The 72,089-nt window shown below is 36.7% G+C and overlaps 3 protein-coding genes across 3 annotated transcripts; 1 reads left to right on the forward strand and 2 right to left on the reverse strand.

Moving 5' to 3' along the window:
- The first annotated feature begins 26,200 nt into the window (after positions 1-26,200).
- Positions 26,201-27,077, forward strand: LOC104647546 (uncharacterized). The gene is made up of 2 exons (XM_010322975.2): positions 26,201-26,512; positions 26,637-27,077. The coding sequence occupies exons 1-2, from the start codon at positions 26,201-26,203 to the stop codon at positions 27,075-27,077; spliced, it is 753 nt and encodes a 250-aa protein (XP_010321277.2).
- An 11-nt stretch (positions 27,078-27,088) lies between these two features.
- Positions 27,089-29,721, reverse strand: LOC138348869 (uncharacterized). The gene is made up of 8 exons (XM_069298463.1): positions 29,578-29,721; positions 28,861-28,983; positions 28,496-28,783; positions 28,376-28,400; positions 28,148-28,281; positions 27,915-27,979; positions 27,645-27,860; positions 27,089-27,323 (listed from the first exon to the last, which is right to left on the reverse strand). The coding sequence occupies exons 1-8, from the start codon at positions 29,719-29,721 to the stop codon at positions 27,089-27,091; spliced, it is 1,230 nt and encodes a 409-aa protein (XP_069154564.1).
- A 6,937-nt stretch (positions 29,722-36,658) lies between these two features.
- On the reverse strand, positions 36,659-39,405 carry TAA1 (L-tryptophan--pyruvate aminotransferase 1). Its single transcript, XM_004239558.5, has 5 exons — positions 39,041-39,405; positions 38,482-38,785; positions 37,614-37,894; positions 37,158-37,450; positions 36,659-37,027 (listed from the first exon to the last, which is right to left on the reverse strand). The coding sequence occupies exons 1-5, from the start codon at positions 39,139-39,141 to the stop codon at positions 36,831-36,833; spliced, it is 1,176 nt and encodes a 391-aa protein (XP_004239606.2). The 5' UTR covers positions 39,142-39,405; the 3' UTR covers positions 36,659-36,830.
- Positions 39,406-72,089: the final 32,684 nt, after the last annotated feature.

Here is a 72,089-nt window from a genome sequence, read left to right on the forward strand (position 1 = left end):
AAATTCATATCTCATTATAGAAAAATCAAAATCATGAACCATTTGATTTTTCAGAAACTAGACTTTTAGATCTCTAACATATCAGAAATTAAAAATTTAATACGTTCAGAATCTTTTTTAATGATTTTTTTGAAGTTAGCTCTAGATTCTGTCATGATAAAAATTCGTCACTGTTTTTACAGCCTGACATGTTCGTCAGAGAAAATTCATATCTCATTGTAGAAAAATTGAAATCATGAACCGTTTGATTTTTCAGAAATCAGACTTTTAGATATCCAACATACCCGAAATTAAAAATTTACTACCTTCAGCTTCTTTTTAGATGATTTTTTGAAGTTAGCTCTAGATTCTGTCATGCTAAAAATTCGTCACTTTTTTTACAGCCTGACATGTTCGTCGTAGAAAATTCATATCGTATTGTAGAAAAATCAAAATCATAAATCGTTTAATTTTTCAGAAACTAGACTTTTTGATCTCTAACATATCAAAAATTCAAAATTTAATACCTTCAGAATCTTTCTAGATGATTTTTTGAAGTTAGCTCTAGATTCTATCATGCTAAAACTTTTCTGATTTGTGTGACTTACTAAAAATCTCGTGTCTTGACGTTGGAACAGCGAAATCACAATCCACTTGGTGATTTCTAATCTAGACATAAAGGTATACAACACATCCAAGATTCAAGATTTAATACCTTTCGAGTCTCAAACATCTTGACAGGTAACAATCTCTCTTTTACTTGTATTTCCCTTCTTTTTTTTTTTCTTGTAGATCAGCAAAAGGAATTTTATATTTTATGGAGGCTACATAATGGAAGGATTTATCACATAAAATTTGCTCAACGGTCATGCCTTAACAAAATAAATAAATAAAACTCTCAAGGTGTTCCATGGCCCCGAATGCTTAACAAACTTGATGCTTTACTAGAATACCGTGTAATGCTCCCGCCTTGAAAATAACCTAAAGGTTTTTCAAGGTCCCGAATGCTTAACCAACCTGAAGCTTTTATTAGAATACCGTGTAACGCTCCCTCCTTGAAGATAACCTCAAGGTTTTACAAGGTCCCGAATGCTTAACCAACTTGAAGCTTTTACTAGAATACCGTGTAACGCTCCCGCCTTGAAGATAACCTCAGGGTGTTACAATGTCCCTGATGCTTAACCAAGAAGCTTTACTAAAATACCGTGAAACGCTCCCGCCTTGAAGATAACCTCAAGGTGTTACAAGGTCTCGAAGGCTTAACCAACTTGAAGTTTTATGTCAAGACCCAAATCGGGTCGCGACTGGCACCCACACTTACCCTCCTATGTGAGCGAACCAACCAATCTAAACCTTAACATTTCAATATAATATCAACAGAAAGTAATGCGGAAGACTTAAACTCATTAATAAAATCAATAACTATTATTATCCCCAAAATCTGGAAGTCATCACCACAAGAACATCTATGATCTAATTACTAAACTAAGAGTATTCTAAAAAGCTAAAACAAGTAAAAGCCAGTCCATGCCGGAACTTCAAGGCATCAAGACATGAAGAGGAAGACCCAGTCCAAGCTAGAAGCATTAGCTCACCCTGAAATCCGGTGTAATTGAAGACTGGCTAGAATTACGGTTGAGTTGAAGACGACGGCACGTTTGCTGCACTCCACAAATAACAAGAAGAGAAGCATACAAGTAGGGGTCTGTACAAAGCACGGGTACTGAGTAGATATCATCGGCCAACTCAAAATAGAAAACAATATATATCAAGTAATAATATAAAATCAACTACACTACTCAACATGTAGCAACAACAAGTACTATGATCGTTAATAAGTACCGCCAAGTTCACACATGAGGACTCAAGCCTCAATACCATATTCATTTGGGAATTAGTTTCATTAGATTGAGAATATTAACATCTTTCAAGATTCATCACCTTTATTCTTGTGTCGGTACGTGACACTTCGCTCCCCTACTACTATGTGTCGGAACGTGACACTCCGATCCCCTAGTTCTATGTGTCAATTCGTGACACCCGATCCCCTAATTCTACATGTCGGTTCATGACACCCGATCCCCTAATTCTATGTGTCGGTTCGTGACACCCGATTCCCTAATTCTACGTGTCGGTTCGTGACACCCGATCCACTAACCTCATTCTATTAATTCATCAAGCCTTCTTTTATACCAAGACATCATCAATCTCATTACTTTACTTCATGAAGCCTTCTTTTATATCAAGGCATCATCATTAACAAGGGGTTTTCAAGATTTGGGATTCAATAGCTTCATCATGCTTATTTCATCACAATTATATAATCACATTCATGCAAGCATACAATTAAGCATATAGAAGACTTTACAACACTACCCAATACATATCATTCGCTATTAAGAGTTTACTACGAATAGCATAAAAAACCATAACCTACTTCCACTGAAGAATTTTGATCAAGCAAGCAATTTCCCAAAGCTTTGTTCTTCTTCCCGTTTCTCCTCTTTCTCGTTCGATCCCCTCTTTCCCTCTCTTTCTGTTCTTTTCTTTTTCTTATTCAAACCCTCTTTCTTTTACCCTAATTAGCATATAATTAAGTATAAAAGATGGTGAATTAACCCATTAACTAATTTAAGGTTATCTCTTTTAACCCTCAAGTAGTTAAATTATTAACATTAACCCACTAAATTTATAATTATAGCAGGAATAGTCCAAAACGTCCCTTAAAACATTTAAAGAAATCCGACCTCGCCTGGGATTACGCAGCCTGTGACGGGCCGTCGTGCCAGCGACGGTCCGTCCTGCTGCTCCGTCACAGAGTTCAGAGACTCATTTTTTATTTAAGACTCTGTGACGGCCCGTCATGCCTGTGACGGTCCGTCCTGCACTTTTGTCACGAAGTTCAGAGAGTCGATTTCAGTACCCAATTTTCAGAATTCTAAGTATTTTGGAACGAGACACCCTCGACGGTCCGTCGTGGGTTCCGTTGTCTCAGCCAGTTTTTCCAGAAATAAAATCTGCTGCTCAAACGACTAAACAGGTCGTTACATTTTAATAGGATACCATGTAACACTCCCGCCTTGAAGATAACCTCAAAGTGTTACAAGGTCCTGAATGTTTGACCATGAAGCTTTACTAGAAACCATGTAACGCTCCCGCCTTGAAGAAAACCTCAAGGTGTTACAAGGTCCCGATTGCTTAACCATGAAGCTTTACTAAAATACCGTGTAACGCTCCCGCCTTGAAGATAACCTCAAGGTGTTACAAGGTCCCGAATGCTTAATCAACTTGATGTTTTAATAGGATACCATGTAACGCTCCCGCCTTGAAGATAACCGCAAGGTGTTACAAGGTCCCGAATGATTGACCAACTTGAATCTTTAATAGGATACCATGTAGCGCTCCCGCCTTGAAGATAACCTCAAGGTGTTACAAGGTCCTGAATGCTTAACCAACTTGAGACAAGATAACCCATGAAAAGACCAGTTCAAGGTGCAAAGGGACAAATATTGTCCACCTTAAGGCATGGAAATTTAAAGATCCTTTTAAAGATAAATCCGTCGGAACTCTAGCTTAAGGTGCAAAGGGAAAAGTTTGTCCACCTTAAGGCATAGAAATTTAAAGATTCGTTGAAGGATAAGCTTGACCAACTTTAAGCTTAATAGGATACCGTGTAATGCTCCCCCCTTGAAAATAATCTCAAGGTGTTACAAGGTTCCTAATGTTTAACCAACTTGAAGCTTTAATAAGATACCGTGTAACGCTCCTGCCTTGAAGATAAACTCAAGGTGTTACAAGGTCCTGAATGCTTAACCAACTTGAGACAGGATAAACCCGTGAAAAGACCAGTTTAAGGTGCAAAGGAACAAATATTGTCCACCTTAAGACATGGAAATTTAAAGATCCTTTTAAAGATAAATCCGTCGGAACTCTAGCTTAAGGTGCAAAGGGACAAGTTTGTCCACCTTAAGGCATAGAAATTTAAAGATTCGTTGAAGGATAAGCTCGCAACAAAGCTAGATTAAGGTGCAAAGGGACAAATATCTTCCACCTTAAGGCATATAAGATTTAAAGATCCTTTTAAATATACACCACTGAAAAGGTCAACTTAAGGTGCAAAAGGACAAATATTGTCCACCTTAAGACATGAAAATTTAAAAAGATTCTTTTAAGTATACATCCGTGAAAAGGCCTAACTTAAGGTGCAAAGGGACAAGTTTGTCCACCTTAAAACATAGAAATTCAAAGATCTATTGAGGGATAATCCGCAACAAAGCTAGCTTAAGGTGCAAAGGGACGAACCTCGCGCACCTTTAGGCATGGAATTCGATTACATACGCATTTGGAGACTTCTACATATATACTTGAAGTCTTACCTTCATACTTAGAGTATTTGAATACTTCAACCTGTATACTTAGAGAATTTGGATACTTCAAATAATAAACTCGAAGAATATAAAGACTCCAATTTGCATACTTGATCTAATTTAAAGACTTCCACCATACTAATAAGAGATTCATATTTTATAAGTGTTCGCCCCTTCCATAAACCAATCAATGCATCGTGCAAGTCTTAAGTTTGATGAGACATAAGATAAAAATAAAATATATATTGCTTTGACTTTCATGCAATAGATCAAGTGGGAACATTTTTTTTGACACTCATGCAACTGAACTTAGAACATGGTTCTAAGCGCCTACGTACCTCAATAAAGAGGATCAAGTCACAATGTAGTTCTGGGGATTTGAGTGATTTTTTTTTGTGGTTGTGCCGTACACAGTTTATACTCTTGTGGGCTAGGAGTGACATGCAGTTTAGGCTCGTACCTTAAGGAGCATCATCTTCCTTCAAGGATAGTATCTCTTTAGAAATTTGGCATTAATAGGACCGATCCTTAAGCTATCAGCATCAACAAGCTTGTAAGCACCATTTGAATATGCTTCTTGTACGACATATGGTCCATCCCACTTTGAGGTAAATTTGCCCCCAGACTTGTGCGAAGTAATGATTGGTCTTCTTACTGTGAGAACTTGATCTCCAACTTTAAAGCACCTTAAGCGAACCTTCTTATTAAAAGCACGAGATAGACGAGCTTGATAACATTCAAGGTTTTGTTGGGCTTCTAATCTCTTTTCATCAAGTGCTTCTAACTCAGAAAGACGCAATCGAGCATTTTCTTCCTCAGTGAGCCCTTCTTGAAAAGCAAGTCTTAAGGAGGGTTTTTGACGCTCGAGTGGTAGGACTGCTTCAACTCCAAAAGCAAGTGAATATGGTGTTGCTTGAGTTGGTATGCGATATGTTGTCCTATATGCCCACAAAACTTCTTCCATTATTTTATGCCAATCCCGTTTGGATTTGGAGACAACTTTCTTAAGTAGGTTGCATAGAGTTTTATTGAATGCTTCAGCAAGACCATTTGCGGCAGCATGGTACATAGAAGATTTACGTTGCTTAAAGTCGAAAAGATCACAAATCTTGTTCATTAACTTGTTATCAAATGGTTTGCCATTGTCTTTTATTATATAGAGAGGGATGACAAAGTGATAGATAATATTTACTCGGTTAAAATTTGCAACATTCTCTTTCTTCACCTCTTTAAGAGCGACAGCTTCAGCCCATTTTGAAAAGTAATTAGTTGCAGCCAAGATGTACAAGTGTCCACCAGAAGACTTTGGTAATGGTCCTACAATATCCAGTCCCCAAGCGTCAAATGGCCGAGATGCGATGGTTGGGTGCAATACTTCTGGTGGCTGATGAATAAAATTTGCATGAAATTGACAAGCATCGCATTTCCTGGCATAATATAAGCAATCTTTCACCATGGTTGGCCAGTAATACCCCATCCTCCTTATGTGAAAATGAAGTTTTGGTCCAGATTGATATGATCCACATACTCCTGAGTGTGCTTCTTGCAGGGCTTGAATTGTTTCTTCCTCTCCCAAACATCGTAATAATATACCCTCAAATGATCTTCTATATAATGTATCTTTGTAGTAAAGGAATCGAGGTGCACGACGACATATGTCAGTTCTTCTTCTTGGATTTTCTGGAAGTATCCCATAACATAGGTAGTCAATGATGGGTTGTCTCCAATCTTCCTTCGCAGCTTCAACAATTGCGACGATATGATCAAGCTTATTTTCAATATATTCTTCCTCATCTGACGGTGGTACTATCCATTTTTGACAGAAAGTTACTTGCGTTTGATCAGGAAGGGTTAGCGTTGAAGCTAGAGTAGCCAATGCATCAGCTTTCTTATTCTCTGTTCGACGCACATGTTGAAGGGTTACATCCCAAAGCCATCTTATCAACTTTTGAGCATAATCATGATAAGGTCTCAATTCAGGCTTTTTTACCTCATCATTTCCTAAGAGTTGATTAATCACCAATTGAGAGTCACCAAAGACCTGTAAATGTAACTGTTTCATGTCAACGGCCATTTCAAGTCCAAGTATCAGTGCTTGATATTCAGCGACATTATTGGAGCAACATTGTTTTAGAGTAAAAGAGAATGGTAGAATCTCTTCTTGTGAAGTGATGAACACCACGCCAGCACCAGCTCCGCCGCGATGTTCAGCCCCGTCAAAGTACATTTTCTAAGGAGGTTAAACTTTAATTAACATCGCATCTTCATCAGGAAACTCATCAGTTAACTCCCAATCATTTGGTATAGGATGGTCTGCTAAGAAATCCGCTAGTGCTTGTCCCTTCACGGATTTTTGAGGGATGTACACAATCTCAAATTGTTGGAATTGGAGGTACCATCTTGCTAGTCGGTCACTAAGGACAGTTTTTGACATAACAAACTTGATGGGATTTTCTCTAGAAATAACGCGGACAACATGAGCTTGAAAATAATGCTTCATCTTTTGAATTGTAAAGACCAGTGCCAAGCATAACTTTTCAATTGGCGAATAATTTAGCTCATTTGGCGTCATTGTTCTACTTAAGTAATAAAGAGCATTTTCTTTGCCTTCACTATTCTCTTGAGCTAACAGGGCTCCAACAGACCTTTCTTGTGCTGCAATGTAGAGTATCAATGGTTTTCCAGGTATAGGGGCTGCCAAAACCGGAGGTTTCGCTAGATACTGTTTGATACTTTTAAAGGCTTCGCTACATGTTTGGTCCCAATTAAAAGGAGCACCTTTCTTCATGAGATGACTGAATGGTTGACATCTCCCCGCTAGATTTGAGATGAACCTTCTCAAGTAGGCTAACTTTCCTTGGAGATTTTTTAACTCGTGGATATCTCGAGGTTCAGGCATCTTTGATATTGCATCGACTTTGGCTTGATCAATTTCAATCCCTCGATGTCTCACAATAAATCCAAGGAACTTGCCGGAAGTAACTCCGAAGGCACATTTCAATGGATTCATCCTTAATTGATATCTTTGGAGTAACTCAAGCACCATCCTTAAGTCTTTCAAATGATCACCCCTTTTCCTAGACTTCACTACCAAATCATCAACGTAACATTCAACATTTTTATGGAGCAAGTCGTCAAAGATATTTTGCATAGCCCTTTGATATGTGGCTCCAGCATTCTTTAAACCAAATGGCATCACTTTGTAGCAATAAATACCTTTTGGCGTGCGAAATGCAGTGAGTTCTTCATCTTTGGGTGACATGCAGATTTGATTATATCCAGAAGAACCATCCATGAACGACATTGACTCATAACCAGTGGTGGCATCAATCATCAACTCTAGAAAGGGAAGAGGAAACTCATCTTTAGGGCATGCATTATTGAGATCTCTAAAGTCAACACAAACTCGAATTTGACCATTCTTCTTCCTCACAGGACCAATACTTGAAATCCATGTAGGGTATTTGACCTCACGAATAAAGCCTGCCTCAATGAGTTTGTTAACTTCATTTTATATCAATGGAATCAAGTCTGGTCTAAAACGTCTTTGAGCTTGTTTAACTTGACGAGAACCATTTTTTACTGCAAATTGATGGACCGCTACTCTAGGATTCAATCCAGGCATTTCTTTGTAGCTCCAAGTGAATATATCTCTACATTCTTTGAGTATATTCATGTAAGCGACTTCTTCATCAATTTCTAGAAATGCACTCAAGTAAGTTGGCTTCGGATCTTCATCAGTGCCAAGGTTAACTTCCTTCAAAGGATCTATTGTGATCTTTACTCCTTCTTCAAGTTCTGGAGGAGCATCTTTAGCATCTTCCTCTTCCACAGGATCATGTCATTGACTGATATATGACAACACGAGACAATATCTTCTACCTCTTCCACAATCTTCTTTTGAGGCAAAGAATCGTACTCATTTTGGATTGTAACATGATTTGAGGAACCTACAATTTCTTCATCTTCCTCGAGCTCTTTGGTGTAAACCACAGTATAAACCTTTGCCTTGAGTTCCTCTTTATAGGAAACCATAAGTTCAACTCGTCGCCTCATCCTAGTTGTATCTTTTGATGGGAGTTTCCCTAGTGCTGATGGCTCGCTAGGGTTGTATCCTGCCTTCACAAATAACTTGTAGGCATTGGGATCAAAACCTTCTCTTGTGCGATTTGTAGGGAGAGCCATATCTAGCACTTGATCTTGAGCGACTAACTTTTCTGGCAACTTAGAAGACAAGTTTATTGCATCAATCCGCCTGATAGGAAGAGTTAGACCTCTTAATGCATTTTCTTCAAGGTTAAATGGTTGATCTTGTTCTTTCTTCGCTTTTGGAACATAGCAAAACCTAGAAGTCTGCTTCTTTTTTGAAGACATGATCTTCCCTTCATTAAGGATGGGACAAGAGTCTTTAGTGTCTATTTTCACCTTTTCGATAGCTGCATCAATTCTTTTGCTTACGATATTATCAATCTTGATTGATTTGACATCATTGGATTTGACCCCTTTAACAACATAACTTCTCATATAGAATTTCACATCCGCAAAGTGTGTCTCCACTTCGGTGAAAGGATTATCATCTGCAACTATCTTTCTTTAAATTCCACCTTCAAGATATTTCAAACATTGATAGTAAGAAGATGAGACAACTCTATTCTCATGTACCCAAGGCCTACCAAGTAATATATTGTATGATGTCTTTGCGTCAATCACATGCATCCATGCGCTTGATCTCAAATCTCCCATGTGGATCTCTAATTTAATAGAGCATATGGACCTCTGCCCGCCTTGATTAAATCCTTGTATCAACAGACGACTTTCACTAAGTTCCCCAGTCGTGATGCCAAGTTCCTTCAATGTGTGGATAGGTAAAATGTTGACTCCAGATCCTTCATCTATTAAGATTCTATTTATTTTCTTCTCTAGCACATGGCCCACCATATACAAAGGACGATTGTGTAGTGCTTCACCAAATAGAAGATTGTTATCTGTAAATGTGATTTTAGTATCACATGCATGTGCTTCTTGGAAAGAAAGTTCAATAGATTTTTCAGAAGATGAAAGAGACATCATTTCTGAGATTTCCCTTGTTTCTTTTTCTTCTTCCCCAGGAGACATTTTTGGTGAGGATTCACTCGTTGTTCCTTCTTTTACAGTAGGAGGCACCTTCATTGTTTGTTCTTTATCCACATTGAAACATGATTCCTCGACATTGCCTTGAGTAGACTTTGTGTCGAATGAGCTTGACAAGAATTCCTCTAGAGTCACATGACGTCGAGGTTTTTGGTAGTGATGCCCTTCAACCTTTGCCCTTTTGGGGCGCCTGATTGATATTTGCTTCTCTTATTTTTTCACCATTTTTCCTCTAACCGGTTGCTCGGATAAATCTTTTCGTAAGCTTGACTTGTTGCGTCTTCGCCTAGTTACAAGAATCCAACCCTCATTACCATCTAAGTCAATGTCCTGTTCTACTGGCTTTTCTTCATGCTTTTCAGAGATATACATTTGGATTGGATCCAATGACCCAAACGTGATAGATGGTTAGAACTAGCCTTCTCATCATCAAGGATAATTTTATTTTCGTTTACCAATCGCATCACTCTATCCTTAAAGACAAAACATTTTTCAAGAGGATAACTCACAAGTCTGTGATACTTGCAATAATTTGGGTCATCAGTTTTTCCAACATCATCGGGTCGCTTCATCTCTGGCAAGTCAATGAGCTTTAACTCAAGTAATTTATCAAAAATTTCAGATACGTCAGAATCCAAGAAGGGATACTTTTTTCCTTGCATCTCCCTTAGCGTCGACTTTTGATTTGAACGTGCTTGGAAAGTCGTTCTCACATTTTCTCTTATGCCCTCATTCCTGGTGAACTTTGCGGGTGACACATTTACACTCATGGATTCTTTGTTGTCATTTTTGGGCAGAAACTTGCTCCACCTCTTGGGTTCCTATTTGTCCCTTCCTTTGCGAGGATCATGGACAATAGTCATATCTTTTCCGGCAGATGTCATGCTCAACTCCATATCATGAGCGCGAGTAGCTAAATCCTCGAAAGATTTTGGTTTTATTCCTTGCAAGATGTAAAGAAGGTCCCAGTGCATTCCTTGAATACACATTTCGATTGAAGAAGCTTCACTAAGCCTGTCCTTGCAATTTAGGCTCGCGTTCCTCCATCGATTTATGAAATCAATGACCGGTTCATCCTTCCTTTGGCGAGTATTCGTGAGTTCTACCATGCTCACTGTGCGCCTTGTGCTATAGAAGCGATTGAAAAACTCATGTTCTAGTTGCTCCCAACTATGAATAGAGTTAGGTTCGAGATCCGTGTACCAATCAAAGGCATTTCCTTTTAGAGAGTGGACAAACTGTTTGACAAGATAGTCTCCATATGTTCCAGCATTATTACATGTCTCCAAGAAGTGTGCGACATGTTGTTTCGGATTTCCTTTTCCCTCAAATTGTTGAAATTTGGGAGGTTGATAACCAGCAGGCATTTTAAAGTTATCAATCCTAGCAGTGTATGGCTTAGCATACATATGAGAAGACTTGGTGGAGACTTCATACTTATCTTTGATAGTTCCTTCAATAAACTCCTTCAAGCGATCGAGCGGGATCATTCCTTCAGAAGAAACTGGCATCTCTTTAACAAACGAGGCTTTCTTAGCAGGATCTGCGATTTCTTGAACTTCAATGCCCTTTCCAGGTGCATGTCTCGCATCTCTATCTAAAAGTCCTTCTATCCTGTCCATCAACTTGTCAATTCGAGATTCTTGGTGTTGTACATGCTTCGTTAATCCTTCAACCAACTTCATCAGATTTGCGAGTTGTTCCTCAGGAGAGGAAGCAATAGTGACCATCGTTTGCATGATCATCGGAGAAGCAGGCAAGTAACATGGATTGTCGCGTAAGTTAATTTTCAGTGGACTCACATTACGCGATATACGCGGAGATGATTCACAAGTTGAATCACAGTTCTCCCTTGTGGTAGAGTTCTTGGAACCAGATTGCTCAAGTAGAGCCAATGTCTTTTTGATCATTTCAGCAACACTACTTCCTTCGTCTAGAGAATTTGTGGAGGAACTTGTGTCACGACCCAAGTCCGGGCCGCGACTGGCACCCACACTTACCCTCCTATGTGAGCGAACCAACCAATCTAAACCTTAACATTTCAATATAATATCAATAGAAAGTAATGCGGAAGACTTAAACTCATTAATAAAATCAATAACTATTATTATCCCCAAAATCTGGAAGTCATCATCACAAGAACATGTACTTCAAACTACTAAATCTAAGAGTTTCTAAGAAGCTAAAAATACATAAAAGCTAGTCCATGCCGGAAATTCAAGGAATCAAGACATGAAGAGGAAGATCAAGTCCAAGCTAGAAGCATCAGCTCACCCTGATATCCGGAGTAATGAAGACTGGCTAGAGTTACTGTTGAGTCGAAGATGACGGCATGTTTGCTGCACTCCACAAATAAACAAGAAGAAAACATAAAAGTAGGGGTCAGTACAAAACACGGGTACTGAGTAGATATCATCGCCAACTCAAAATAGAAATCAATATATACCAAGTAATATCATAAAATCAACCATGATACTCAACATGTAGCAACAGCAAGTACTATATCATTAACAATTACCGTCAAGTTCACACATGAGGACTCAATCCTCAATACCATACTCATTTGGGAATTATGTTCATTAGATTGAGTATATTAACATCTTTCAAGATTCATTATCTTTATTTCTCTTGTGTCGGTACGTCACACTCCGCTCCCTCATATTCATTAATCCTCTTTTGTCGGAAACGTGACACTCCGATCCCCTACTACTATGTGTCGGAACGTGACAATCCGATCCCCTAAATCTACGTGTCGGTTCGTGATCACCTAAATCTACGTGTCGGTTCGTGACACCCGATCCCCTAAATCTACGTGTCGATTCGTGACACCCGATCCCCTAAATCTACGTGTCGGTTCGTGACACCCGATCCCCTAAATCTACGTGTCGGTTCGTGACACCCGATCCCCTAAATCTACGTGTCGGTTTGTGACACCCGATCCCCTAATCTCCTTCTATCAATTCATCAAGCCTTCTTTCTTACCAAGGCATCATCAATCCCATTATTTTAGTTCATCACGCCTTCTTTATACCAAGGCCTCATCATTAACAAAGAGATTAGGGTTTTACAAGATTTGGGATTCAATAACTTCATCATGGTTATATAATCACAATTATATATTTACATTCATGCAAGCATACAATTAAGGACATAGCAGGGTTTACAATATTATCAATACATATCATTCGCTATTAAGAGTTTACTACGAATATCGTAAGAGAATCCATAACCTACCTCCACCGAAGACTAGTTATCAAGCAAGCAAATTCCCAAAGCTTTGTTCTTCTTCTCTCCCTATTCGTTCGTTTTCTCCCTCTCTTGTGCTTTCAAATTTTCTTATTCCAACCTTCTTTCTTTTACCCTAATTAGAATATAATTAAGAATAAAAGATGGCAATAATAACCCACTAATTAACTTAAGGTTACCTCTTTTAACCCCCAAGTAATTAGACTTGTTAACATTAACCCACTAACTTTATAATTAAAGCAGGAATAGTCAAAAACGTCCCTTAAAACAATTGAGGAATTCCGACTAAGACTGGAATTTACGCAGTCAGTGACGGCCCGTCGCGCTTGCGACGGTCCGTCCTGCTGCCCCGTCACAGAGTTCAGAGACTCAATTTCTCTGAAGAGTCTGTGACGGTCCGTCACACCTGTGACGGTCCGTCACACCTGTGACGGTTCGTCCTACCATTCCGTTACGAAGTTCAGAGAGTCGATTTTCAGTACCCAATTTCAGATTTTCTAAGTGTTTTGAAACGAGACCCTGCGACGGTCCGTCGTGCCCTTGACGGTCTGTCGTGGGGTCCGTCGCCTCAGCCTGTTTTTCCAGAAATAAAATCTGCTGCTCAAAACGACTAAACAGGTCATTACAATAGATACCAATTTACCCATCGTTCGTCCCCAAACGATCACAAGAAGGAAAACAAGGGCGAAAAGGAGTACCTGAATCTGTAAACAGATGTGGGTATCTTTCTCGCATATCTGCCTCCTTCTCCCAAGTGGCTTCTTCAACGGGTCGATTCTTCAATTGAACTTTGATGGATGCAATCTCCCTTGATCTCAACTTGCGAATTTCTCTATCTAGAATGGCAACAGGTTCCTCCTCATAAGACAAATTCTCATCAAGCAAAACTGAATCCCAACGGATAATGTAGTTTCCATCCCCATGGTATCTTTTCAACATCGACACATGGAATACCGGATGCACTCCGGACAGCCCTGGAGGCAAGGCTAACTCATAAGCCACCTCCCCTACTCGCTTAAGTATTTCAAATGGACCAATATACCTTGGGCTAAGTTTACCTCGCTTACCAAACCGCATCACCCCTTTCATTGGCGAAACCTTCAACAAGACTTGTTCACCCTCCATAAACTCAAAGTCTCTAACCTTCCGGTCTGCATACTCCTTCTGTCTACTTTGCGCCACTAGAAGCTTTTCTTGAATAGATTTTACTTTATCTAACGATTCCCTCAGAAGGTCAGTACCCCAAGGTCTAACTTCAAATACATCAAACCACCCAATGGGAGACCTACATCTTCTCCCATATAGTGCCTCAAATGGGGCCATATCAATGCTTGAGTGATAGCTATTGTTGTAGGAGAACTCTACTAAGGGTAAGAAGCTATCCCACTGACCACCAAATTCTATCGCACATGCACGAAGCATATCCTCCAACACTTGAATCGTTCGCTCAGACTGACCATCTGTCTGAGGATGGAACGCAGTACTAAGGTCCAACCTAGTACCTAATTCCGCATGCAATGTTTTCCAAAACTTAGAAGTAAACTGCGTACCTCTATCTGATATGATGGAGAGTGGAACCCCATGTAACCGAACAATTTCTGAGACATAGATTTTGGCTAACTTCTCTGCATTGTAAGTCACCTTGACCGGAATGAAATGAGCAGACTTAGTTAACCTATCAATAATCACCCAAATAGAGTCATACTTACCCATTGTCTTTGGAAGACCAACCACGAAGTCCATTGCAATCCTTTCCCACTTCCATTCAGGAATGGGCATTCTCTGAAGTGTTCCTCCGGGCCTTTGGTGTTCATACTTTACTTGTTGACAGTTTGGACATTTGGCAATAAAATCCACAATATCACGCTTCATTCTACTCCACCAAAAGTGTTGCTTTAGGTCACGGTACATCTTGGTTGCACCCGGATGTGTCGAATACCTTGAACTATGAGCCTCTGTTAGAATAGTGTTGATCAAATCATCGACGCGGGGTACACATACCCTTCCCTTGATCCTCAAATCACCTTCCTCATCGATTTATGCTTCCTTAGCCTCTCCTCGCAATACCTTATCTTTGATTCTGCGCAGTTTGTCATCATCAAACTGTCTTCCCTTAATCTTGTCAAGAAAGGAAGATCTTGCCTCCACACAAGCCAACAATCCTCCCTTCTCATTTACTTCTAATCTCATAAGGTCGTTAGCCAGAATCTGAACTTCTCTAGCCAATGGGTGTCTAGAAGCTTGCAAGTGAGCCAGACTTCCCATGCTTCCCGCCTTTCTACTTAAAGCATCCGCTACAACATTCGCCTTCCCCGGATGATACAAAATAGTGATGTCGTAGTTCTTCAGTAGTTCCATCCATCTCCTCTGTCTCAAGTTCAAATCTTTCTTAGTAAATACATACTGTAGGCTACGATGATCCGTATAGACCTCACACTTAACCCCATATAAATAGTGTCTCCATTGCTTTAATGCAAACACTACCGCGGCCAATTCCAAATCATGAGTTGGATAGTTACGTTCATGCACTTTTAATTGTCTTGAAGCATAAGCAATCACATTCTTCTCTTGCATTAGCACTGCATCCAAACCCGAATAGGATGTATCACAATAGACAATGAAATTCTTACCTTCCACTGGCAAGGTGAGAATTGGTGCAGTAGTCAACAGAGTCTTGAGCTTCTGAAAGCTTTCCTCACACTCATCCGACCATACAAATGGAACATTTTGCTTAGTCAAGTTCGTCAGTTGGGAAGCAATAGAAGAGAATCCCTTGACAAATCGGCGGTAGTAGCTAGCTAACCAAACAAAGCTCCTTATTTCTGACACATTAGTAGGTCTTACCCAATTCTTCACTGTCTCAATCTTAGAAGGATCCACCATCACTCCATCCTTAGAAACCACGTGCCCCAAGAAGGACACTGCATCTATCCAAAACTCACACTTAGAGAACTTGGCATAAAGCTTTTTCTCCCTCAACATTTCCAATACCATTCTCAAATGCTCCTCATGTTCCTCCTTTCTTTTAGAGTATATCAGTATATCATCAATAAATACGATCACAAAGAGATCCAAATATGGCTTAAAAATCCCGTTCATCAAACTCATGAATGCAGCAGGGGCATTCGTAAGACCAAAAGACATCACTACAAATTCGTAATGCCCATACCTGGTTCTAAAAGCAGTCTTTGGCACATCTGTTGCCCGTATCTTCAATTGATGTTAACCGGATCTCAAGTCAATCTTAGAGAAGACACAAGCACCTTGTAACTGATCGAACAAGTCATCAATGCGAGGAAGAGGATACTTGTTCTTTATGGTTACCTTGTTCAACTGCCGGTAGTCTATGCACATCCGAAAACTCCCATCCTTCTTCTTTACAAACAAAACCAGATCACCCCAAGGAGATGCACTTTATCTAATGAAGCCTTTGCTCAACAACTCTTGAAGTTGGGCTTTTAACTCTCTTAACTCCGCAGGAGCCATTCTATAAGGGGGTATAAAAATGGGGCGAGTACCCGGTTCAAGATCAATACAGAAGTCAATATCCCTATCTGGTGGCATACCAGAAAGATCCGCAGGGAACACATCCAGAAAACTCACGGACCACCGAAACCGACCCAATCGAAGGTACTTGGGTAGTGTCATCCTTAAGATGTGCCAAGAAAGCTAAACACCCTTTACTAACCATTTTTTTAGCACGAAGAAAGGAGATGATACGCACCGGATTGGAAGTGTAGTCACCCTCCCACACTAACGGATCTGTCCCATGCTTGGCTAACGTCACCGTTTTAGCATTACAATCCAAGATCACAAATTGCGGAGAAAGCCAAGTCATACCCAGAATTACATCAAAATCATCCATTTCTAAGATAACCAAATCTACATAAGTGTTGCTCCCAACAAAGTTCACCAAACAAGACCTATATACCTTTTCAACTTCCACAGATTCACCCACCGGAGTAGAAACACGAATAGGCATATCAAGTAATTCACAATGTAAATTTAGACCATTAGCAAATGAGGAAGATACATAAGAAAATGTGGATCCAGGATCAAACAATACAAAAGCCATGCAATCACAAACCAGAAGATTACCTGTGATGACAACATCAGATGCCTCCGCTTCAGACCGCCCAGGGAAAGCGTAACAATGGGACCTATCGTTTGTCTGTCCATTTCCCCTACCATGTTGTGATTTAGTGGCTCCAGTTTGCCCATCACCTCGGCCATTTTGGTGACCACCATTACCTCGACCACCACGTCCTCCAGAATAACGGCCTCTACCATGACCACCTCTACCTCTAGCCATTGGGGGTCTATAACTCTGTTTTGGACAATTCCTCCAAATATGTCCAGTCTCCCCACATCCATAACACTCTCTGGAGTCAAGCATAGGTCTCTCAGAGAAGTGTTGACCGGTCTGAGGTGGACCCCCCAACTACAGTCTGTAGTGAAGACTGAATGGGTCGAACTGAGTAACCTCCGGAACCCTGTCCTCTAGAGTAAGAACAACTAAACTCACCTCCCTTTCGAAACCTTTTTGATGTCGATGCCATGGTGAATTCATCTAGCTTCACTCCTTTCACCTCTACCACGAAATCTACCACTTCTTGGAAGGATTTTGCCGTAGCCGCTACCTGTAAGGCTGAAATCCGCAACGCTGACCTCAACCCCTTCACAAAATGACGAATCCGCTCTTGTAGACTGAAACAAAGTTGGGTGGCATATCTGGATAGTGCACGAAACTTAGCCTCATATGCATTGACCGACATCCTACCTTGATTTAGGCTCAAGAACTCATCCCTTTTCCTATCCCTCAAAGTTCGGGGGATATACTTCTCTATAAACAAGCTAGAGAATGAGGCCCAAGTCATAGGTGGTGCCTCTGTTGGTTGACACTCAACATGTGACCGCCACCACATTTTGGCGTTCCCTTGAAACTGATAACTCACGAACTCAACACCAAACCATTCTACTATACCCATCTTGTGTAGTAGCTCATGACAGTCAACCAGAAAATCGTAAGCATCCTCAGATTCAGCACCCTTGAAGACTGGAGGTTTCAATTTCAAGAACTTACTGAAAAGTTCATGCTGATCATTTGTCATTATAGGCCCAGTAGTCAGACGTGGAAACGTGCCTATGTCCAATGAGGCATCCATACGAGGAGCCATAGTGGCTGCATGTTGTACCTCTGAAACCGGAGGTGTTGGTGCAGAAAACACTGGAGGGGCCTGACCCTGATCAGACAACCCACTAAGATAAGCGAGAACCTGATTGATCATCTCTGGGGTAGGTTGAGGTGGCAATTCCTCATTTTGCACTTGTTCATTCTCCCCTTCCTCACCCTCTCTTACCACTTCCTCAGTCGGTGGAGGAGTCACCGCCCTAGTATCAGAAAGGCTAGGTGCTCGTCCTCTTCCTCTAGAGGACGTCCTCCCACGACCTCTTCCACGGCCTCTTGCCGCTACTCTTCCTCTAGCTATAGCCCCAGTGGCTGGTTCAGACGCACCCTGTCCCGCCGGTGCTGGTGTTGGCGCGGTTGTCGCTCTAGTTCTAACCATCTGCGAAATAGAGTGAAGATGGTCAGATACCAATTTGTATCACCTAGATACCAATTGGATCCAAGTAATAGCACGAAAGAAAGAATGAAAGAATGGAATTTTCCTAAAGTCTTATAGCCTCTCAAAGAAAAGTAAAGGCGTCCCCCTACCGTTCCTTAAGACACTACTAGACTCGTTCTTGTGTGATGAGACCAACGAACCTAATGCTCTGATACCAAGTTTGTCACGACCCAAATCCGGGCCGCGACTGGCACCCACACTTACCCTCCTATGTGAGCGAACCAACCAATCTAAACCTTAACATTTCAATATAATATCAACAGAAAGTAATGCGAAAGACTTAAACTCATTAATAAAATCAATAACTATTATTATCCCCAAAATCTGGAAGTCATCATCACAAGAACATCTACTTCAAACTACTAAATCTAAGAGTTTCTAAGAAGCTAAAAATACATAAAAGCTAGTCCATGCCGGAACTTCAAGGCATCAAGACATGATGAGGAAGATCCAGTCAAAGCTAGAAGCATTAGCTCACCCTGATATCCGGAGTAATGAAGACTGGCTAGAGTTACTGTTGAGTCGAAGATGACGGCACGTTTGCTGCACTCCACAAATAAACAAGAAGAAAACATAAAAGTAGGGGTCAGTACAAAACACGGGTACTAAGTAGATATCATCGGCCAACTCAAAATAGAAATCAATATATACCAAGTAATATCATAAAATCAACCATGATACTCAACATGTAGCAACAGCAAGTACTATATCATTAACAATTGTCGTCAAGTTCACACATGAGGACTCAAGCCTCAATACCATACTCATTTGGGAATTATGTTCATTAGATTGAGTATATTAACATCTTTCAAGATTCATTATCTTTATTTCTCTTGTGTCGGTACGTGACACTCCGCTCCCTCATATTCATTAATCCTTATGTGTCGATACGTGACACTCCGATCCCCTATTACTATGTGTCAGAACGTGACACTCCGATCCCCTAAATCTACGTGTCGGTTCGTGACACCCGATCCTCTAAATCTACGTGTCGGTTCGTGACACCCGATCCCCTAAATCTACGTTTCGGTTCGTGACACCCAATCCCCTAAATCTACGTGCCGGTTCGTGACACTCGATCTCCTAAATCTATGTGTTGGTTCGTGACACCCGATCCCCTATATCTATGTGTCGGTTCGTGACATCCGATCCCCTAAATCTACGTGTCGGTTCGTGACACCCGATCCCCTAATCTCCTTCTATCAATTCATCAAGCCTTCTTTCTTACCAAGGCATCATCAATCCCATTATTTTAGTTCATCACGCCTTCTTTATACCAAGGTCTCATCATTAACAAAGAGATTAGGGTATTACAATATTTGGGATTCAATAATTTCATCATGCTTATATAATCACAATTATATATTTACATTCATGCAAGCATACAATTAAGCACATAGCAGGGTTTACAATATTATCAATGCATATCATTCGCTATTAAGAGTTTACTACGAATATCGTAAGAGAAGCTATAACCTACCTCCACCGAAGACTAGTGATCAAGCAAGCAAATTCCCAAAGCTTTGTTCTTCTTCTCTCCCTGTTCGTTCGTTTTCTCCCTCTCTTGTGCTTTCAAATTTTCTTATTCCAACCATCTTTCTTTTACCCTAATTAGTATATAATTAAGAATAAAAGATGGCAATAATAACCCACTAATTAAGTTATGGTTACCTCTTTTAACCCCCAAGTAATTAGACTTGTTAACATTAACCCACTAACTTTATAATTAAAGCAGGAATAGTCAAAAACGTCCCTTAAAACAATTGAGGATTTCCGACTCAGACTGGGATTTACGCAGCCTGTGACGGCCCGTCGCGCCTGTGACGGCCTGTCGCGCCTGCGACGGTCCGTCCTGCTGCCCCGTCACAGAGTTCAGAGACTCAATTTCTCTGAAGAGTCTGTGACGGTTCGTCCTGCCATTCCGTTATGAAGTTCAGAGAGTCGATTTTTAGTACCCAATTTCAGATTTTCTAAGTGTTTTAAAACGAGACCTTGCGACGGTCCGTCGTGCCCATGACGGTCCGTCGTGGGGTCCGTCTCCTCAGCCTGTTTTTCCAGAAATAAAATCTGTTGCTCAAAACGACTAAACAGGTCGTTACAACTTGCTCCTTTTGGAGTCGAAGACCCAAAAACAGGAGTTGATGCAGATGACACTTGAAGTGTTTGTTTCCTTAGTGTAGCAGCCTTGCTTCTCGTAACAACTCCAAAACTTCCAAAGGTAACTCCAAGGATATCTTCAACTTCAGTAGAGAACTTAGAGCTAGCGACCTTAGAGGAGGTTGATCGAGAGTTGTTGTTCATGGAAGTCATCTTGATATTCTTTGACGTTTGAAAAGTTGAGATTAGAGGTAGAGATTGTCCCACTAGGCGTGCCAAAATTTGTTAGACAATAAAATTCGCGTCGAGAAAATAATAATCAAGAACGGAAAATTATAGCAACAATTGATTTTATTATTTCAAGTGCGAGTGTTACAATCTCTATAATTCCTCTGAATTCGCCTTTTCAAATATAAATTCAAGGGCTTTAAAGCTTGTTCTTGAATCTATGATGAACTTGAACTTGAACTTTATCTTGATCTTGACTTTCTTTTGAACTCAAGGGCTTCGATCTTGTTCTTGAATTTGGTGGTCTTGATCTTGATCGTTCTTGAACTTGAATGTTTGAATTCTTAAACTTGTAGCTTTGTAGAGAATTAAATGGTGTTTGTACCACAGAGTTTCTCTAGCTTCTTGTTTAGAATTTTCTGTCTCTTTTCTGAATTATGAGGACCCCTATTTATAGTTTTAGAATAGAGGAGTTGCGATTGGAATAGGATTTCATTCAGTCAATCAGATTAAAGTGACATGGCATTTGGGCTTTATGGAGCGGGCTTGTCATCTTTGACACATGTCATGATTCTATTTGTTTTCTTATTTGACTTGGCATGCCACATCATCTGCACACGTGGCGCCAAGATGGGCTCTAGAATGAGATGAGATTGGGTTTAACAAATTGGGTTCATCCAATGTAGCCCAAATCAATTAATTTAGACTTTGATTAAATCCATATTTATTGGACTTAAATATTTAACTCAATTATATCAATCCACAATATTTATTTGGATTAATATATTAATGAATTCAATATAATCCGAATCATTTTATAAATTTATATTTAATAAATTTTAAAAGATTACAGTCACAAATACCAAAATATAAAGAACCGCCAATTTATTTAATTTTCTTTGAAGTACAATTTTAACTAATCTATGTCTTTAGTATAAAATTTATATTTAATATTGTTAATATTAATATCTAATCTATAATATAAGATGTAAAAAACTATAATACACTGATATATTTAATATAACATTAAATATGTTTTAAAAGAGAATTTGTAACCCACCAAAACAAATTTTATTTTTACATACTAAAACTTAAACTAAAAAAGGAGTTCTATTTTATGAATAAATAAATTAAAATTTAAGGATATTCAACTTTTCAATACAGTACTCCCACAATTTCACATTTCTAAAATCACTTATTTTTTTAAAAATTCTCAACTTTCCTTCAAGTATATGGAATTTTACGCATTATTATTATTTTAATCATGATATCTACTTTATGCTTATCGATAAATATCAGTAACCATCGATTCAATTCTGATAAACACTTATTTTAAATTGTTGGTTGATAGAGAACTGGACAAAAATACTTTTGATTCTTTCAAATTAAATTTGACACAACTTGTTTAATTATTACGATAAATTCTATTTAAAACCTTTGATATTTTTTCGTTCAATGTCCAATATTCTAATTAAAAATATCAAAAAGATGAAATCCTCTTTATTGTTAATCAAATAAAGTTATATCTATGAAATTTCGTTGGTTCTTGATTAGCTAGGTTGACGTATTAATATGTTTGATAGAGTTTTATTTTATTAAAAAATTTAAATCATAATGAAATTAAGAAATAGCTGGGAAATGCAATTACAAATTTTGATTAACAACATATTGATAATTTTATTTAAATGAATAGACAATAATATAAAAAAATTTCCTAAGGATATGAAGATTTTTTTGCTTAAAAACTTCGATAAAAATAGTTATATTTTCTTTAGGGAAAATACCCAAGTACCTTCTTAACCTATGCCCGAAATCCCAGAGACACACTTATACTATAATAAGGTCCTATTACCCCCATGAACTTATTTTATATGTAATTTTCTACCCCTTTTTAGCCTACGTGGCACTAGTTCGAAAAAAAAAGTCAACCATCGTTGGTCCCACAAGATAGTGCCACGTAAGCTAAAAAAGGGTAAAAAATTATTAATAAAATAAGTTCAGGGGGTAATAGGACCTTAGTATAGTATAAGTGTGTCTCTGAGATTTCGGGCATAGGTTGAGGGGGTATTTGGGCATTATCCATTTTCTTTAACATTCACATTTAAAGAACATGTAGTATTCATACTCAATGATCGATATTAATTTATCCTAATTTACTATAATTATGTTATAAATTAAGATAAAAATATGTATTAATACATTATAATTTAGTGATAAAAGTATATAGCACCATTACATATTTTTTTTAATTAAAATAATTATATTTAATATACTCAAAACAAATAATACAACAGGTTTCTATAAATAGTTTCTTTAATATTGACCGCGCAATGCACGGGTATGTATACTAATATATATACATAGCAAAAATTATGCAAAAAGTATATAGATCACAAATTTTTTATATATATATTTCTTAAACGTCCTAAATAAAATTTCTGAATTTTTCAATGGATGTTATTATTTTCCTTTATTCATTCGTTAGTATTTTAATTGATAGACTTTTAACGTATGATAGTTGATTGAATAAAGACAGAAGAATCCTTAGCAGTTGAGTTATAGTAGCTAGAAGTTAGTGCTATCTTATTTTTAAGGGAAAATTGTATATATAATAGTAAACTAATAATCTAAAATAAATGGAGTAGTTATGGTTTTATTTAATTGTGCTCCATAGCAAACGTTTGTAAAAAATTGTTAAGCGCCTCTCTCCCATATATCTCGCTCGCTACTCACCTCCAATCTCTTGCTCATGTTTGCAAAAAAATTGCTAGGCGTTTCTCTCCCAAATATCTCGCTCGCCACTCTCCTCAAATCTCTCGCTCGCTTCCTCGCTTTTTATACAAACACAAGTATACAAAAATTGTTTCTAACTGTATAAAGCAAAGAAAATTGTATATATTTTTGTTCCGTTCTCTCCCCTCTTCCAGATATTGCTCACCACTCTTCCAGATCGTGCTCGCCACCCTTGTCTTTCTCACTTATACAAACAGAAGCAAAATGTATAAATTGCGCTTCTGTTTATATAAAGCGTGAGAAAATTGTGTATACACATGCAAGTACATATATTGTCGTCCTATACACTTATAATTAAACAATAAAAATACTCCCCTGCCCAGTTTCTTTTTTCTCTCTCTTTCTCGTTTTATACAATTTTCAAATTGTATCTAATTTCTCTCTTTCTCATTTTATACAATTCGATTCAATTGTATATTCCTTGTCAAGTATCTTTTGTCTTTCACTCTTTCTCATTTTATACATATTCAAATTAAATATAATCGTTTTATACACTTATAATAATTCAATTTGTTTTATACACTTCGTTTTTATACAGTTCTCTGCGCAAGTGTCTTTCTCTTTCTTGTTTTATACACTTCATTTTATACAATTTGCTTCAACTGTATATTTATATAGCGAATTATACAGTTTCTATATTTGCTATGTAGCGCAATTATGCAAACTTTGCTATAGCATACAAATATGATTTTTTTATGTATAAATTATAGGAACCACATATTATAAATACAAAATAACCTTTATCCCTTTTAGTATTGAATTTACGAAAAATCCCTTAAAAATGAAGTTTGCTGGATACACCCTGATAAGCACGGGATACATTACTTGTGATATATCTTAATTGTCATCTGTTGCGGCTAATTAGGAAGATATAACGTGATTTTTGTTATTATTAATTGTAATCACGTAATTAATGCTCGACAGCTTGCGTAACTGATTAGTAAATTCAAATTTGAAATCAGAGTAGCATCATAAATCAAATTTATTACTGATAAAGTTGATCTGCATTCTAAGAAAAAAAAACAGGTTAGAAGATGAATATCTCAATTCTGTTGCGGCATTCTGGAATTTGGGTAAGCGATGTTAATTATGAAGGTTACAAGGTTGATGTAATTGTTGTTGGCCATTTCATTTCATTTGTGGATCTAAAAACGTTTTTTTTATCATAGCTTGAGATTGACACTGTTACAAAGGATATTGAAATTCGATACATTGTTGAGGGAAGCTCATGTCCATTGAAAATCAAGAACGACATGGGTGTGAAACTTTACTTGGAAGAAAAAAAGAATGCTTCTGGAACCGGCATGTATCCGCTTTGTATTGATAGAACTGATAAAATTGTTGGGGAGATACGTAATTTTGATTGTTCATCAGGTGAAGTCGTATGCGTGGAAGGTACCGAAAGAGATACTGAAGCTCTTGCTTTGGTCGAGTCGAGAATTTGTGACATTGATTATATTCCAAAACTAAATGCTATGAATTACATAACTAATTCCAATAGTACTGAAGTGAAGACTGGGCAGTTGTATAAGGATAAAGGAACACTCGTTGCTGTAATGACTAAATATAAAATAAAGAACAACTTCAATTTTCGAGTGAAAAGATCAGATGAGAAAAGGAATTGGAATGCTTTCTCTCTAATTTGATTGTTTTTCTCTAGTACAGTTTTATTTATATTGTGTTTGATACATAAGTATAAGTAGTATATATTTCGTTGTCATAATTATAACATTGCTTTTCTTATATGAATTAAATCAATAAAAAAAATTGGACAGCTATGTGTTGGCTTGCTTCAGCGACCAATGTGGATGGACCTTAAAGTCTTTTTGAAGAAAAAAATCTGATGTATTCAAAGTGAGATATTTCAATAGTGAACATACATGTCTGATGCGGGATAGGATACTAACAAAAGTACAAGCAACAATTGGATTTATTAGTGGTGTAACTGCCCCTAAATTAGTAAATCATAAACGAATACATACCTCTCGAGATGTAATTGAAGATATTAGAGAATTGTATGGGGTTGAGATATCGTACCAACAAGCATGGCGTGCTAGAGAACGTGCACTAGAAATGCTCAAAGGTAGGTCATCAGAAGGATATAAGCATATGTCGAGATACAAAAGATGCTAAATAAAGTGTATCCATATTCATATATAAGGATGCAAAAGACGGAAGATAATAAATTCATGTATCTGTTCATAGACCTAAGACCGTTGATAAGAGGGTTCGACTACTGCAGGCCTGTAGTTGTAGTGGACGCTGCACATCTTGACGGGGCTTACAAACTTTTGTATCAGCAAGCACACTCTATGGTGCAAGTATGACTGTTATAATACTGATGTAATGTAAAATTTGTTTTATATTTATACTAATATATCTTTGTGTAAACATTGTGTATCATGAAGTTAAATGTGTGCTTTTTTTTAGTTAGGATGAATATTGCCATTGGCATATGGTGTTGTTGACACTGAAAATGATTGTTCGTGAACTTGATTCTTCGAACAGTTCAAAAATGCATTTGGTAAGTGTGAAAACATGTATATTGTATCAGATAGAAATGAAAGTATCATAAAGAGTGTAAGCATTGTGTACCCAAATGTTCCTCATTGTGCATGCATATTGCATCTTTGGAAGAATGTATGTTCAAGCTTCAAAAAGAGTAAAGACACACTAAGTGATATATTTTACTCAATGACAAAAGCATACAGAAAGGAATATTTTGATAAATTAATGGCTAAGGTTGTGAAAGTTGATCATAGGGTGAAGGATTACCTTGAAGATGTTGGTTATGAGAAGTGGTCAAGAGTTCATTCAATCATAAACAGAGGTAGAATGATGACTTCGAACATCGCTGAGTGTATCAATGGATGCCTTGTCGATGCACGTAAGTTTAATATAATAGACTTCTTGGAGGAAGCTAGACTTCTATTTGGTAGTTGGAACTATAAAAATAGAGAAATAGCGTCATACAGAAAGGACACATTGGGCCGAAGATTTGAGAAGATATTGATTGTAAACGCATCTAAAAGTTCAAAGATGAAGGTATTTATCAATTTCCCTAAATTTCTGTTTTATGTATCAGAAACAAACTGATTTTCAATGATAACTGTTGTTTTGGAAATGATATATATATTGTATATTACGTAATGTATCACTAACTTCTTAGGTTGTTCCATCATCTGAATATATTTTCTCAGTTCATGAAGCCGGAAGAAGATACATTGTATGCCTTGAGAGGAAAAGTTGCACATGTGGAAGGTTTCAACATGATGAGATACCTTGCGCCCACGCAATTGCAGTTTTGAAGCACAAGAACGTTACAAATTTGCATGCATATTGCTCTAATTACTATAAGCCTTATGCATTAGAAAAAACGTACGAGGTTGCAATGGTTCCAATGCCATATAAGGAGGATTGGAACGTTCCAGACTATGTTTTAGATGAAATTGTCTGGCCACCTAGGTATAGAAGGTTGGCTGGACGACCAAGAAAACAAAGAAAGAAAAATACGGATGAGAAAATAACAGTGAACAATAATTCTTGTGGGCAATGTGGACAAGAAGGACATAACAGGAGAACTTGTACTTTCTTCCTGAAAGAGAATTGAAATACTAATTACTAATTTATGTTAATGATATCATCTTCAGTTGGTGTTGTGAATTGACCCTTAGGCTTTGGTGGATCGTCATTCTCACTTATGTATCCACCATTGACCTTGTCGCTGCCGTATCTCCATAACAATGCTGCATATTTATTGCGTAGGTAATTTGCAAGATGGCCATAAGTATCAGGTGGTATAACAAGTTGGTCACTCAAAAACTCTGCAAATGTAGCTACGTATAACCCGCAGTCCCTACAACAAAATACATAATATAAATTTATAAAATACCTTACACATATATTGTTGACCATAATTTAAATACTTACAGGCTATCGTCTTCTTGTTGCATGATACCTTAAGCATATTCAATGTTGAAAGGAATATGTGACTCTAAAAGTACACCCGTTTGTTTGTCCTTGTATGCATCAAGAACTGACCAGTTTGTCCGCTCAGTGTTTTCAAAGAAAACCACTGTCAATGAGGTAAGAAGGTAGCATCCTTGACAACTTTTTTATCTCCTCGGAATATACAAGTTTTCTTGTACCCAAAGAAGAGTCATACACGCGTATCAACCTCTTATTCAATTCAACAATAGCTAACACCCAATGAAAATTTTCATCATAATTAATTGGAATATAAACATCGTCCACCAGATGCCATGGTAATCCAGCTGGTATTGAAAAACCTTTCATGACGTTGATTATTGACCTCTCATGTACTGATACAGCTCTTGCACGATCAAGGTGTTCTTGGGTACTAATATCATCATCAGCCTCATTGTTATAATACCTATCATGGGTATTGTTGATATGTGCGCTGAACAAACAATTGACTATTGTGTACCTGTATAGATCCATGCTTTGAAGTTTTGATTTTTTACGAAGGTAGTAAAAAATAACATCGATGTGCTACAAAAAAAATATAAACATAATTATACATTTGAAAAACATTTAATGAAAATAAAATACTATACACAGAAAATGATATATGATTTTGATATGTATATATAACATTTTTACTCAATGTATCATATACATTATTATAAAAATATATTATGCATTTACATGTCGAATTACCTTATCAGTCCAACAGTTTTTAGGCTGAGACATGGCATAAAACCAATTCTTATTTAACATATATGCAACGACATAATCCATCATTTCAAAACTCAATGAAGATGGTCTATTTGTATTTATCCTCTGATGGTTTCCTATAATATTAAGCGTAATGAAAAGTATTAAAAAATGTAACAATAGTTGCAATTTGAAAATTGAACAGATTCAGTACAATAATATAAAAATTACTTTTTTGAATGAGCTTTAAGAAGCCCTGTAGTAACCCACTCAATAAACTCATCAATCAGATATGAAAGGGGCTTGGTTTGTGATCTCACATCCTTGAAATGGAAAATTTTGACGAATTACATCAGTCATGACCGCTTTTCCTTTTTCACTTGACCCAAATGAAGTTAAACAAGGGGATTTGCAGTTTCTCGAAGGCATCCGGATACGTGCATGAGGAGTATTTATTTTGCTTCGGACAACAATATCTGTGATTGGAATATCAATTGGTAATTGACTGTCCGAAATCAAACTTTGATTGTCGGTTAACTCTTGTTGATTTGCATGAATAGGGAGACATCCTAGATCAGCAATAAGTGTATTCATGGCTTCTCGTGTATCTGGAGATATTGAACCAGATGGTGTAGAATCCTATATGGTTTACACTGATAATTAAAAATAGTTTGATAGACATATGATATTGATACGATACATGAAGAATAAATTACCGATGTATCAAATATAATAGTATCTGGCACAAACTGATTGGTATTGTGTTGAACATTATATGAAACATCTTCGTTCATTGTTTCTTCAAATAAATGATGAGGCGTTTGTGCTGATGGAGCATCCTGAATAAAAAATGTACTGATCAATTTATGATACCTTAAACAACAAATAATTATACACAAAAGGATTATTAATGCATCAAGGACAGATAACATCAAACTACGAATTATATATAGGACACAAACAAATTTAAGTAGTCACATAGCTATGTATCTTGCAATGGACTGTATAACGTACACACTAAATAAAAAAGTATAGTATCATACACAGGAACTTGACAAAAAAACTACATATGTGAACAGTAAAAAACATGTATCATATTAGTTCAATTAAACTGCAATGTATCAAATTTATCAAATAAAACTGCAATGTATCATAATAATACAATTAAACTTAAACGTATCATATTGGCACATTTTCATGTATCACTGAAAAGTTGATGAATACTAATAATCAAATTACTCTACTAAAATTACCTTACTGTGTTCACATGTTTCATTAGTATGATGACTATTTGCATTTGGGGATTGAAGTTCTGAAACGTCCTTCATTACTTGATGATTTTTCAATGTATCTTCAGTCTTTATTTTTAAAGAAAAATAAGTTAATGATAAATTATATAATTTTATATACACAATTAATAAAGTAAAGTAAACCTGATTGTCAACATCAAAATCAACAACATCAATATTTTGATAATTATTGACAAATTCCATTTGTATCGGAGAGGTTGCTTGGTGTCCATTATTGTCTTCTTCATTGGAAACTTCAACCATGTGCGGTGTAGACTTGCCGCCCATCTACTTCATTAAATCAGTTTGTAACATAATGACCTATGAAAATTATAACACACAACGAAAATACACATACACAATACATTACCTTTGGTTGTTGGTCATCCTCCCTATTCTTAGAATTCATCACCTCAATGTTATTTGCCTTTATCAAATTCACAAGATACTCAAATTTACTGTCAACCTATTAAAAAAATTATGCATTCAGTTTTATATTTATGAATTAACATTAAAAAATTAATTTCGTTACTTACGTATTCCTTCATATGTTGTTTCAGTTCTTCAATATCGGGATATACAGACTTATGTTTTAGGACTTGTGATTATACATGGACAGAAGATACATTAGCAGGCAGGGTAGGTTCTTCAGCTGGCATTGAGAAGGACTGATTTAATGGCGGCCTTAACTGCTTTGACAAAGGTTTCGAACCTTTAGTTTTATGTGTATCAATATTCTTTCTCCTCTTGGGTGGTGGTGGAGATGATGTATCAGATACACGTGAAGATCTTCTCAATTAATGACCAGGAGTGCTTGTTGAGAAATCCTCAAAACCTGACTTATCTTTAGTTTGCACTTTTTTGCAATAACTGGTGGCGTGGATAGTTCATTTATGTTGACCTCTTGAATATCAGGTAAATAAAGGGCTTCCACCTCATCTGGCGTTGGTACAATGTTTGAACAAGCATTCTGCAATCAAAATGGTTGAATGTTATAACAATATTATGTATCATAAAAAAACTATTATTTACAACAAAAATTATAAAGCTTATTGATAAACTATTAAAAGATAATATGAAATTAATGTTACCTCGGAGAAAATGCTAGACATGAACTTTTCATATTTTTTGCTTTTCAGCCACCACTGTTCAATTACATATCCTAGGAATATCATTCGCTACTTTAACAGCAAAGTCTGGACTTAGACAAGATGTACATTCGTAAATCCATATGTTGGGTGCATAAGGCATACCAAATAAGCGATACATCTGTTTGCTTTGGTTGAAGTCTTGCTTGAGTGATGTAATTAGCTTATTGAATGCAATCTGACCCCAAGGATACATTTCATATCTACCATCTTCGACCATTAGGAATTCTTCTGTATGTATGAAGGTCTCACCAAGATGGCATAACATGAAAGTATTGATGAAGTATAATATTGCCATTTCCACAGATTCCTGTGTGGTGTCCCAATTACCCATTGCAAAACGATGTATCAATCGAATCTTGGTTATGCATGTATGACAATCAGGGAAATATTTTTGTAATAACCGGCTCGTAGTGGAATTAGGATATGAAAAATCCTTAACATTTCCTTTGCATTTAAGGCCAGTTACAATGGTGAATTCCTTCATACCAAACACCAATACATTCCCATTAGAATGACGAACATGCAATACATCTTTGTTTTCATGTTGCACCTCCAACAACAACAAACACTTAGCAATCTAACCCTGGAAATTACATTTTGGAATGTCCAAATATGGTCCAAAAATTGTTTTCTTGAACATTTAAACGCCTTCATCCTTTATTGACAATTTAATTTTATTCACAAAATTAAAATTGAACGTCGCTCCAAACCTCAATGGATGTGCTGGTATTTTTTTTATAATACATTTCATGTCCTGTTTATACAAAAAAAATAAAATATAAAATTGTACTTGTCTAATATCAAAATTTGTTGTGATGTAGAGGGATATATTTAAGATAATGTGTAAATTCAGTAAATACATGACGATATTGTAATGATATCATACTAAACACGTCGTGAAAATGCATATGAAACATAAGTAAGTAACAATTATATTATACATGAATTTCATTCACGTATACCAATTACATATATGTATAAGACGCTTGAATTATATGAATGTATATGATATATCATATTCAGATTTATAAGACACTGGAGTTATCCGATGTATATGATACATCTTATACACTGACAAAATATAAATTGTAAAAATTGTACAAGACATGATGTTTTTACTGATAAAAAACACAACATTAGAGATACACCTTATGTATCTGATACATCCTACGATTGTACAACACATAATGATTTTGTTAATACAAAACACAAAATTATTGATACACCTTATGCATCTGATAAACCTTAAAACTGTACACCACATGATGCTTTTACAAATACAAAACACAAAATTAGTGATACACTTTAAGCATATGATACACCTTAAAACTAAAGAACACGTGATGCTTTTACTAATACATAACACAAAGTTAATGATACACCTTAAACCTGTACAACACATGATGTTTTAGTAATACAAAACTCAAAATTAGCGATACACCTTATGCATCTGTGTGACAACCCCCTCGGGATTCACATATTCAGGTATTGTCTCTGCCATGGGCGGCCATTCGCTCTTCTAATCCCCTCTTATTGGAATGCAGCCTCAAGGGAGAATCGAACCCGTGACCTATGGCTCCTTTACATCCCTCCCAAGGGGATCGCCTTTCACCAATTAAGCTGCAGCTCAATTGGTAAGAGGCGATCTCCTTGGGAGGGATGTAAAGGAGCCATAGGTCACGGGTTCGATTCTCCCTTGAGGCTGCGAGCCAATAAGAGGGGATTAAAAGAGCGAATGGCCGCCCATGGCAGAGACAATACCTGAGTTTATGGATCCCGAGGGGGTTGTCACAAAAAAGGCGCAGCTTAATTGGTGAAAGGCGATCCCCTTGGGAGGGATGTAAAAGAGTCATAAGTCACGGGTTCGATTCTCCCTTGAGGCTGCATGCTAATAAGAGGGGATTAAAAGAGCGAATGGCCGCCCATGGCAGAGACAATACCTGAGTATGTGGATCCCGAGGGGGTTGTCACAAAAAAGGCGCCTTTTTTGTGACAACCCCCTTGGGATCCATATACTCAGGTATTGTCTCTGCCATGGGCGGCCATTCGCTCTTCTAATCCCCTCTTATTGGCATGCAGCCTCAAGGGAAAATCAAACCCGTGACCTATGGCTCCTTTACATCCCTCCCAAGGAGATCGCCTTTCACCAATTAAGTTGCAGCTTAATTGGTGAAAGGCGATCTCCAGCATTATTGGTGAAAGGCGATCTCCTTGGGAGGGATGTAAAGGAGCCATAGGTCACGGGTTTGATTCTCCCTTGAGGCTGCATGCCAATAAGAGGGGATTAGAAGAGCGAATGGCCGCCCATGGCAGAGACAATACCTGAGTATATGGATCCCAAGGGGGTTGTCACAATCTGATACATCGTAAAACTGTACAAACATGGTACTTTCACTAATACACAACACAAAATTATTGATACACCTTATGCATCTGATACACCTATACTATGCAACACATGATTTTACTAATACAAAACTCAAAATTAGTGATACACATAATGCATCTGATACACTTTAATACTGTACAAACATGATGGTTATACTTAATTTGAAGTTAGTGAATCACTCTTCATTGTTAAATGACTTTTAATTCGATTTTCCAAACACATGCAACAATTTAAAATTAGGGTTTTATCAACAAAATACAAAATTACCAATTTTAAACACATATCTTAGGAAGTGTGGGTCGGGAAACAACATGTGTAACTTTTCTTCGCCTTTTTTTATGGATCTCTTCAAGCTTTTTCTTTGGCTCAACTACGTTCTTGTTCTTCATCGCTAATGGGTCATGCAATCTCTTGGATCTGTTCTCAGTCCACATTTCATCATCAAAATCATACAGACGTTTAGCATTAGTATTAGAATTACCATCTCCAGATTGACCCTCTTCCATATTGTCGGTAAAAGCACACCAAGAAGAGAAAAATGGAGACTAAAATTCTTACCTTTTAAAAACTTGAAAATTTAAATATTTGAGGGAGACTTCTACAGAAAATCAAATTGATATTGCTGCATTATCCTACTGAAATTCGAATTGAGAGAAAATTTTGCTCCTAAACGTGAAAAATATTTTAGGAATAAAATTAAATATGGTAATTTTTAATGGGGTTGTTAATGGGGAAGTAGGTAGCTTGAAAATAGGATTTTATTTTGATAAAGTAAAACTTGTCAATTGGCTGAAAAAAAGATGGGAAATCTATATGTATCTTTCATATTTTATTAATTGGGAAAAATAAGGAAATTTTGAAATTTTTATAATAAATAGGAATAAATGGATATTAAGGCAAGTAAAAGAGTGTATTTAAGTAATTTTTCCATTTTTTATTTGAAAGTTGCCCTATTTTTAATAAGTAAAACTCTATTGAAAAAGAGTTCAATTATTATAATTCTACCAAAGTGAATTGAGCCTAATGAAAAGAGTCCATTATTTTCTCTCCTAATTTTTAGTTTCCGTTTTTCCATCCATCACTACGTCCATCACAACAATCCAAACCATATTGTGCAACCTGTTGATTTCTTCCAATATTTTTTAGTCCAAGATCAACACAAATACCTATTAGTAGTAAAATAACTCTACTTAATACTTAATATCCATGCTAGTGAGAGATAATAGATAAAAAGGAGAAGGTAGCATCAAATGCTAGCATCTTCACCAAAAGATAATATTATGTAAATAGAGTAAAACTGTTTTTTTCTTCTTTTTGCTTTTAAATTGTTAATCTTCTTGACATACTCTTTTTAATTGAATTTCCTTATTCGAATTCCAACACCCCAATCAATAAATAAAATTAAAATTAAAATTAATCAAAGTGAAGTAAAACTAACTCATCGATCATACATACAATTAAGGTGTCGGCCAAAGTGGCAGCAACATAATGACCCAACACAAACAGAAACTAAAGAATACCTAAATAAAGAGGTCAATTATGTTTCATTAATATTTTATAAAAGGTTGGTTCTCTAATTTGATACCAACTATCACATGCAAATATTCTGATGTAGTTCATGGAGAGACTACGAGTAATGATAGATTTAATATTTTTTTGTTCAATGAAAATAATACGTTTGTGGAACATAATTTATGGAATGAGATGGTTCAGAATGTTTTTTGAATGCTTTACAATTTTGAATTGAAAGAAAAATTACATGAAATCTGTTGTTAGTGAATTGAGTAAAGACTACTGATTTCGATAAAATTATAAACTTTAACATAAACTACAAACAGATGACAACAATGCTTTCATGACCAAACAGAGTAGAAAGGTAACGACAAATTGAAAGTGATGGCTTGAGGTAGAGTGTTTGACTAGTTAACTACTCCGAATCCAGAAGATGAGAGTTGAAGAGATATGGGTGTTAGAGATGAATGTATAGGCATATCAAGAGAGATAAAATTAGGAATGAAAATATTTGTGTCAAGGTAGGAGTGACCTTCTCGTAAGGAGGTGTGAGAGGATGGCTATAGTGGACTTGGGGGAGGGAAGAGGTAGTTCTAAAAAGTTTTGAGGTGAATTGGTTAGGCAAAAAATGATATAACATCAGCTCATTGAAGACATAAGAGTGTGGAGGTTGAAAATTAAGGTATAATTTCCTGCTTAAAAAAACTATAGAAATGAATAAATTAACCATACACAAAATATTGAAATACAACGAAACTCTACGCTGCTCATACTCTTAAAAAATATCAGATAGGTTTGATCTTTTAAAGAAAGCAATACGTTGCTCACTCTTTAAAAATGCCAAATAAATAGTGCTTTTGTTGAAAGATCTGAAAAATATCACAACATTTTTTAAGAGTTCGGACAACATAGAATTGAAACTAAGCAGAGAAGCCAAAGAGTTCAACCTTGTCCTTAAATTTGTCCAGAATGGGAATGCCTAAATTCCATCAAATTTTGCACAGAAAAAACAAGAACAACAACATGCAAAAAAGAACATAAATAACAAGCATTTCAGGTTGCATCCTAAGTTTCATCAACTCTTCACTTTCAATGCTATAACTGTGTTGAATTCTCCAAAGATAAATTGTTTTCGGAGAATCTGACACACACATATTGACATTTTAGAAAAATTCAAATAACTTCGGCTGCATGAACACACCTGTCATGTACGCTAGTTAGCGACCCCAAATCATTCACAAGAACTTATCATCCTTCTCTGCACCAGCATAATACGATGTATCTCAATCTGTATTATCATGATGTGAGGAAATTTACTAGGTTTTCTTTTGTTACATACTCTCTTTGTTCCTAATCAACTGTCATCTTTTTATTTTTTAGTTGTATCTAAATTACTTGTTTATTTTAACAAATCAAGAAAGAATTTTTTTAACCTATTATATCTTCAATTAATTACTTTTAAAAAATAAAATTTATTGAAAATCTTAAATTTTTAATTCACCCACTTTATAATTAATACACATAAAATAGTAAATTCAATATATCAATTATTATTCCTTTTTAAAAATAAATCAATTCAAAAATGAACAAATAAAGAAGTATAAATCATTTCATCACATTAACATTCACTTCAACTCTATTAGGTTCCATGATGATTAAGAAATTCATGCATATAAATGTTTAATTAGTCATATATACACACCATGTGATTCGATGATCAATACTTGTTGCACATTTAATATCTACTAAAGTAATTTAGTTTTGCCTTGATAATATTCTACTATTGCACATTTAATGTCCTCCACTGAGTATTTGAAAATTTTGTTCACACCCATATTTTAGTTTTTTCTTTTTTCTCCCATATTATTATTACTTTTGATCCTTCCTTATGCTATCTGATTAAGTACATTTAAATTTTAGTTAGTTATATTACTTAAATTATCAATAATATATCATGTTGAGTTTGTATTTTTACTTCATATTTAAAAGTAATATAATTCTAAAAAACAATCCAGATATATCATATTTTAACACGCTTAAATTAATTAAAGATTAGATATTTTTTAATCTAACGATCATAAAAGTCAAAATAACATGAGACCAAAAAGTACTATTATCGGCCCTCTTCTATTTTAGAAACTCTTTTTGGCATTAATCAACCAAGTTCCATCAATTGAAGAAAATATTCTACTCTTCAACACATTAAAATCGAAGTTCCATTGTTGCAAACAGTAAATGACATTATAAATTCTACCTATTACGACTTATACCTAGAATATTTTCCTAAAAGCTGATATTTATTTAATTTAACTAAGTAATATTTCATGCATAAATGTGTCTTAATTTCAATTTGTAGGTCCTCGAATAGCCATAAGCCTCTCCAGAAAGATGTTGAAGTCTTTGTCTCTACTCAACATACTTACCCTAACAGTTCTTAAATCACTTCCAAATCTTCTTCCACTCCTTGTATGAATCTTGTGTTCTTTAAGAAGCTTTTGACAATCCTCCTCTTCACCTCCTTTGCAAATTAGCCATGCAAATGCTGTTTCAGAAACAATAAGAATTTCAAATTCAAAAGAAAAAAAAAACTTTTTTTTTTAAAATATAGATCGATAACAATCATAGGTTGTAATCTTGAACGTGACATAACATTGAAATATTTTCGTTATTACCAGGGTGTGCTTCACAAAAGTCTTTCGTGAAAAGGCAATATTGAAGAGGGTATTTCTGGAGGACAAAAAAATCACTAGCCATAACAACTTGTCTTAACCTCTGCCACCTGTTAGTCATAAGAGACTGACTATATTCGAAGAAATTTTCCATTTTGGGATCCAAACAACTATCAGAGACCACTTTAAGAATCTTAGCAGCTCTAAGTTGAGCTTCTTTACATACACCGATTGTACTAATCTCCATAAACTTTGTCATCTTCCTTGCCACCTCTTTGTCCTTAACAAGTGCCCAACTGCATGTAAATCAAATTATAATAAGTGAGAAATTGAAATTTGTAAACTTCTGTAGATTTGAGTTGTAGAATTAGTTATTGATACTTTGAAGCTAAAAATAATTGTTGATGTGCTTTATTTTGTGATAGTGCCTCACTTGTAATTAATGTTTGAAAAACTTACCCAATTCTAGAACCAGCATGACCAGTACATTTGGAAATAGTGAAGAGCATAACATCATGGTTGGCAGGTATGGTAATAGCAGTGTATTGCGGCCAATAATAAGCTAAATCATAGATTAATTTTCCTTGATCTCCATTGACTACAGGCTCTCTAATAACCCCATCAGGATTATTCGGAGATGTAATGAACTCAATATAAGATCCACTTTTCTCAAAAGTTCTGGCATCTCCTGCCCATTTGTGTAGTCCTGACCTCACAAAATCAGTCACTTCTGGATAAGCCTGCAATAGGACAATTACTCTGTAATTAATCAGGAAATGTCGCTTTTAAAGTAGACTAACTAAGTCACATGTTGTGTTCTAAGAATTATATATCACGTTGTATTTAAGGGTGTGGCCCAGTGATTTCTTCAATTATAAAAAAAAAAGAATTATGATTTATGTTATAATTAATGGATCTAACATGTACCAAGAACCATGTGACTATTAATAAAGAACAAGCAGTAATATTTTTAACATGTAGTGCAAATCTTTGCATGAACCATGTTCCTATATTATATGTCTCTTTAGGATACAATGTAAGTAACCAACATTGTCACAGCAAGAAACATGGTATGTTAATATAAGTGAAACATTACTAAACACCTTGTTTTGTTGACTTTTAATAGGTTTATTATAGATTGATCAATATGCATTAGACATGTTAAAATAATACCTAAAGTCAAAAAGAATCATTAGCCTTGTTGAGTCTTAAAACCTTATTATATAGCGCCTTTAATAATTTTTCATTTTTGACCACTAATTTTATCATGCATAGGGTAGGACATTCATCACAATTTAAATACAAAATATATCGTATAAACGTGTACCGAATAAAAAGGTGTAGCTGAAACTACACTGACAGGCTCAAGCTGATCAGTAGGAGAAAGAGCATACAGTGCAGCTTGCATAAGCTGGCTTGATCCAGTGCCAACAACAATATAATAATCATCCACAATTGCATTTCCAACTATATTGTGCAGCCTCTTAATTTGTTCCTCTAGTTTCGACTCCATGAACCAACACAAACTCTTACCATTAGCAAAATAACTCAATGAATCATCACCATTGAATGTTATGCCACACTTGTTCCCTATTTTTCTCCAATATGGCTCATACATTATTGGATCACCACTATATACCCAACAAAAATCAAATCCCAAATCAGTATTCCAACAAAGAGAATTGAGCAATTTGTAACATTTCTACAAATTTTATGAAAATGGATCTAATCTCTAGAAACATAAAAAAGCACTCAACATTGAATATCAAAATTGGCGATTTCATATATAAAAAATTGAATCGGGAGAATTGACCAAGATCATAAGGGTATAACTTATATGAAACATTCTAATGAAAAATGAATTAAAATTGTAAAAGAATACTTACTGATCTAGATTAATAGTGGTGAAAGTGTCCTTAATATCATTTTCTGGAGTTGCACAAGGAGCAGAAGAACACTTGACAAGGCAACCATCTGTTCCACACATCTTTTTCTCTTCTTTTTTTTTTAGAAAAAATCTTATATCGATCACAAATAAATTTATGTGAGAAGAAGATAGATTTGAAATATATATAGAGAGAAGGAGACAAATCTAATTAGCAAGAAAATATTTTTTTAATTAATACATAAAATTTTGGATCATCTTATTGATTGCACTTGCCAATCTCGACAAGGACCTTTAATTAATTAATTGGAGTAGAATTGCATTTATCTCTTTTATAATCTTGATTTTTCTCATTAAATTTTAGTTATCCTGAAACTTTTTCCATGTAATAAGGAGAATAAATACTGAAGTGTCTATTTGGGAAGCTGCCACATGGTAAGTGAAATTGGTGAGGTTACGGATCACATAGCTTAGTAATTACTTAATATTGAAATTACACATTTTTAGTAGTAATAAATTAATGACAGGATAATTACGAGAATATCTTTGATGGTACAAATATAATGACACAGTTAAATTGATTAAAATATAAAAGTATTTATCAAAAATAAAGAATTAAAATTTGATAAGTACATGCTCTAATAAATGATATTAGATTAAATATTTAAGATACATAATATCTCTTGAAAATATATTAAATTAACAATCAAATATTTGTAACTAATTTTGTGTAAACAGAAAAGAAATATTTTCAATTTAACTAATTGTAAAAAATAAAAGAACACATGGACTTAATATTTGAAAATAATAATAATTTCATAACACTATTGATACATCTACTTTAAAAAGGGAAAAGGGTCAAATATGCCCCTAAACTATTCGAAAAGGTCTAGATATACCCTCCGTTTAAAGTTTGGTTCACTCATGCCCTCGCCGTCCAACTTTTGGTCCAAATATGCCCTTATGAGCGTTAGTTGCCATGTTGGACATATCCAACTCATTTTTCATTTTTTTAAATGCCACATGGAATTACCATGTCATTTTGGCCTTACCACATAACATTTATATGAAAATGGAAAGATATTCGGACTCATAAACACCTAATCCGACCCAAAAATGAGTAATTGATTAATAAAAAATATGAAAAAATATAAAATTCACAAATAAATATAGTAACCTTAAATCTAACATTTCAATTTTTTTAAATTTTTTTATTTTTCGATAAATCTCGAAAATGAGTGATTAATAAAAAATATGAAAAGTATGAAAAAAAATATAAATTAACGCCAAAAGTTCACAAATAAATAAAGTAACATTTCAATCTACAATTTTTTGAAATTTTTATATTTTTCGGTAAATCCCGAAAATGAGTAATTTTTTAATAAAAAAAATATGAAGAAAAAAAATATGCGTCAAACTCACAAATAAATATAGTAAACTTAAATTCAATAATTTCAAAAAAAAAAAATTATATTTTTTTTCTTATTTTCATATTTTTTATTTCTGAATTTTTTGCGTAATTTTATATTTTTTGTTAATAAACTCATTTTTGGGATTTGTCGAAAAAATTAAAAATTTAAAAAATGTTGAAATTGTTGAATGTAAGGTTACTATATTTATTTTTTAATTTTTTGGCGTTAATTTTATATTATTCATACTTTTTATTAATCAATTACTCATTTCGAGATTTATCAAAAAAATAAAAAAATTAAAAAAAGTGTTTAAATTGAATTTAAGATTACTATAATTATTGATGAATTTTTGGCGTTAATTTTATACTTTTTTCATATTTTGCTATTTTTTTATTAATCAATTACTCATTTTCGAAATTTATCGAAAAAAATAAAAATTAAATAAAATTGTTGAAAATTGGTCGGATAATTTATTTAAAAGGGGGTTGGATTAGATGTTTATGAGTCCGAATATCTTTCCATTTTCATATAAATGTTATGTGGTAAGGCCAAAATGACATGACAATTCCATGTGGCATTTAAAGAAATAAAAAATGAGTTGGATATGTCCAACATGGCAACTAACGCCCATAAGGGCATATTTGGACCAAAAGTTGGACGGCGAGGGCATCAGCGAACCAAACTTTAAACGGAGGGTATATCTAGACCTTTTTTAATAATTTAGGGGCATATTTGACCCTTTTCCCCTTTAAAAAAGATAATCTATCAATTGTAAGTGAAAATGAAAATATGCAATGTGAAATAGCAAGTTAATTATACAAAAATAAATTAATTAAAATAGAAAAATATAACTTAAATAATTAAAAATTACAAAAAAAAAAAAAACAGAAGAAGCTTAATATGATACTTTTATGTAAAATTCCAATATAACATAAAATAAGTGTCAACATAACTTAAAGTAAATATAATTAGAAGGAAGGAGAAAATTAAGTCTATTATCCTATTAAGTAAAGTTCTACCTTATATCTAGAACGAATTGTGTTATCAATCTTAGATATTTCAAACTATTTAAGCTAGATCACACTGATTTGAAGAGTTTTCCAAACCTCAAATTACTAAAATCTACTGTTAGCCACTTGTAACGACCTGTTTAGTCGTTTTGAGCAACAGACTTCAATTCTGAAAAAACTGGCAGAAGCGACGGACCCCACGACGGACCGTCAAGGGCACGACGGACCGTCGCAGGGTCTCGTTTCAAAACACTTAGAAAATCTGAAATTGGGTACTGAAAATCGACTCTCTGAACTTCGTGACGGAATGGCAGGACGGACCGTCACAGGCGTGACGGACCGTCACAGGCGTGACGGACCGTCACGGAGACTTCAGTGAAAATCCATTCTCTGAACTTTGCGACGACCTGCAGGACGGACCGTCGTAGGCACGACGGCCCGTCACAGGTTGCGCAAATCCCTGGCAGAGTCGGATTTCTGGTGAAGTTTTAAGGGACGTTTTTGGACTATTCTTTCCTTAATTATTGATTTCGTGGGGTTATATTAATAACTCAAATTCTTGGGGGTTAAAAGAGGTAACCCTAAGTTAATTAGTGGGGTATTATTGCCATCTTTTACACTTAATTATATGTTAACTAGGGTAAAAGAAAGAGGGTTTGAATAAAGAAAATAGAGAGAACAAGGAGAGAGAGAAATTGATCGATCAAGAGGCAGAGGGAATATCAAAGCTTGGGAAATTGCTTGTTGATTCCAATTCTTCGGTGAAGGTAGGTTATGGTTTTCATGCTTTCATAAGTAAACTCTCAATAGTGAATGATATGTATTGGTAGTATTGTAAACCCTACTATATGCTTAATGGTATGTTTGCATGAATATGATTATGTGATTGTGATAAGATAAGCATGATGAAAATATTGAATCCCAAATCTTGAAAAGAAACTTTAATATACATTATTAATAATGATGCCTTGGTATAGAAGAAGGCTTGATGAATTAAAGTAATGGGATTGATGATGCCTTGGTATAGAGAAGGCTTGATGATTTACAAAATGATATTAGTGGATCGGAGTGTCAAGTTCCGACACATAGTATTAGTGGATCGGAGTGTCACGTTCCGACACATAGTATTAGTGGATCGGAGTGTCACGTTCCGACACATAGTATTAGTGGATCGGAGTGTCACGTCCGACACATAGTATTAGTGGATCGGAGTGTCACGTTCCGACACATAGAATTAGGGGATCAGAGTGTCACGTACCGACATATGTAGGGGATCGGAGTGTCACGTTCCGACACATGTAGGGGATCGGAGTGTCACGTACCGACACATGTAGGGGATCGGAGTGTCACGTTCCGACACATAGAATTAGGGGATCGGAGTGTCACGTACCGACACATGTAGGGGATCGGAGTGTCACGTACCGACACAAGAGGAAGAAAGATAATGAATCTTGGAAGATGATAATATACTCAATTTAATAAAACTTAATTCCCAAATGAGTATGGTGTTGAGGCTTGAGCCCTCATGGATGAACTTGATGGTACTTACTGATGATTATAGTACTTGTTGTTGCTACATGTTGAGTTTTATAGTTGATTTATGATATTACTTGATATATACTGTTCTCTATTTTGAGTTGACCGATGATATCTACTCAGTACCCGTGGGTTGTACTGACCCCTACTTTTATGTTTTTCTTCTTGTTATTTGTGGAGTGCAGCAAACGTGCCGTCATCTTCGACTCAACAGTAACTCAAGCCAGTCTTCGTCACACCGGATCGTCAGGGTGAGCTAACGCTTCTAGCTTGGACTGGATCTTCTCCTTCATGTCTTGATGCCTTGAACTTCCGGCATGAACTAGCTTCTTATGTATTTTTAGCTTCTTAGAAACTCTTAGAATTAGTAGTTTAAAGTAGATGTTCTTGTGATGATGACTTCCAGATTCTGGGGATAATGATAAGTTTTTGAGTTATAGAAGTTGATTATTTATTTTTACTTATGAGTTTAAGTCTTCCGCATTACTTTCTGTTTATATTATATTGAAATGTTAAGGTTTAGATTGGTTGGTTCGCTCACTAGGAGGGTAAGTGTGGGTACTAGTCGCGGCCCGGATTTGGGTCGTGACAAAACTTGGTATCAGAGCATTAGGTTCGTTGGTCTCATCACACAAGAACGAGTCTAGTAGAGTCTTAAGGAACGGTAGGGGGACACCTTTACTTTTCCTTGAGAGGCTATAAGACTTTAGGAAAATTCCATTCTTTCTTTCTTCTTTCGTGCTATTACTTGGGTCCAATTGGTATCTAGGTGATACAAATTGGTATCTGACCATCTTCACTCAATTTCGCAGATGGTTAGAACTAGAGCAACGACTACGCCAACACCAACACTAGCACCAGCGGGACAGGGTGCGTCTGAGCCAGCCACTGGGGCTGTAGCTCGAGGAAGAACAACGGCAAGGGGCCGTGGTAGAGGTCGTGGGAGGACGTCCTCTAGGGGAAGAGGACGAGCACCTAGCCCATCTGATACTAGGGCAGTGACTCCTCCACCGACTGAGGAAGTAATAAGAGAAGGGGAGGATGGGGAAACTGAACAAGTGCAGAATGAGGGATTGCCACCCCAACCTACCCCAGAGATGATCAATCAGGTTCTGGCTTATCTTAGCGGGTTATCTGATCAGGGCAAGACACCCCCAGTGTTTTCTGCACCAGCACCTCAGGCTCCGGAGGTACAACATGCGGCTACTATGGCTCCCCGCATGGATGTTCCATTGGAAATAGGCACATTTCCTCGTCTGACTACAGGGCCTGTAATGACAAGTGATCAGCATGAACTTTTCAGTAAGTTCTTGAAATTGAAACCTCCGGTCTTCAAGGGTGCTGAATCGGAGGATGCTTATGATTTTCTGGTTGACTGTCACGAGCTACTACACAAGATGGGTATAGTAGAAGGGTTTGGTGTGGAGTTTGTGACTTATTAGTTTCAAGGGAACGCCAAAATGTGGTGGCGGTCACATATTGAGTGTCAACCAATAGAGGCACCACCTATGACTTGGGCCTCATTCTCTAGCTTGTTTATGGAGAAGTATATCCCTTGGACTTTGAGGGATATGAAAAGGGATGAGTTCCTGAGCCTAGAGCAAGGTAGGATGTCGGTTAATGCTTATGAGGCTAAGTTCCGTGCACTATCCAGATATGCCACTCAACTCTGTTTCAGTCCTCAAGAGCGGATTCGCCGGTTTGTGAAGGGGTTGAGGTCAGAATTGCGGATTTCGGCCTTACAGGTAGCGGCAACGGCAAAATCCTTCCAAGAAGTGGTAGACTTTGTGATAGAAGTGGAAGGAGTGAAGACAGACGACTTCACCACAACATCGACATCAAAAAGGCTTCGAAAGGGAGGTGAGTTTAATGGTTCTTACACTAGAGGACAGGGTTCGGGAAGTTACTCAGTCCGACCAATTCAGTCTTCACTACAGACTTTAGTTGGGGGACCACCTCAGACCGGTCAACACTTCTCCGAGGGGCCTATGATTTACTCCAGAGAATGTTATGGATGTGGGGAGATTGGACATATTAGGAAAAATTGTCCCAGACAAAGTTATAGACCCCCAATAGCTAGAGGTAGAGGTGGTCATGGTAGAGGCCGTTATTCTGGAGGACGTGGTGGTCGAGGTAATGGTGGTCACCAAAACGGCAGAGGTAATGGGCAAACTGGGGCCACTACATCACAACATGGTAGGGGCAACGGACAGACGAACGATAGGGCCCATTGTTACGCTTTCCCTGGGCGGTCTGAAGCGAAGGCATCTGATGCTGTCATCAGAGGTAATCTTCTGGTTTGTGATTGCATGGCTTCTGTATTGTTTGATCCTGGATCCACGTTTTCTTATGTATCTTCCTCATTTGCTAATGGTCTAAATTTACATTGTGAATTACTTGATATGCCTATTCGTGTTTCTACTCCGGTGGGTGAGTCTGTGGTAGTTGAAAAGGTATATAGGTCTTGTTTGGTGAACTTTGTGGGGAGCAACACTTATGTAGAATTGGTTATCTTAGAAATGGATGATTTTGATGTAATTCTGGGTATGACTTGGCTTTCTCCGCAATTTGCGATCTTGGATTGTAATGCTAAAACGGTGACGTTAGCCAAGCCTGGGACAGATCCGTTAGTTTGGGAGGGTGACTACACTTCCAATCCGGTGCGTATCATCTCCTTTCTTCGTGCTAAGAAAATGGTTAGTAAAGGGTGTTTAGCTTTCTTGGCACATCTCAAGGATGACACTACCCAAGTACCTTCGATTGAGTCGGTTTCAGTAGTTCGTGAGTTTCTGGATGTGTTCCCTGCAGATCTTCCTGGTATGCCATCGGATAGGGATATTGACTTCTGTATTGATCTTGAACCCGGTACTCGCCCATTTCTATACCCCCTTTTAGAATGGCTCCCGGGGAGTTAAGAGAGTTAAAGGCACAACTTCAAGAGTTATTAAACAAAGGCTTCATTAGAACAAGTGCATCCCCTTGGGGTGCTCCGGTTTTGTTTGTAAAGAAGAAGGATGGGAGTTTTCGAATGTGTATAGACTACAGACAACTAAACAAGGTAACCATAAAGAACAAGTATCCTCTTCCCCGCATTGATAACTTGTTCGATCAGTTACAAGGTGCTTGTGTCTTCTCTAAGATTGACTTGAGATCCGGTTATCATCAATTGAAAATACGGGCAACGGATGTGCCAAAGACTGCTTTTCGAACGAGGTATGGGCATTACTAATTTGTAGTGATGTCCTTTGGTCTTACGAATGCCCCTGCTGCGTTCATGAGCTTGATGAACGGGATTTTAAAGCCATATTTGGACCTCTTCGTGATCATATTTATTGATGATATATTGGTATACTCAAAGAGCAAGAAGGAACATGAAGAGCATTTGAGAATGGTATTGGAAATGTTGAGGGAGAAAAAGCTTTATGCCAAGTTCTCTAAGTGTGAGTTTTGGCTAGATGCAGTGTCCTTCTTGGGGCACGTGGTTTCTAAGGATGGAGTGATGGTGGATCCTTCTAAGATTGAGACAGTGAAGAATTGGGTAAGACCTACTAATGTGTCAGAAATAAGGAGATTTGTTGGGTTAGCTAGCTACTACCACCGATTTGTCAAGGGATTCTCTTCTATTGTTTCCTAATTGACGAACTTGACTAAGCAGAATGTTCCATTTGTATGGTCGGGCGAATGTGAGGAAAGCTTTCAGAAGCTCAAGACTTTGTTGACTACTGCACCTATCCTTACCTTGCCAGTAGAGGGTAAGAACTTCATTGTTTATTGTGATGCATCCTATTCTGGGTTGGGTGCAGTACTAATGCAAGAGAAGAGTGTGATTGCTTATGCTTCAAGACAATTAAAAGTGCATGAACGTAACTATCCAACTCATGATTTGGAATTGGCTGTGGTAGCGTTTGCATTAAAGCAATGGAGACACTATTTATATGGGGTTAAGTGTGAGGTCTACACGGATCATCGTAGCCTTCAATATGTCTTTACTCAGAAAGATTTGAACTTAAGACAGAGGAGATGGATGGAACTACTGAAGGACTACGACATCACTATTTTGTATCATCCGGGGAAGGCGAATGTTGTAGCGGATGCTTTAAGTAGAAAGGCGGGAAGCATGGGAAGCCTAGCTCACTTGCAAGCTTCTAGACGCCCACTGGCTAGAGAGGTTCAAACTCTAGCTAATGACTTGATGAGATTAGAAATAAATGAGAGGGGAGGATTGTTGGCTTCTGTGGAGGCAAGATCTTCCTTTCTTGACAAGATTATGGGAAGACATTCTGATGATGAGAAACTGTGCAGAATTCAAGATAAAGTATTGCGAGGAGAGGCTAAGGAAGCACAAATCGATGAGGAAGGTGTTCTGAGAATCAAGGGAAGGGTATGTGTACCCCGCGTCGATGATTTGATCAACACTATTCTGACAGAGGCTCATAGTTCAAGGTATTCTATACATCCGGGTGCAACCAAGATGTATCGTGACCTAAAGCAACACTTTTGGTGGAGTAGAATGAAGCGTGATATTGTTGACTTTATTGCCAAGTGTCCAAACTGTCAACAAGTAAAGTGTGAACACCAAAGGCCCGGAGGAACACTTCAGAGAATGCCCATTCCGGAATGGAAGTGGGAAAGAATTGCAATGGATTTTGTGGTTGGTCTTCCGAAGACAATGGGTAAGTATGACTCCATTTGGGTGATTGTTGATAGGTTAACTAAATCTGCTCATTTTATTCCGGTTAAGGTGACTTACAATGCCGAGAAATTAGCCAAGATCTATATCTCAAAAATCGTTCGATTGCATGGGGTTCCACTATCCATCATATCAGATAGAGGTACGCAGTTTACTTCTAAGTTTTGGAAAACATTGCATGCGGAATTGGGTACTAGGTTGGACCTTAGTACTGCGTTCCATCCTCAGACCGATGGTCAGTCTGAGAGAACGATTCAAGTGTTGGAAGATATGCTTCGTGCATGTGTGATAGAGTTTGGTGGTCATTGGGATAGCTTCCTACCCTTAGCGGAGTTTTCATACAATAATAGCTATCACTCAAGCATTGATATGGCTCCATTTGAAGCATTGTATGGTAGGAGATGTAGGTCTCCCATTGGTTGGTTTGATGCGTTTGAGGTTAGACCTTGGGGTACTGATCTCTTGAGGGATTCGATGGAAAAAGTGAAGTCTATTCAAGAAAAGCTTCTAGCGGCGTAAAGTAGACAAAAAGAATATGCAGATCGAAAGGTTAGAGACTTAGAGTTCATGGAGGGTGAACAAGTCTTGTTGAAAGTTTCACCAATAAAAGGGGTGATGCGGTTTGGTAAAAGGGATAAACTACGTCCAAGGTACATTGGACCATTTGAAGTACTTAAGCGATTAGGAGAGGTGGCTTATGAGTTAGCCTTGCCTCCAGGGCTGTCCGGAGTGCATCCGGAATTCCATGTGTCGATGTTGAAAAGATACCATGGGGATGGAAACTACATCATCCGTTGGGATTCAATTTTGCTTGATAAGAACTTGTCTTATGAGGAGGAGCCTGTTGCTATTTTAGATAGAGAAGTTCGCAAGTTAAGGTCAAGAGAGATTGCATCCATCAAGGTGCAATGGAAGAATCGACCGGTTGAAGAAGCCACTTGGGAGAAGGAGGCGGATATGCGAGAAAAATACCCACATCTGTTTACAGATTCAGGTACTCCTTTTCGCCCTTGTTTTCCTTCTTTTGATTGTTCGGGGAAGAACGATGGGTAAATTGGTATCTATTGTAACGACCTGTTTAGTCGTTTTGAGCAACAGACTTCAATTCTGAAAAAACTAGCAGAAGCGACGGACCCCACGACGGACCGTCAAGGGCACGACGGACCGTCGCAGGGTCTCGTTTCAAAACACTTAGAAAATCTGAAATTGGGTACTGAAAATCGACTCTCTGAACTTCGTGACGGAATGGCAGGACGGACCGTCACAGGCGTGACGGACCGTCACGGAGACTTCAGTGAAAATTCATTCTCTGAACTTTGCAACGACCTGCAGGACGGACGGTCGCAGGCACGACGGCCCGTCACAGGTTGCGCAAATCCCTGGCAGAGTCGGATTTCTGGTGAAGTTTTAAGGGACGTTTTTGGACTATTCTTTCCTTAATTATAGATTTCGTGGGGTTATATTAATAACTCAAATTCTTGGGGGTTAAAAGAGGTAACCCTAAGTTAATTAGTGGGGTATTATTGCCATCTTTTACACTTAATTATATGTTAACTAGGGTAAAAGAAAGAGGGTTTGAATAAAGAAAATAGAGAGAACAAGGAGAGAGAGAAATTGATCGATCAAGAGGCAGAGGGAATATCAAAGCTTGGGAAATTGCTTGTTGATTCCAATTCTTCGGTGAAGATAGGTTATGGTTTTCATGCTTTCATAAGTAAACTCTCAATAGTGAATGATATGTATTGGTAGTATTGTAAACCCTACTATATGCTTAATGGTATGTTTGCATGAAAATGATTATGTGATTGTGATAAGATAAGCATGATGAAAATATTGAATCCCAAATCTTGAAAAGAAACTTTAATATACATTATTAATGATGATGCCTTGGTATAGAAGAAGGCTTGATGAATTAAAGTAATGGGATTGATGATGCCTTGGTATAGAGAAGGCTTGATGATTTACAGAATGATATTAGTGGATCGGAGTGTCACGTTCCGACACATAGTATTAGTGGATCGGAGTGTCACGTTCCGACACATAGTATTAGTGGATCAGAGTGTCACGTTCCGACACATAGTATTAGTGGATCGGAGTGTCACGTACCGACACATAGTATTAGTGGATCGGAGTGTCACGTTTCGACACATAGAATTAGGGGATCGGAGTGTCACGTACCGACACATGTAGGGGATCGGAGTGTCACGTTCCGACACATGTAGGGGATCAGAGTATCACGTACCGACACATGTAGGGGATCGGAGTGTCACGTTCCGACACATAGAATTAGGGGATCGGAGTGTCACGTACCGACACATAGTAGTAGGGGATCGGAGTGTCACGTACCGACACAAGAGGAAGAAAGATAATGAATCTTGGAAGATGATAATATACTCAATTTAATAAAACTTAATTCCCAAATGAGTATGGTGTTGAGGCTTGACCCTCATGGATGAACTTGATGGTACTTACTGATGATTATAGTACTTGTTGTTGCTACATGTTGAGTTTTATAGTTGATTTATGATATTACTTGATATATATTGTTCTCTATTTTGAGTTGACCGATGATATCTACTCAGTACCCGTGGGTTGTACTGACCCCTACTTTTATGTTTTTCTTCTTGTTATTTGTGGAGTGCAACGAACGTGCCGTCATCTTCGACTCAACAGTAACTCAAGCCAGTCTTCGTCACACCGGATCGTCAGGGTGAGCTAACGCTTCTAGCTTGGACTGTATCTTCTCCTTCATGTCTTGATGCCTTGAACTTCCGGCATGGACTAGCTTCTTATGTATTTTTAGCTTCTTAGAAACTCTTAGAATTAGTAGTTTAAAGTAGATGTTCTTGTGATGATGACTTCCAGATTCTGGGGATAATGATAAGTTTTTGAGTTATAGAAGTTGATTATTTATTTTTACTTATGAGTTTAAGTCTTCCGCATTACTTTCTGTTTATATTATATTGAAATGTTAAGGTTTAGATTGGTTGGTTCGCTCACATAGGAGGGTAAGTGTGGGTGCCAGTCGCGGCCCGGATTTGGGTCGTGATACAAAGTCTAATTGATTATACTTGTTTATTAAAGAACAAGTAATTACTTGCTCTTTCTTTCTCTTTTTTTGAAAAATCAAATTGATTCTAAATTAAATACATTCGAATAATTATTAGAATAAAATATTATACTTATAAAATAAAAAATATCAACAGCAATAATATATAAGAAAAAAATACAACACAAAGTAGAATATTTAAATATACCTAGTTCAAAACATGATAACTCAAAAATTCACTTCTCCAATACAATAATTATTTTGTAACTTATAAGCAATAATAACTTGACAATTAAATTTATAGGAAAACCCCAATATTGAGACAAAAGGCAAATTTGAGAAATAAGGTAAATAGTATAATATAAAGAAGGTAAATCTAAGAAGTAAGACAAGCAATTTAATATAAAAGAAACTAAATTTAAGAAGTAACGTAAGTAATATTTTTTTTATATGTAAAAAAGTGAATCTAAGAAAGTAAGGGAAGTAACAATATCAGCAAATTTTATTTGTTTCCATAATATAAAATAAGGAAACAAATAAACTATTCCATTTTCCAGGTAAGGTAACAAATGCCAAATATATATATATATATATATATATATATATATATATATATGAATTTTTAGAATCATATAGTTTTAATATGAGATACAATCTATGTCTTTTTAGTTTGTAATTACGTATACATTAATTTCTTAAAAAGTAATACAAATCGGATATATAATATGTAGCTCGAATATATTAAAGAGTATCTCGGATACACTATAACATAAATCGGATACATAATCTGTAGGTGGGATGCATTAAAAACTAGCTCGAATACAATAAAAATTAGCTCGGATACATTATAAAATAAGCTTGATACATAATATGTAGCTCGGATACATTAATATGCAGCTCGAATACATTAAAAAAATAAAAAAAATTATATATATTTTGAAATAGAAGGGGATTATAGAAATAAGAAAAACATAGAACGTGTATTTCACTAATGACTTAATTAGCTTTAGCTTTAGGATAAAAGAATTATCGCAGTTGATAAATTTTTGGAGATATAAAATCTTCAACTTTCAATGAGTGTTTTGGTGCGATTTTGTATTAAAGTAAGAGCAAATTACAAAAATGACTATATTTATAGGGTTATTGAAGTTCAATAGCTATAAATATGTTATTTACTAGAAATGACTACACTTTATGTCAATTTAAGCTACATGTTTGTATTAAATTTTATTTTTTATTGTTAATATTATTATTTATACAAAGAACTAAATAAGGTATGATATGTTACCATAACTCCCGAGTGTCAATCTTTTATTATGTTCCTAAATAATAGAAATTCTCATTATTAAATTACAACCTAATAGTTACATATTTTACGCAAATAGTTCATTCACATAATAAAATAAATTGTATTTATATTCCTAAATACAATATATTCACTAAGTACTTGTATGAATATATTCATAATATTTTGAAAATAAAAGAGTATTCATGGCTTTTTCTCATTGTTTTTTTTGCAGATGTATTTTATTTTTTATTTATTTATACACTAATACAGTTGTAATTACATGTAACGACCCGTTTAGTCGTTTTGAGCAACAGACTTCAATTCTGGAAAAACTGGCTGAAACAACAGAACCCACGACGGACCGTCACAGGCACGACGGTCCGTCACAGATGTCTCGTTTCAATATACATAGGAATTCTGAAATAGGGTACTGAAAATCGACTCTCTGAACTTCGTAACGGACTTGCAGGACGGACCGTCACAGGTGTGACGGACCGTCACAGTGTCCTTGGTGAAAATAAAGTCCTGGCCCTCACGACGACCTGAGTGACGGACCGTCGCAGTCACGACGGCCCGTCACAGGTTACACAATCCCAGTTAGAATCGGATTTCTTTACACGTTTTAAGGGACGTTTTGGACTATTCTTTCCTTAATTATAGATTTCGTGGGTTTACATTAATAACTCAAAATTCTTGAGGGATAAAAGAGGTAATTATGGGTTAATTAGTGGGGTATTATTGTCATCTTTTACACTTAGTTATATGTTAATTAGGGTAAAAGAAAGAGGGTTTTGAATAAGAAAAGAGAAAAGAAAAGAGAGAGATAGATTGATCGATTGAGAGAGAGAGTCGAACGAGGAAGAAGAATATCAAAGCTTGGGAGATTGCTTGGTGATTCCGATTCTTCGGTGGAGGTAGGTTATGGTTTCTCTTACGATATTCGTAGTAAACTCTTAATAGAGAATGATATGTATTGATAATATTGTAAACCCTGCTATATGCTTAATTGTATGCTTGCATGAATATGATTATGTGATTGTGATAAGATAAGCATGATGAAAATATTGAATCCCAAATCTTGAAAAGAAACTTTAATATACATTATTAATGATGATGCCTTGGTATAGAAGAAGGCTTGATGAATTAAAGTAATGGGATTGAGGATGCCTTGGTATAGACAAGGCTTGATGATTTACAGAATGATATTAGTGGATAGGAGTGTCACGTACCGACACATGTAGGGGATCGGGTGTCACGAACCGACACGTAGAATTAGGGGATCGGGTGTCACGAACCGACACGTAGAATTAGGGGATCGGGTGTCACGAACCGACACGTAGAATTAGGGGATCGGGTGTCACGAACCGACACGTAGAATTAGGGGATCGGGTGTCACGAACCGACACGTAGATCTAGGGGATCGGAGTGTCACGTACCGACACAAGAGGAATAATGAATACGAGGGATCGGAGTGTCACGTACCGACACAAGAGAATTAAAGATAATGAATCTTGAAAGATGTTAATATACTCAATCTAACGAACATGATTCCCAAATGAGTATGGTATTGGGGCTTGAGTCCTCATGTGTGAACTTGACGGTAATTGTTAATGATATAGTGCTTTTTGTTGCTACATGTTGAGTATCATAGTTGATTTTATGATATTACTTGATATATACTGTTTTCTATTTTGAGTTGGCCGATGATATCTACTCAGTACCCGTGCTTTGTACTGACTCCTACTTTTATTGTTTTCTTCTTGTTATTTGTGGAGTGCAGCAAACGTGCCGTCATCTTCGACTCAATAGTAACTCAAGCCAGTCTTCGTCACATCGGATCTTCAGGGTGAGCTAACGTTTCTAGCTTGGACTGGATGTTCTCCTTCATGTCTTGATGCCTTGAACCTCCAGCACGGACTAGCTTCTTATGTATTTTTAGCTTCTTATAAACTCTTAGAATTAGTAGTTTAAAGTAGATGTTCTTGTGATGATGACTTCCAGGTTTTGGGAATAATAGATGTTGAATATTGATAGTTATTGAATTGGTTTTTATTAATGAGTTTAAGTCTTCCGCATTACTTTATGTTTATATTATATTGAAATGTTAAGGTTAGATTGGTTGGTTCGCTCACATAGGAGGGTAAGTGTGGGTGCCAGTCGCAACCCGGTTTGGGTCGTGACAAAACTTGGTATCAGAGCATTAGGTTCGTTGGTCTCGTCACACAAGAACAGTTCTAGTAGAGTCTTAAGGAACGGTAGGGGGACGCCTTTACTTTTCCTTGAGAGGCTATAAGACTTTAGGAAAATTTCACTCTTTCATTCTTTCTTTCGTGCTATTACTTGGATCCAATTGGTATCTAGGTGATACAAATTGGTATCTGACAATCTTCACTCTATTTTGCAGATGGTTAGAACTAGAGCAACGACCGTGCCAACAGAAACACCGGCCAGACAAGAAACAACCGAGCCAGCCACTGGGGCTGTGGCTCGAGGAAAAACAACGGCAAGAGGCCGTGGTAGAGGTCGTGGGAGGACGTCCTCTAGGGGAAGAGGACGAGCACCTAGCCCATCTGATACTAGGGCAGTGACTCCTTCCTTGACTGAGGAGGTAATAAGAGAACGGGAGGATGGGGAAACTGAACAAGTGCAAAATGAGGAAATTCCACCCCAACCTACCCCAGAGATGATCAATCAGGTTCTCGCCTATCTCAGTGGGTTGTCTGATAAGGGCCAGACACCCCCAGTGTTCTCTGCACTAGCACCTCAGGCTCCGGAGGTACAACATGCGGCTACTATGGCTCCCCGCATGGATGTTCCATTGGAAATAGGCACGTTTCCACGTCTGACTACTGGGCCTATAATGACAACTGATCAGCATGAACTTTTCAGTAAGTTCTTGAAATTGAAACCTCCAGTCTTCAAGGGTGCTGAATCGGAGGATGCTTATGATTTTCTGGTTGACTGTCACAAGCTACTACACAAGATGGGTATAGTAGAACGGTTTGGTGTTGATTTCGTGACTTATCAGTTTCAAGGGAACGCCAAAATGTGGTGGCGGTCACATATCGAGTGTCAACCAATAGAGGCACCACCTATGACTTGGGCCTCATTCTCTAGCTTGTTCATGGAGAAGTATATCCCCCGGACTTTGAGGGATAGGAAAAGGGATGAGTTCCTGAGCCTAGAGCAAGGTAGGATGTCGGTTAATGCTTATGAGGCTAAGTTCCGTGCACTATCCAGATATGCCACTCAATTATGTTTCAGTCCCCAAGAGCAAATTCGCCGGTTTGTGAAGGGGTTGAGGTCAGAATTGCGGATTTTGGCCTTACAGATAGCGGCAACGGCAAAATCCTTCCAAGAGGTGGTAGACTTTGTGATAGAAGTGGAAGGAGTGAAGCCAGACGACTTCACCACAACATCGACATCAAAAAGGCTTCGAAAGGGAGGTGAGTTTAATGGTTCTTACGCTAGAGGACAGGGTTCGGGAAGTTACTCAGTCCGACCAATTCAGTCTTCACTACAGACTTTAGTTGGGGGACCACCTCAGACCGGTCAACACTTCTCCGAGGGGCATATGATTGACTCCAAAGAATGTTATGGATGTGGGGAGATTGGACATATTAGGAGAAATTGTCCCAGACCAAGTTATAGACCCTCAATAGCTAGAGGTAGAGGTGGTCATGGTAGAGGCCGTTATTCTGGAGGACGTGGTGGTCGAGGTAATGGTGGTCACCAAAACGGCAGAGGTAATGGGCAAACTGGGGCCACTACATCACAACATGGTAGGGACAACGGACAGACGAACGATAGGGCCCATTGTTACGCTTTCCCTGGGCGGTCTGAAGCGGAGGCATCTGATGCTGTCATCACAGGTAATCTTCTGGTTTGTGATTGCATGGCTTCTGTATTGTTTGATCCTAGATCCACGTTTTCTTATGTATCTTCCTCATTTGCTAATGGTCTAAATTTACATTGTGAATTACTTGATATGCCTATTCGTGTTTCTACTCCGGTGGGTGAGTCTGTGGTAGTTGAAAAGGTGTATAGGTCTTGTTTGGTGAACTTTGTGGGGAGAAACACCTATGTAGATTTGGTTATCTTAGAAATGGACGATTTTGATGTGATTCTGGGTATGACTTGGCTTTCTCCGCAATTTGCAATCTTGGATTGTAATGCTAAAACGGTGACGTTAGCCAAGCCTGGGACAGACCCGTTAGTGTGGGAGGGTGACTACACTTCCAATCCGGTCCGCATCGTCTCCTTTCTTCGTGCTAAGAAAATGATTAGTAAAGGGTGTTTAGCTTTCTTGGCACATCTCAAGGATGACACTACCCAAGTACCTTCGATTGAGTCGGTTTCAGTAGTTTGTGAGTTTTTGGATGTGTTCCCTGCAGATCTTCCTGGTATGCCACCGGATAGGGATATTGACTTCTGTATTGATCTTGAACCCGGTACTCGCCCCATCTCTATACCCCCTTATAGAATGGCTCCCGCGGAGTTAAGAGAGTTAAAGTCACAACTTCAAGAATTATTGAACAAAGGCTTCATTAGACCAAGTGCATCCCCTTGGGGTGCTCCGGTTTTGTTTGTAAAGAAGAAGGATGGGAGTTTTCGAATATGTATAGACTACAGACAACTAAACAAGGTAACCATAAAGAACAAGTATCCTCTTCCCCGCATTGATGACTTGTTTGATCAGTTACAAGGTGCTTGTGTCTTCTCTAAGATTGACTTGAGATCCGGTTATCATCAATTGAAAATACGGGCAACGGATGTGCCAAAGACTGCTTTTCGAACGAGGTATGGGCATTACGAATTTGTAGTGATGTCCTTTGGTCTTACGAATGCCCCTGCTGCGTTCATGAGCTTAATGAACGGGATTTTTAAGCCATATTTGGACCTCTTCGTGATCGTATTTATTGATGATATATTGGTATACTCAAAGAGCAAGAAGGAACATGAAGAGCATTTGAGAATGGTATTGGAAATGTTGAGGGAGAAGAAGCTTTATGCCAAGTTCTCTAAGTGTGAGTTTTGGCTAGATGCAGTGTCCTTCTTGGGACACGTGGTTTCTAAGGATGGAGTGATGGTGGATCCTTCTAAGATTGAGACAGTGAAGAATTGGGTAAGACCCACTAACGTGTAAGAAATAAGGAGCTTTGTTGGGTTAGCTAGCTACTACCGCCGATTTGTCAAGGGATTCTCTTCTATTGCTTCCCAATTGACGAACTTGACTAAGAAGAATGTTCCATTTGTATGGTCGGATGAGTGTGAGGAAAGCTTTCAGAAGCTCAAGACTTTGTTGACTACCGCACCTATCCTTACCTTGCCAGTAGAGGGTAAGAACTTCATTGTTTATTGTGATGCATCCTATTCTGGTTTGGGTGCAGTACTAATGCAAGAGAAGAGTGTGATTGCTTATGCTTCAAGGCAACTAAAGGTGCATGAACGTAACTATCCGACCCACGATTTGGAATTGGCTGCGGTGGTGTTTGCATTAAAGCAATGGAGACACTATTTATATGGGGTTAAGTGTGAGATCTATACGGATCATCGTAGCCTACAGTATGTCTTTACTCAGAAAGATTTGAACTTAAGACAGAGGAGATGGATGGAGTTACTAAAGGACTACGATATCACTATTTTGTATCATCCGGGGAAGGCGAATGTTGTAGCGGATGCTTTAAGTAGAAAGGCGGGAAGCATGGGAAGCCTAGCTCACTTGCAAGCTTCTAGACGCCCATTGGCTAGAGAGGTTCAGACTCTAGCTAATGACTTGATGAGATTAGAAGTAAATGAGAAGGGAGGATTGTTGGCTTTTGTGGAGTCAAGATCTTCTTTTCTTGACAAAATTAAGGGAAAACAGTTTGATGATGAGAAACTAAGAAGAATCCAAGATAAAGTATTGCGAGGGGAGGCTAAGGAAGCACAAATCGATGAGGAAGGTGTTTTGAGGATCAAGGGAAGGGTATGCGTACCCCGCGTCGATGATTTGATCAACACTATTCTGACAGAGGCTCATAGTTCAAGGTATTCTATACATCCGGGTGCAACCAAGATGTATCGTGACCTAAAGAAACACTTTTGGTGGAGTAGAATGAAGCGTGATATTGTTGACTTTATTGCCAAGTGTCCAAACTGTCAACAAGTAAAGTATGAACACCAGAGGCCCGGAGGAACACTTCAGAGAATGCCCATTCCTGAATGGAAGTGGGAGAGAATTGCAATGGACTTTGTGGTTGGTCTTCCGAAGACAATGGGTAAGTATGACTCCATTTGGGTGATTGTTGATAGGTTAACTAAATCTGCTCATTTCATTCCAGTCAAGGTGACTTACAATGCAGAAAAGTTAGCCAAACTTTACATCTCAGAAGTGGTGCGATTGCATGGGGTTCCACTATCCAACATATCAGATAGAGGTACGCAGTTACTTCTAAGTTTTGGAAAACATTGCATGCAGAATTGGGTACTAGGTTGGACCTTAGTACTGCGTTCCATCCCCAGACCGATGGTCAGTCTGAGCGAACGATTCAAGTGTTGGAGGATATGCTTCGTCCGTGTGTGATAGAATTTGGTGGCCATTGGGATAGCTTCTTACCCTTAGCGGAGTTTTCATACAATAATAGCTATCACTCAAGTATTTATATGACTCCATTCGAAGCATTGTATGGTAGGAGATGTAGGTCTCCCATTGGTTGGTTTGATGCATTTGAGGTTAGGCCTTGGGGTACTGACCTTTTGAGGGATTCGATGGAAAAAGTGAAGTCTATTCAAGAAAAGCTTCTAGCGGCAAAGTAGACAAAAAGAATATGCAGATCGAAAGGTTAGAGACTTAGAGTTCATGGAAGGTGAACAAGTCTTGTTGAAAGTTTCGCCCATGAAAGGGGTGATACGGTTTGGAAAAAGGGGTAAACTAAGTCCAAGGTACATTGGACCATTTGAAGTACTCAAGCGAGTAGGGGAAGTGGCTTATGAGTTAGCCTTGCCCCCAGGGCTGTCCGGAGTACATCCGGTATTCCATGTGTCGATGTTGAAAAGATACCACGGGGATGGAAACTACATTATCCGTTGGGATTCAGTTTTGCTTGATGAGAACTTGTCTTATGAGGAGGAGCCTGTTGCTATTTTAGATAGAGAAGTTCACAAGTTGAGGTCAAGAGAGATTGCATCCATCAAGGTGCAATGGAAGAATCGACCGGTTGAAGAAACCACTTGGGAGAAGGAGGTGGATATGCGAGAAAAATACCCACATCTGTTTACAGATTCAGGTACTCCTTTTCGCCCTTGTTTTCCTTCTTTTGATCGTTCGGGGACGAACGATGGGTAAATTGATATCTAATGTAACGACCCGTTTAGTCGTTTTGAGCAACAGACTTCAATTCTGGAAAAACTGGCTGAAACAACGGAACCCACGACGGACCGTCACAGGCACGACGGTCCGTCACTGATGTCTCGTTTCAATATAATTAGGAATTCTGAAATTGGGTACTGAAAATCGACTCTCTGAACTTCGTAACGGACTTGCAGGACGGACCGTCACAGGTGTGACGGACCGTCACAGGTGTGACGGACCGTCACAGTGTCCTTGGTGAAAATAAAGTCCTGGCCCTCACGACGACCTGAGTGACGGACCGTCGCAGTCATGACGGCCCGTCACAGGTTACGCAATCCCAGTTAGAATCGGATTTCTTTACACGTTTTAAGGGACGTTTGGACTATTCTTTCCTTAATTATAGATTTCGTGGGTTTACATTAATAACTCAAATATCTTGAGGGATAAAAGAGGTAATTTTGGGTTAATTAGTGGGGTATTATTGTCATCTTTTACACTTAGTTATATGTTAATTAGGGTAAAAGAAAGAGGGTTTTGAATAAGAAAAGAGAAAAGAAAAGAGAGAGATAGATTGATCGATTGAGAGAGAGAGTCGAACGAGGAAGAAGAATATCAAAGCTTGGGAGATTGCTTGTTGATTCCAATTCTTCGGTGGAGGTAGGTTATTGTTTCTCTTACGATATTCGTAGTAAACTCTTAATAGAGAATGATATGTATTGATAATATTGTAAACCCTGCTATATGCTTAATTGTATGCTTGCATGAATATGATTATGTGATTGTGATAAGATAAGCATGATGAAAATATTGAATCCCAAATCTTGAAAAGAAACTTTAATATACATTATTAATGATGATGCCTTGGTATAAAGAAGGCTTGATGAATTAAAGTAATGGTATTGAGGATGCCTTGGTATAGAGAAGGCTTGATGATTTACAGAATGATATTAGTGGATCGGAGTGTCACGTACCGACACATGTAGGGGATCGGGTGTCACGAACCGACACGTAGAATTAGGGGATCGGGTGTCACGAACCGACATGTAGAATTAGGAGATCGGGTGTCACGAACCGACACGTAGAATTAGGGGATCGGGTGTCACGAACCGACACGTAGAATTAGGGGATCGGGTGTCACGAACCGACACGTAGATCTAGGGGATCGGAGTGTGACGTACCGGCACAAGAGGAATAATGAATACGAGGGATCGGAGTGTCACGTACCGACAAAAGAGAATTAAAGATAATGAATCTTGAAAGATGTTAATATACTCAATCTAACGAACATGATTCCCAAATGAGTATGGTATTGGGGCTTGAGTCCTCATGTGTGAACTTGACGGTAATTGTTAATGACATAGTGCTTGTTGTTGCTACATGTTGAGTATCATAGTTGATTTTATGATATTACTTGATATATACTGTTTTCTATTTTGAGTTGGCCGATGATATCTACTCAGTACCCGTGCTTTGTACTGACTCCTACTTTTATTGTTTTCTTCTTGTTATTTGTGGAGTGCAGCAAACGTGCCGTCATCTTTGACTCAATAGTAACTCAAGCCAGTCTTCGTCACATCGGATCTTCAGGGTGAGCTAACGTTTCTAGCTTTGACTGGATGTTCTCCTTCATGTCTTGATGCCTTGAACCTCCGGCACGGACTAGCTTCTTATGTATTTTTAGCTTCTTAGAAACTCTTAGAATTAGTAGTTTAAAGTAGATGTTCTTGTGATGATGACTTCCAGGTTTTGGGAATAATAGATGTTGAATATTGATAGTTATTGAATTGGTTTTTATTAATGAGTTTAAGTCTTCCGCATTACTTTATGTTTATATTATATTGAAATGTTAAGGTTAGATTGGTTGGTTCGCTCACATAGGAGGGTAAGTGTGGGTGCCAGTCGCAACCCGGTTTGGGTCGTGACATTACATTAACTAAATAAGAAATGTATTACTTGTACAATTAACATATGAATACTTTGAATTCAAATTGGTATTTCTATTTATAAAACTTAAAGTATTAATATATCAAGGTTACAAGTATTTATAAAAATTTAATGTATTAATACATCAAACAAGAAAAAGTAGTACAATTTCATCATATGAATACAAAAATTTGAAAAATGAATACATTATTGTTAAACCAAAATAATAAATACACCAATATACTATACATATGAATACATTATTATTTGTTAAATAAGAAAATGACAAACTCTTGAATACAAAATTGAAATATGATTTGATTTATACGAATGAACAAAGTATCTGATGAACTATCCTCCAGCTCGCTAATCATTAAACATCTAAAAATTTGATTTCGAACACAACACTCATGCATACAGTATACCAAAACATGTATTCTTAAATTTATTTAACTACACATGTGAAAGCTTCCCCTTCAAATTATGAACTATGTTATAATTTTCGTCTATCTGCATATGTGGGGCTTCAATCAGATGATGTAACAAATCGAATTTAATTTCCTACAAATGAACAATATATTTTGTACAATTAGCATATAAAACATAAAATTTTAATGTATCCAAGGTATTCATTAAAATTTAATGCATTAATATATTAAACAACGTAAAGTATAGAAACTTTAACAAAAGATCACAACAATTTAAAAATGTGGATACACCACTTTTAAATAAAAATAAATGTACCAATAAAGTATATATATATATAAATACATTGTTGTTAAACATAAGACGGATACATTAAATAACTCAAAAGCAAGAAAACTGAAAATTGATAAAATGTGTGGCTATCAAACTCTACAAGTAATCAGCTATATAAAAAATAAAAATAAAAACAATAAATGTCAATATATTTTTGGTCAATTTTTCCATATAAGATTTGACATTTAGTGTTAACACAAATATCTTATTATAAAAATACAATGTTAATATAACTAACTTTACTTGTATTCTGTAATTGATCTTTTGTATTCTGTAATTAATCTTTTGAATTGAAAAAAATATGAGGAAGAAAACCATAAAACGTGTGATACAAAGATGTTGATGAATTTTTTTTATTGATAATGATAACGTAAAACATGCATGCCATAATTAATTAGCAATGTAATAACTTTCCTATTTAATACTTATTTCTATTAAATTAAAACAAGACTATTTATTTACCTATATGAAACTTTGCTATTTACTGTGAAAGTATTATAACCATATAACATGAAAAAAATTAAATATTGCTATTTTTCTGCATTTTATATTCATGTTTGCTTTTATTCTGTAGTTTTTTCGTTAAGGATTATTCCTTTTTCCCCTTTTACATTTGATTTGGCATAATAAGAGTTCAAACATGGAATACTTTTCTTTTATTCTACTATCAATGATTGTATAGATTATTAGGGGCCACTAGATAAATTTTAAATAACTATCTCGATCTATTAAAAGTGTAAGAATATAATTTGGATATCTAAAATAAAAATAGTTATGTCATAGTAAATTTTAAAAGTCTTTCTTTAATTGTTAAATTTAGTATTAGTGAAACACTACCACGTAAATTAGAAAGGATGGAATAGCAAAAGTAAGCTGCATATGGAACTCTAGAAATAAATAAAAATGTATGAACTCACATAATAAAATAATATTGATTTTAGTCGACCTTTTTAAGTTCTAAACATTCATAATTCGCAAACTCTCTTAATATACATTCGACTACTTTTTAAAATAATATTGATTTTAGTCGACCTTTTTAAGTTCTAAACATTCAAAAATTCGCAAATTCTCTTAATATACATTCGACTACTTTTGAAAATGTCATACATTTCCGTAAGTCATAAATAGATAATCAATACTATGAGAAGTGTCAAGTAAGAAGTAAACAAAGGTGAAAAATGTAAAACGATCATGAGGATTGGTTATATTTATGGACCAATCTTGTTATGAAGTATGCAAAAATGTTCATTTTGGACCTACTCTAACATAGATAATTATTTTTGTCATTTTCTTAAAAGTGTATTCACTGAATTAGAATAGTTGCATGTGATGTGAGTTTTGACTGTTGGTATCAAAGAGAAACAAACTCTATTAAAATATAATGAAACTTGTCTGACTTCTCTAGCTCTGTTATTTGATGTCGCTGAATCTATGGTCGGTCCGTCCATCATATATTGGATAAGTACTTGTCAATTTGAATTACAAAATGGTCCGTATCAATTTTAATTACAAAATTGTCCTTCTTCATTTTTTCATGATAAGGTATTTTTTTACATGCTCCGAATAATTTCACTGATAATTTATTGACAGCTAGGGCGGAGCTATCTTCATAAAAGGAGGTTTTTCTTGGCAGAGAATTATATTATTTATACATGGTTAAAATAAATTTATATGTATATATAGTAGATATCGAATCCTTTTCGACTATCTATTTATACATAGTTGAACCCCCTTATTGAAAATCCTGGCTCCGCCACTATTGACAACATGCATAATCAAAATTCAAGTAAGAAGATTTTTTTTTTTAAAAAAATAAATACTTTTCCATTCAATAGTAGAGTTCACTGTACTATTTTGGAATGTCCAACAATACTTTCTTAATATATTAATATACTACTCCCCAACTCCCTACGGAGAATTTAGTAAAGGTTTTGCAAAAAAACAAAAAAATCGTTTCCAAGCCATATCACCAATATATTCATGAGCTAACACAGACGAAAAACTAAGAAAATTATCTAATTCCGATAAAAATGACTTCTAAAAAAATATTCAAAATATATGCAAAAATGGTAAGACCTTGCGTATTGCTCCCCTACTCTCTACGAATGGTTCCATATATATTTTACAAAAAAAAAAAAAAATTGGCCGAAACCATATCAGAGGAAGACATCAAAATTGGTGTAATGTCACTAGTACCTTTTGTACCACATCGAAGGAAGATCCAAAAAATATCATTTATACTACTATGACTAAAAACATTAATATAATGTATTTTCATGGAGAAATTACTTCAATATATCTATATCTATGTAACGACCCGTTTAGTCGTTTTGAGCAGCAGACTTTATTTCTGGAAAAATTGGCAGAAGCGACGGACCCCACAACGGACCGTCATGGGCACGACGGACCGTCGCAGGGTCTCGTTTCAAAACACTTGGAAAATCTGAAATTGGGCACTAAAAATCGACTCTCTGAACTTTGTGACGGAATGGCAGGACGGACCGTCACAGGTGTGACGGACCGTCACAGACCCTTGGTGGAAATTGACTCTCTGACTCTTGCGACGACCTGCAGGACGGACCGTCGCAGGCACAACGGCCCGTCAAAGGTTGCGCAAATCCCAGGCAGAGTCGGATTTCTGGTTAAGTTTTAAGGGACGTTTTTGACTATTCTTGCCTTAATTATAAAGTTCGTGGGTTTATATTAATAACTCAAATTCTTGAGGGGTTAAAAGAGGTAACCCTAAGTTAATTAGTGGGGTATTATTGCCATCTTTTATTCTTAATTATATACTAATTAGGGTAAAAGAAAGAGGGTTTGAATAAAGAAAATAGAAAGAACAAGAGAGAGAGAGAGAGAATCGGACGAGAAGTGAGAAAACAAAGCTTGGAGAAAAATTTGCTTGCTTGATCACAATTCTTCGGTGGAGGTAGGTTATGGTTTTTCATGCTTTCATAGTAAACTCTTAATAGAGAATGATATGTATTGGTAGTATTGTAAACCCTACTATATGCTTAATTGTATGTTTGCATGAATATGATTGTGTGATTGTGATAAGATGAGCATGATGAAAATATTGAATCCCAAATCTTGAAAGGAAACTTTAATATACATTATTAATAATGATGCCTTGGTATAGAAGAAGGCTTGATGAATTAAAGTAATGGGATTGATGATGCCTTGGTATAGAAGAAGACTTGATGAATTAAAGTAATGGGATTGATGATGCCTTGGTATAGAGAAGGCCTGATGATTTACAGAATGATATTAGTGGATCGGGTGTCACGAACCGACACGTAGAATTAGGGGATCGGGTGTCACGAACCGACACGTAGAATTAGGGGATCGGGTGTCACGGACCAACACGTAGGATTAGGGGATCGGGTGTCACGAATCGACACGTAGAATTAGGGGATCGGGTGTCACGAATCGACACGTAGAATTAGGGGATCGGGTGTCACGAACCGACACGTGGAATTAGGGGATCGGGTGTCACGGACCGACACGTAGAATTAGGGGATCGGGTGTCACGAACCGACACGTAGAATTAGGGGATCGGGTGTCACGAACCGACACGTAGAATTAGGGGATCGGGTGTCACGAACCGACACGTAGAATTAGGGGATCGGGTGTCACAAACCGACACGTAGATATAGGGGATCGGAGTGTCACGTACCGACACAAGAGGAATAATGAATATGAGGGATCGGAGTGTCACGTACCGACACAAGAGGAATAATGAATATGAGGGATCGGAGTGTCATGTACCGACACAAGAGAATTAAAGATAATGAATCTTGAAAGATGATAATATACTCAATCTAATGAACATAATTCCCAAATGAGTATGGTGTTGAGGCTTGAGCCCTCATGGATGAACTTGATGGTACTTATTGATGATTATAATACTTGTTGTGGCTACATGTTGAGTTTTATAGTTGATTTACGATAATATTGATATATACTGTCCCCTATTTTGAGTTGGCCGATGATATCTACTCAGTACCCGTGTTTTGTACTGACCCCTACTTTTATGTTTTCTTCTTGTTTATTTGTGGAGTGCAGCAAACGTGCCATCGTCTTCAACTCAACAGTAATTCAAGCCAGTCTTACTACATCGGAAATTCAGGGTGAGCTAATGCTTCTAGCTTGGACTGGATCTCCTTCTTCAAGTCTTGATGCCTTGAACTTCCGGCATGGACTAGGTTCTTATGTATTTTTAGCTTTTAGAATACTCTTAGTTTAGTCATTTGATCGTAGATGTTCTTGTGATGATGACTTCCAGATTTTGGGGATGATAATAATAGTTTTGAATTGATTTTATTAATGAGTTAAGTCTTCCGCATTATTTTCTGCTGTTATTACATTGAAATGTTAAGGTTTAGATTGGTTGGTTCGCTCACATAGGAGGGTAAGTGTGGGTGCCAGTCGCAACCCGGTTTGGGTCGTGACAAACTTGGTATCAGAGCATTAGGTTCGTTGGTCTCATCACACAAGAACAGGTCTAGTAGAGTCTTAAGGAACGGTAGGGGACGCCTTTACTTTTCCTTGAGAGGCTATAAGACTTTAGGAAAAAATTTCACTCTTTCATTCTTTCTTTCGTGCTACTACTTGAGTCCAATTGGTATCTAGGCGATACGAATTGGTATCTGACCATCTTCACTCTCTTTCGCAGATGGTTAGAACTAGAGCAACGACTACGCCAACACCAACATCGGCCAGACAAGAAACAACTGAGCCAGCCACTGGGGCTGTGGCTCGAGGAAGAACAGCGGCAAGGGGCCGTGGAAGAGGTCGTGGGAGGACGTCCTCTAGGGGAAGAGGACGAGCACCTAGCCCATCTGATACTAGGGCAGTGACTCCTCCACCGACTGAGGAGGTAATAAGAGAAGGGGAGGATGGGGAAACTGAACAAGTGCAGAATGAGGAAATGCCACCCCAACCTACCCCAGAGATGATCAATCAGGTTCTGGCTTATCTTAGCGGGTTGTCTGATCAGGGCCAGACACCCCCAGTGTTCTCTGCACCAGCACCTCAGGCTCCGGAGGTACAACATGCGGCTACTATGGCTCCCCGCATGGATGTTCCATTGGAAATAGGCACGTTTCCATGTCTGACTAGTGGGCCTATAATGACAAATGATCAGCATGAACTTTTCAGTAAGTTCTTGAAATTGAAACCTCCAGTCTTCAAGGGTGCGGAATCTGAGGATGCTTACGATTTTCTGGTTGACTGTCATGAGCTACTACACAAGATGGGTATAGTAGAACGGTTTGGTGTTGAGTTCGTGAGTTATCAGTTTCAAGGGAACGCCAAAATGTGGTGTCGGTCACATATTGAGTGTCAACCAACAGAGGCACCACCTATGACTTGGGCCTCATTCTCTAGCTTGTTTATGGAGAAGTACATCCCCCGAACTTTGAGGGATAGGAAAAGGGATGAGTTCTTGAGCCTAGAGCAAGGTAGGATGTCGGTAAATGCTTACGAGGCTAGGTTTCGCTCACTATCCAGATATGCCACTCAATTATGTTTCAGTCCCCAAGAGCGAATTCGCCGGTTTGTGAAGGGGTTGAGGTCAGAATTGCGGATTTCGGCCTTACAGATAGCGGCAACGGCAAAATCCTTCCAAGAGGTGGTAGACTTTGTGATAGAAGTGGAATTAGGGGATCGGGTGTCACGGACCGACACGTAGAATTAGGGGATCGGGTGTCACGAACCGACACGTAGAATTAGGGGATCGGGTGTCACGAACCGACACGTAGAATTAGGGGATCGGGTGTCACGAACCGACACGTAGAATTAGGGGATCGGGTGTCACAAACCGACACGTAGATATAGGGGATCGGAGTGTCACGTACCGACACAAGAGGAATAATGAATATGAGGGATCGGAGTGTCACGTACCGACACAAGAGGAATAATGAATATGAGGGATCGGAGTGTCATGTACCGACACAAGAGAATTAAAGATAATGAATCTTGAAAGATGATAATATACTCAATCTAATGAACATAATTCCCAAATGAGTATGGTGTTGAGGCTTGAGCCCTCATGGATGAACTTGATGGTACTTATTGATGATTATAATACTTGTTGTGGCTACATGTTGAGTTTTATAGTTGATTTACGATAATATTGATATATACTGTCCCCTATTTTGAGTTGGCCGATGATATCTACTCAGTACCCGTGTTTTGTACTGACCCCTACTTTTATGTTTTCTTCTTGTTTATTTGTGGAGTGCAGCAAACGTGCCATCATCTTCAACTCAACAGTAATTCAAGCCAGTCTTACTACATCGGAAATTCAGGGTGAGCTAATGCTTCTAGCTTGGACTGGATCTCCTTCTTCAAGTCTTGATGCCTTGAACTTCCGGCATGGACTAGCTTCTTATGTATTTTTAGCTTTTAGAATACTCTTAGTTTAGTCATTTGATCGTAGATGTTCTTGTGATGATGACTTCCAGATTTTGGGGATGATAATAATAGTTTTGAATTGATTTTATTAATGAGTTAAGTCTTCCGCATTATTTTCTGCTGTTATTACATTGAAATGTTAAGGTTTAGATTGGTTGGTTCGCCCACATAGGAGGGTAAGTGTGGGTGCCAGTCGCAACCCGGTTTGGGTCGTGACAATCTATCTATACTTTCTTAAAATCATCACCTCCTATACTAAATGTCAAATTACTATAATACCTCCAATTAAAAATACTTCATTTATTTTATTTATTATATAGAGTTGTGATTTTTCAAAAGGATTATGACTTTTTTTATGGGTTTTGACATTTTTGATGAGTTGTGACTTTTCTGAATGGTTGTGATTTTTTTTAAAGGGGTGAGACTTTTCAAAAAGATTGTGTCTTTTCCGATGAGTTGTGAATTTTTTGAAAGGCTGTGATTTTTTCGATGAGCAGTGACTTTTTAGAAAGGTTGTAACTTTTCCTATAATGCACAATTAACACTTATTCATACTAATACTTATTAGCTATATGTAGAGGGGCTTCCTTTCACTTTTAAACTACGATTTTTTTTAAAAGTTTTCTGTTCTTCTTCTTCTCAAAAAATTTCAGGGTTATTTGCATTAGTTGCTTAAGTTCAAAGTTCAACGAAGTTAGTGAACAAGTTCAAGCAAATTATTTATAAAATTCACACTCGTATTTTTCTGACGATTTCCATGAGTTAACACTGAAGAAAAGTTGTGGGAAAGACAATAATAATAAAAAAATATGTAAATAGTCACATGATTTGCGTAAGATATTTCTTCTTTATTTATTTATCTTTTTATTTTTTTATCATCAAATGAAGGAGTTTCTTTCTGATTTTGCTAAAACAACGAGCGTCAGTGTAGACTGTTGAATCATTCGTTTTGATGTTAATTCAACTTTCAAAAATAGATTTTCACTTTACTTATAATATGATAATATAGTCATGATAATAATTATTTTTAATTTATATGTAAGTAAAAATGAACGAAGAAATTAAATGTGTTGACAAGAGGTTTTAACCAAATGAAACACTATATCGAATATAGCATGGACATATATTTTTGTCTTCCTTCTTTATTGTCCATATATCGTTCCATTTATTTTTTCTTTTTAATATTTATATTGAGTATGAAATTTTTTATCATGAATTTCCTATTATTTTGTATTCATTTAAATTTGAGAAAATGTTATGTCACAAGATACACTCCTTGCTAACTATAAAAAAAAATAGTGATTGATCATAGAATAATCTTAAATCAAATTGAAGATTGTATAAAAAATACTTTAAATTTTATTCATCGATTAATTCGTATTATTTAAAATATTTAATATTTTATATCACGATACAAATTTTATAAGATAGCAGATACTGTCATTAGACAACAACGATATGATATATATACATGATGTAGGAAAAATGAGAAGACCACAATTCTACAAAGATAAGTTAAAGACATAAAAAAATAAAATATTTTCACCAAAAGGGATAATGTTCATAAATTAAAATTAAATTATGCTGTTGAAATATCTATGTATATTTAAAACAATGAATTGGTCATGCTATATATTTGACATACAGTCAAATCTCAATTTAGTTATCATTCATTATAATAATAAAGTAGCCTTTTTCTTTTTCTTTTTTGGTAGAATTACCTCTATATGATAGCCTTATTGAAATATTAATTGGTAAAAGATAGATTGCTTAAAAAGATAAAATATTGAAATATATATGGTAATCCTTATTAGTGTCATGCACATACTAAATTTTGAGTATGAATATTTCAGAGAAAAAATTATATTTAAATGGTGTCCATCATTTATGTTCATTTTTCAAAATTTTGTTGGTTAGATTTGTTCACAAAATTGAGTGAAGTAAATATAATACTTCTAAAAAGTCAATTTTCCTTATAATTAAAATATGGATGAATTTTAAAATGTTCCAATGTTATTGGTCATTTTAATCTCAAAATACAAGTAACTCTACGATAATTTAAATCATTTAAAAATACATGTTTTATGTTCTTTAAATGTTAATTATTTACTTGAAAAGTATAGTTTAGTGATATTAATTCTATTTTACAATATCGTATACTATGTATACAATATACACGTGCAACACACATGCCGTGAAACTAATAAAAGAAAAATAGAGCACGGATTATATGGTGGGTAATGAATTTAAATATCAAAGTCGTACAATTAATAATGCTCCTGCAGGACAGGTGACAAGGATGAAGTGGTGGACAATGATATATTAAAGGAAAAATAACTTAAATACACAATTTTAAGTTTCTTATTATCTACTTTTCTCTACTTTTTAAAAAATTTACTTAAAATTCCTTACCAACAATTTATGTTATCAATGAGAGATGATCTGGCAGTGGGTGCCTTTTTAGGACTAATAAAAAAAATATATAGTATTATATAGTAAGTATTGTATTGTGAATTTGTTGTTGTCGTAATTGTGGCTTCTACTATGTTACATGGTATTAAAAAAATAAAAATAATACGAATATTTAATTTAAGGGAATTTATAAAAACTATAATTTTATAATAATGAAGCTAATGGTGATAGGTTAGTGTTTGAAGTATGGATGTTTGTTTTGGATAGCGAATTTAAGTTACTGATTTGCTCTCTTCTTTAGGGTTCTCTTTTTATGTTGTTATAGTAATCGCATAAATCATGTTTTATATTAATATTGATAATTAAATATTGAGTGTATTATGTAATATGAAAATTATTAAGGTTGTAGTTATTAGAGAAATTATGACTTAACCCTAGACTTGAAATTTGAGGAGATATAAAGAGTTGGCATGTTAATTGGTATCAATAATTACAAACTTGATTATAAATTTGGGGTGAATTTTTAGGTCAAGGTTAAACACATAAAAGTGTGAGTGTTGTTAATTCCGAAACCTTATTGTAAATATATACTTGAATAGATTCCATTAGTTCGAAGCTCAATGAAAGGGAAGGCTCAAGTCCAAGAATAATTATTCGATTGACTAAGGCAAGTGAATTTCTAAACCCTTGTTAAGTGTATGAAATTCATGTATTTCCTTGTGTGGTGTTGAGAACGACTTAGAGACTTGTTGCTTATTTGTTGGTTTTGTATTCCTTGTTGTAAATTGTGCTTTGTTATCAATATGGTTATCTCCTCATTTTCATTTGAGCATGTCATTTGCATTGTATCTGAGACATGGTTGTGGTAAGATGATGTACCATTTTGAGGGTGGTATCGCGCGCCACGATGGATATTATATTTCGAGGGACGTATCGCGCGCCGCGAAGGTTACTATTATCGAGGGTCGTGTCGTGCATCGCGACAGATGCATGGACAGATATGTGCCCCATGGGTCCCAGACTGAGAGAAAGCGGGTGTGTATCGTTAAGAAAGACATGCATCACTATATTTGACATTGCATCTCATGACATTGCACATTTTATTATTGATGAACTTGAACATGTGTTTTGCTGATCTTGTGATTGTTTCTCTGTGAAGCTTGTGACTGTTGAATATTGAGCTGTTATTGAGAATGTGTAAACTGATATAGTGTGATTATT

The sequence above is a fragment of the Solanum lycopersicum genome, chromosome 5, assembly GCF_036512215.1.
Source record: "Solanum lycopersicum chromosome 5, SLM_r2.1".
Lineage (NCBI taxonomy): Eukaryota > Viridiplantae > Streptophyta > Magnoliopsida > Solanales > Solanaceae > Solanum > Solanum lycopersicum.

What these genes read in the sequence shown, in the direction of transcription:
- LOC104647546 (XM_010322975.2), top strand. Translation starts at nt 26,201, where the DNA reads ATGGCTAAGGTTGTGAAAGTTGATCATAGGGTGAAGGATTACCTTGAA. An exon ending in CTAAAAGTTCAAAGATGAAG is followed by an intron (nt 26,513 to 26,636) that starts GTATTTATCAAT and finishes CTAACTTCTTAG; the next exon opens with GTTGTTCCATCATCTGAATA.
- LOC138348869 (XM_069298463.1), bottom strand. Translation starts at nt 29,721, where the DNA reads ATGGGCGGCAAGTCTACACCGCACATGGTTGAAGTTTCCAATGAAGAA. An exon ending in AAAACTGTTGGACTGATAAG is followed by an intron (nt 27,980 to 28,147) that starts GTAATTCGACAT and finishes TTTTTTTTGTAG; the next exon opens with CACATCGATGTTATTTTTTA. An exon ending in CAAAGCATGGATCTATACAG is followed by an intron (nt 27,861 to 27,914) that starts GTACACAATAGT and finishes TACCCATGATAG; the next exon opens with GTATTATAACAATGAGGCTG.
- TAA1 (XM_004239558.5), bottom strand. Translation starts at nt 39,141, where the DNA reads ATGTGTGGAACAGATGGTTGCCTTGTCAAGTGTTCTTCTGCTCCTTGT. An exon ending in CAGCTACACCTTTTTATTCG is followed by an intron (nt 37,895 to 38,481) that starts GTACACGTTTAT and finishes GTCCTATTGCAG; the next exon opens with GCTTATCCAGAAGTGACTGA. An exon ending in CTTTTGTGAAGCACACCCTG is followed by an intron (nt 37,028 to 37,157) that starts GTAATAACGAAA and finishes TTTCTGAAACAG; the next exon opens with CATTTGCATGGCTAATTTGC.